Below are 68,671 nucleotides of genomic sequence, written 5' to 3'. Positions count from 1 at the left end.
AGGATATATATACATACACCGTCATCATGAGCGGATTTGAGGACCTTGCTAAGGCATTGCAATCCTTAGGAGAAAAACCTGAAGACATACCACAGAACATAAAGGATTTAATGTCATCATTAGTTAAGGAGGATAAAAGCAGGAATAAAACCAACATCTACCTACGTCAACCCACCAAGATTACCATTCTTTTCGGGAAAGGATAAGCTAGGAGGTGGAGAAGTAACATATGATTTGTGGAGATATGAACTAGTATGTCTTATCAACGACAAAACCCACAGCAAGGAGTTAATAACTCAGTCAGTACGGAGATCATTGAAGGATCCAGCAGGAAAAGTAGTGATGCGTATTGGTCCACATGCAGAATTATCAGCAATATTAAAGAAGTTGGACAGCGTATTTGGTGTAGTAGAGGAGAAGGAATCTGTTATGCGAGAATTTTACAATGCCACTCAACATGAAGATGAAGATATATCTGCATGGAGTTTTAGATTAGAAGATATATTGGAGAAAGCTATACAGACGGAGAAAGTTAAAAGATCTGAAGCAGATGAAATGCTACATGACATGTTATGGAAAGGATTACGCCAGAATTTGAAAGCTATCAGCCATTACGAGAAAGAGAAGTATACGACATTTGATTCTTTGCGTGTTGCCTTACGGAGGATAGAGAAGGATAACATTTTAGATATGCCTACTTTGAAGACTACAACAAAAGGAACATCAAAGAAGGCAATCCCCAAGCTTAAGAATACTGATGATGATGATGATAAGGATGATTACGATGAACAAGAGGAAGGTTTTACAGGATTCATGAATGTAATAACAACTAGATTAGACAGAATTGAAACTGGTATGCAGCAACATCAAAATCAGAACTTGTACCAAGATCAAAGTAGAGGAAACTATAGAGGAAATAATTATAGAGGAAACTATAGAGGCAATAGTTATAGACGAAACTATAGAGGAAATAGTTATAGAGGAAATCAAAGAGGTAATTACCAAGGTAATTATACAACAGGTAGAGGTTATGGTCAAGGATATAAGAAACAGCAACCCGCATTTGAAGGACAACAACCCACATATGACAGACAGAGACCTATATACTGTAGGAAATGTGGTCAAGAGGGACATTTTGCGAGAGGATGTGCCAATAAGTCGAATCAGTTCCAGAATTTAAACTCCAGGGAGTCTACGCCACGGGGCGGGATGTAGACAGTTTTGATAGCAGCCCCATACAGCAGATTTGTAGTAGTACAGCAGCTAATAAGATACCACCTGGACTTTGTGGTTCACCGACTGAAACAAAAGTTACTTTGGAAGGAATAGAATCAACCTCTTTATTAGACACTGGATCAACCGTTTCTACAGTAAGTAAGTCATTCTACAACCAGCATATTCAACATATACCGATACAGACTTTTAGTCAACTACTAAAGATTGAATGTGCAGATGGTGAATCGTTACCTTATATTGGATATATAGAAGTGGATTTATATATTAAACAGCTAGATCAACACCACACTTGTATATTTTTGGTTGTTCCTGACAGTGAATACAACTCAGCTGTACCACTCCTACTGGGTACCAACTTACTTACAAACATCATGGATAGTTGCCGTCAACAACATGGAATTAAATTTTTACAGTCTGCTAAGTTAACCACACCATGGTATACATCATTCCGCTGTATTATTTTGAGAGAGAAAGAGCTACAAAGGAACAAGAATCAATTGGCAGTCATTAAGAATGCAGAACAGAAACCGATAACCATACCACCGAATTCCAACATATGTATAGCTGGTTACATTGATAAAGCGTTACCATATCATTCAACATCAGCCATGGTACATCAAACATTGCAGTCAGTCATACCACATGATTTAGATATTGAACCATCTTTAATTAGTTACAAATATGGAATCAGCCAACGAATAGATGTGAACATCAGCAACATAACAACTAGAACTGTTACTATTCAACCTAAGTCAGTGATTGCTGAATTACAACCAGTAGATATTCAAGACCAGCCTGATTTATCTAATACAGATTTTGCCACACCACTTTTGGAACAAGTAAAGATTGATGTAAAGAATTTGTCATCTGATGAACTTGAGAGAGGAAAGAACTTCATAACATCATACAGCGACATCTTTTCTAAGTGCGATATTGATGTTGGACATACACATCTGGTACAACATGAGATTGAACTTGATGAAACCCATCCTTTTAAACAGAGATATAGAAGCATACCACCAGCTATGTATGAGGAGGTAAAGGCTCACATTCACCAGTTGTTGAGAGCAGGGATTATAAGGAAGTCTCACAGCCCTTATTCATCAAATGTAGTACTCGTCAAGAAGAAAGATGGCTCTCTCGCATGTGTGTGGATTTTCGTCAGTTAAACAACCATACGAAAAAAGATTCATTTACTTTGCCACGTATAGAGGACATTCTAGACCGCTTAGCAGGGAATAAGTACTTTACTGTCATCGATATGAAAAGTGGATACCATCAGGTCGAGATATTGGAAGCACATAAAGAAAGAACAGCATTCACTGTAGGACCACTTGAATTGTATGAATACAACCGCATGCCATTCGGTTTGACGAATTCACCAGCTACTTACCAACGTCTCATGCAAGAATGCCTCAGCGATTACCATATGAACATCTGTTGTATTTTTATTGATGACGTCATTATTTTTGCAGACTCCTATGAAGAACATCTTAAGCGATTGAAGTTAGTATTTGATAGAATCCGAGAATCAAACCTGAAGTTATCACCTGGGAAATGCTCATTCTTCATGCCACGAGTTAAGTATGTTGGCCACATAGTATCCAAAGATGGTGTAGAAACAGACCCAGAGAAAATAGATAAAGTGATGTCTTGGCCTACTCCAACTACACCAGAGGAAGTTCGACGGTTTATAGGATTCGCTGGTTATTACCGTAAATTCATTATGAACTTCAGCCAGATAGCAAGACCATTGACTGATCTTATGCCAGCACCAAAACCAAAATCAGGAAAGAAGAAAAAAGAGAACAACACTCTTGGACTTGGGGAGACAAAGAAGAAACAGCCTTTAATCAGCTTAAGCAGAGTTTAGCGACCGCACCTATATTGGCTTATCCAGATTATCACAAACCATTTGAGTTACATACGGATGCCAGTGGTTTAGGTTTAGGAGCTGTGCTGTATCAAAAGCAAGAAACCAAACTCAGAGTAGTTGCATATGCCAGCAGAGGATTGACCAAGGCTGAGAAAAACTATCCTGCTCATAAGATGGAATTCCTCGCTCTGAAATGGGCCATTACAGATGTTCCACGATTACTTGTATGGAAACCAATTTCATGTGGTAACAGACAACAACCCATTAACTTACGTACTTACATCAGCGAAGTTAGATGCAACAGGTCATAGATGGTTATCAGCACTTGCAGCATATGATTTTGACATAGCATACAGACCAGGAAAGATTAACAACGATGCTGATGCTCTTTCAAGATTACCACCATCACAGGAAGCTACCTTATCTTCGGACAGTATCAAGGCAATTTGTGGAACCATAGGAACACCATATATTGACACTTTAGTTGTTGAACCTGATGTTATCAACACCATGAACATTGATCTACATATGCAAGTGGAGCATAATATTGATTGGGTTGCAGTTCAACAGTCAGATACACATCTTAAGCCTTGGATTGACTTTGTGAAGTCAGGATCTAAACCCAAGAAAGGACAGTTACCATCCAGTTCTCTTAATCGACACTTTGATCAGTTGAAGTTGCATGACAACATACTATACAGGGAGATTACCATTGATGGAAGAAATGTTAGACAGTTAGTTCTGTCGTCTACACATGTACCTGTAGTATTGGAAGCATTGCACAATGAGATGGGTCATCCAGGAAGAGATAGGACAAACAGCTTAGTCAGAGATAGATTTTACTGGCCAGCCATGCACAAGGATATTGATGAATGGATTAGTCACTGTGACAGATGTCTCAAGAGAAAGAAAGACCCACACAGAGCTCCATTGATCAACATTTCATCAACACAGCCTATGGAGTTGGTGTGTTTGGACTTTTTAACATTGGAACCATCTAAAGGAGGTATACAGAATATCCTTGTAATTACTGACCATTATACACGATATGCTCAAGCTGTACCAACAAGGAACCAGACCGCTCGAACAACAGCAGAAGCTCTGTTTAACAGTTTTATAGTGCATTATGGAATACCACAGAGATTGCACTCAGACCAAGGAGCCAACTTTGAAAGCAATGTGATTAAGGAACTTTGTCAGCTACTTGGAGTACAGAAATCAAGAACAACACCTTATCACCCCATGGGAAATGGCATGACTGAGAGGTTCAACAGGACTCTACTTGGCATGTTGGGAACCTTACAGCCACACCAGAAGATAAATTGGAAGACTCATGTTGCTCCACTTGTACATGCTTACAACTGTACCCGCCATGAAGCTACCAGCCAATCACCTTATTTTCTTAAGTTTGGTCGAGAACCTAATTTGCCTATAGATATAGCCTTTGGACTAACCACAGATACAGTCCAAATACATTCAGGAACTAAGAGAAAGACTTGTTAAAGCTTATGAGTTGGCATCTAAGGCTGCAGACAGAGCTAGAGAGAAACAGAAGACAGGATATGATTTAAAAGCCAGAGGAGCTACTTTAGAAATTGGAGATAAAGTATTGGTGAAAGTGGTAGCCTATGATGGAAAACACAAGATAGCTGACCGTTGGGAAGATGATGTGTATGTTATCATTGGTCAACCGAATAGTGATGTGCCAGTTTACACTGTACAGAAGGAGAACGGAGAGGGCCGTAGACGCACACTTCATAGAAATCTTCTTTTGCCTGTGGGTAACATCAATCAGAGAAAGCCAGAACCACCACCCAAACCAGTACCACCTCCAAGAACAAGATTAAGACAAAGAATTGAACAGCTATCACCAGAGCCATCTGATTATGAAAGTAGTGATGAGGAGTTATATGTTCTTGTTAGATTAGATTATGATATTCCACCTTATCATATGGAACCTATTCTACAAGATATGGACACTCCAGTACAGAATGACACAGAATTAGATGGGGACGCCCACTCTACTGCAACTGGTGCCAGTAGAGATTCTGATGATCAAAGCACAGAAGGAAGCGCTTCAGGAGATGAACAGGCTGAGATAGTGACACAACCTGAACCAGTTGTTATTCCATTACCTCCAATTCCTGTACCAAGACGGTCAACACGTACTCGCCTTGAACCAGAATGGATGCGCTCAGGTAAATTTGTTCACAAGGTTGCTGTTCCTGTACAGCAACAGTGGGAACAAAAGGCTAAGTTTATATCAGATTGTTTGAGACATGGTTTATTTCCAGGATTAGAGAGACAAGCAGGCGAGGCACTACTCGCAGTGATTACTAATGATTAGTATTTTATTATATTTATTTTAGGACATTTTATTATTGCTATTTTTATATGTATGTATTACTCCAAGTAAATGACCGGGACGTCATTTTACATCGAGGGGGAGTTTGTGGCAGAGTCATATTTGATTGATATATCAAATATGATATTGATGATATTAATTTTATTGGAGTGTTTGATAGTTTGGTTATTCATTGTTTCTATTTCTAGCACTATTGTTCTAGTATCATTCTCTTTTCCCTTTGGTGAACCTCTTTTCTTTCATATCATTTTGGAGGGAAAATTCTAACCTTTTGATTGGTCAATCTTTAGGCCAAAGGTCTTACTATATGTTTTCATTGTTTCTGGTAGATTTAGACTGCAGACATATTGGAATGCAGTGATAATAACCTGCTTGATATATTCAATTCTGACATTGATGATATTTGTATTATACTTCTTGGCTTTTCAATATTCTTATATTTAGGTCAGTTGATTAACCTTATTTCTAATTAACAAACTAATAGTATGTCATTTTAATACTTTGTGAAAGGATTGATTGTATGTATTGAATGGAGGAATATTTGGAGTATGAAAGAGTAAAAGATTAAATCATTTTATAAAAACACAGAGTCATATTAAACATTTTAATATAAAACATTCTAGTACTTTAAATATTATAAAGATACAATAAAAGTGAAAGACAGATAACTTTGGTATTTGAATAATACAGATCTCTGAAACTACATATTTTAGATGTAGTTGTATATTTTATTTAATTGGTGAAATAGTCCTGCCACTGGACTTATGAATGTTATATTTTGTATTTATTCAGGATATGGATTAATACCTTGTCAAGTTGTCAAATGAGTAGTGCTCAGATTTTAATGTACACAGCACTGTGATATTCCAGCTAGTACACTGACCTTTGTACCATATACATGGTAAGCATTGTGTTCTATGTTGTTTATTTGTAATGTCTGTACTGTCTATGTTTTATTCAAGTAATTGTCTGTTTATGTGAAGTGTAGTTTATGTAATATCTTTATGTTGGTCAGAATGTGTATACTTTGTACATGTTGTATACAAATATATTTATAAAATGGACAACTCATTAATAGATTTGAGATGTATATAATTATTAATTATTATGAGATACATATGAATAATGTATTGGAAAGTGAACCAAAGAGTTAGATTTGAGTGCTTTTAGGACTTGTTTCAGTATATAGATATCTAAAGGAATAAATATGAATTGTAGTTATTCCCCTTTGCCCATATGTTATATGTACTGTCTTGTCATGTGAATATTTATTATTTGTTATTATATGTTGTAGGGTCTTAAATATTTGTGTATTAAAAGAACAGAACCCTAGAATAGTTTTCGTTGTATTTGACCAGAAAATACCCCGTTACACGTCATGTGATATAAAGAGAGTTCCTATAGTCCGTTGTATTACGTATATTTACAGATAAGCAAACTATAAATATAATTTATGTAAAAACTAAAATAAAGAAATACTGAACTCCGAGGAAAATTCAAATGGAAAGTCCCTTATCATGCTAATCGAATGCAAAATCATAAGGTTAAACTCATCATCAGTCTTAGATGCATGATATCTTTATTAGATGTAATTTGCTTTGAACTAGCTGTTAGTAACTGTGAGTACTCTCAGATCTGTACTTAGTGTTTTTTGTTGTTATGATATCTAAATACCTGACCACGTCCACTCTGTGTGTTTGTATATGTATTTCTATTTGAGTTTGTTATATGGATTTCTGATGGAATCCGATTGAAGAGTTCCTCCTTTTTCAAATGATTTTTAGTATGTTTTTATGCTGTACTGTTACACCAATGTCCAATGCTAGGGGACGGTTTGGATCCACTAATGTGTGTAACACCGCCACCTACGGTATGTATGTACCCGTACCAAGTCAGGAGTCTGTAATTTAGTGGTTGTCGTTTGTTGATGTGATAAATGTTTGTTTTTCGTTCATTTTTCATACATAAATTAAACCGTTACTTTTCTCGTTTGAATTGCTGTTCATTTGACGTTTCGGGGCGTTATATACATGCTATAGCTGACTGTGCAGTACAGGTTTTGCTTATTATTAAAGACCTACGGTAACCTATGGTTGTTACTTTCTGTTACATTTGGTCTCTTATGGAGATTTGTCTCATTCGCAATCATACTACATCTTCTGGTTTTTTCTAATAATTCTTTTTAACTGTGGCATGGTTTTAAGATTTTATGAATATCCCATAATTATTAGTATTGCTTCAACAAATCCATGTTTTGTTTGTTTGTTTTGTTTAGTCTGTTGTGTATATGTACTAATGTTATAATTTATTTGTCATTATTCGTTGTTGTATTTTTTGCCTAAGCGTTTTCTGTGTGTTTTCGACTCTTGAGTTTGAAAGTATCTTCTGTCTTTCTTTTGTATATAAATCAAACACCGATTGTGATTTTCTGTATAAAATAATTCTGACAGAATGCATAAAAATATCCAAAGCATTTATCATTGATCATGCATATGATACAAATATTGGTATCACTTTGAACAAACAACACATGACACCGGTGCCATATCATAATACGGTGGACACGGCAATGACCCACATTTAGCTCCGACCTTATAGAAAAGTTTCCCATTATGATTAGCACCACCGCCTTCTATATATTGTGCCTGGTGATCAACACATACAAATTCAGATGCAGCACTATGGCTATCGGCTCCAGCTCCTAATCTTCCAAAAAATTCTAGGTTCCAGTCTCCATAACATTTGATTTTGCCAGGAATCATTACCACAGACGACTTGGTAACTGCTCTGCAAACTGCACAAGGTACATCATTGTCATATAAATTATGACCGAAGTAATTGTCTTGGTATTCACTCCCGTATAATGTTGCACCTCCACCAGGTGTATCCCCCTGAATAAAGTCTGGGTCGTGAGGTAAACAAACGTAGTTAACAGCTGATCCAGTATGATCCATTAAGCCTCCACCTGTAACTCCTGTTTAAAATACAAACCGATTCACAAATTATTGTATCAACACTTTATTCTTAACAGAATTTTACAAACTCCTTAAAATATATCTCTCTTTTTAATATTTTTCGGTTGTAATACGGATTCCATTTTATGTTTGCAACTCTATCCGGAATAAGAAGGTGTTTGTTTTTAAAGTGGAGAAAGGTATATACTGAACATTTATCATGTTAAATGTAGATGTGAATTTAAAATGTGACAATGGGGAAAAATGTTCTAACTAAGTACGATAATGTAGGGTGAATAACTAAATATGTTTGCACACTTTTCTGTAAAGTTCCAAAGATCTGAACACAAGCTGGAAAATTTTCTTAGTTACAAGGGACATAACTCTAGAACGGTATATGTATCACAAACCGAATTTGAACTATGTGTTGTGGTTCTTAGCATTGTTTACGAGTTTCGTAAAACTTTGACGAAACAAACGTAAGATTGCGGAAGCGACAAAAATTGCAATTTCCAAGGTTCAAAGGTACATTACACTAGAACGGTAAGTTTCTCAGTGCCCAAATTCAAACTCCGTCTGCAAGTTTTGGGTTTTAGCATAATTTTCATAAATTGTGGATGAGATAAACTAAAGTTACAGTCTATTTCTAACTGTTACATATTGATTGAGTAGATTTTTGCATGGCTGGTGATGCATGATGCTTAACACTAACAGGAGTAGCACCGAGTGTTAGTTCTCTTTGAGTTCGTTCGATTCCAACCGTTTGTTTTTTTATGTTACCTTTGATTTATATTTCTTTGATCGATCAATGTGATCTGAACATCGGTGAACTAATAAATTCAAATGAAATAATTGCAATCTATTCTCTAACGTGTTATGTAATTCGGTTAAGGTAGACCTGACGTAAGTGACAGCATTATGCGTTTATTTCATTTAAAATTAAGTTAAACAATTACCCGTATAAACCAGCTCTGTTCCGTTTGATGGACAATCCTTTCTTCCCCATCTGGTATAAACAGAACCAAAACCTAAAAGAAATATTTGCATCATCGACTAAAATTTAAGGAATCATTCTTGAATTTTAAAACAGTGATAACAGAATCAATACGTTAATCATTTGGAATCAAAACGGAATGATTTTCTTAATTTATAATTTTAAAAAAGCAACATCACACAAACACGCAAATCCAAATCCTTCTTTTATACAAAATAAATAGCGAAATTGACCAGACTGTAAGGAGAAACTTAAAGGCATTAAGGATTTAAAGTAAATAAACAAGAGTGCTGTAGGTAGAATATTAGGCATATAGCATAATATGTATACGGCTCGACACTATCAAAGCATAAAGAAATGTTTCCATATCTACATGTTGTTTGCGGTCTATCTCATTATGGTCGCCATTTTCAACCAACGCCCTGATAGGCAATATCACTAGTAACAAAACTAGTATATATTTTAAGTTCAAGCACACGTCCATCGGAAGTTTAAATTGAAATAAAAATCTTACCAGAATTTGAGTTTTCTAACTGTGTTATTTTAATTTTGGCTGATCCGAGATCCAGCTTCATTTGGCTTACTTCTGACGACTTTTGTGTACTTTCCTGTTCCAGTTGTGCAGTTTTTTGTTTAAGAGTTTGTAACTCCAATGACATTTGTTTTATTTGAGTCATGACATCAGGATCATTTATAAGAAGTCTCTTATCTTCGGCAACAATTTCCGCTATAGAAAACAAAAAACAAAAGAAGTATTTAAAACTGTGCATTGTCCTTGAAGAGTTCCTGATCAATGTCTAGATATCTAGATAGTCCACATGAACAAGTCACATAACTACACCCCCGTAATCTTATATGATTGACTATTGTTGGTTTTATCTTATGAAATTCGTGTACGTTTAGTTAACTGTTAATCCGTACGATTAACTTGTTGCTTGTTCTTGTGCATGTACAAAATATTCTCGAATGCAGTTTACACAAGGGTCGTACATCAAGGACATGCTTACCTATTTTGATGGATATGTACATATACCAGTAACTGTCTTTAAATGATAAAAAAATATGGTAACGTAGGAAGTAATATAAAGGCAGTTTAAATAAAGACAACAGTATTACACCGCTGTTCGAAATTCTCAAATCGATTGAGAAAAACAAAATCCGGGATATTAGGTGTAATACCACCATTGATTTTCCCCTATTAGGCTTTGTTAAATTTTCACTTTTCAAAAAAATGTGTAGAATTTATCTTTGTTTAAAATAAAGAAATACTTGGCATGAGTAAAGTTTTATCCTGGCCAGTACTATAGAAAAAAATTCACATAACATTTCGTTGCATATAAGAAAATAACCATCACTGGAAGTTAACCAATCAAATGTATCCCTTTATTTTATCTGTGTACAAGGTTAAGTCACCATGTAACCTCAAGATTACAAAATATTCTATTGAAATCCCAAATAAAAAAAATAATGGTGCTTTGAAATACCTAAGACGTATGTTTATGACACAGAAATCTTTTACTGCAATAAAATGTAGGATTAATTACCTACTGCCATATTGAAGGGAATATTTTTTTCGACCTATTTTCGTATACAACCGGATGTGACGTACCATGATTACGTGGTATTACACCTACAAACTAAAACTGATGGAAACGCAAATATATGAGGAGAACTACGACACAACAGGAACACACACAGCAACGAATTATAATATAACAATGGCCATTTTCAAAATAATGGAGATGACACCATGGCCAGCACATTGTTAATCACACAACATCTATCTATACTATTCAATGAGAAGACCTCAATTTGTGTGTCGATTCTCTTCCTATCACAATAAGTTTATCATCATGCCTTTGTGTCCTACATGTATCATGCATAGTCGTAGATGGCTATTAAAAAAAGTGCCATGTTCCCAAGTACCTATGACTTTTTGTACCTTTCTTGAAATTCTCAAGTCATCAAATCTTTTATAAAAATTCACCCTACAACAGTTTATAAATTACATACTTTTAACCACTTCCGTAATGCCTGCAATTTGGACACCAATAACACGTTGTCTACATGTTTTTCCCAACTAATTCGGTGAAAATTATGAAATTATGAACCTCGAATCAATAATCTGATCGTATCTAGTAACCGGTTTTCATCAAAATTGTCCGTTTTTAGATTTCGGAATTTTACAAAACAACTATGTTTCAACTATCTCGGGCACAGTTGACACGATATCATTGGCTTTCACATATTCGGCTGTAAGTTTCAGATAAAAGGAATAAAAAAAAAAACACTTCGAACATTAATAACGTGTTGTCAATTTCTTTTTTATTATCGGCAGAACCACTTATTAAATACAAATGATTTAAATTCTAGAAAAGTTTCATCGACCATATTCTACAAGAGAAGTTTGATTTAGATGGATTTGACATTTACGGATCAAGATATAGGTTTAGGAATAGTTTTCCAATGTGTTGACTCCTTGTATTTTTTCTCTCTACTATACAGGATGAAATATTTGCAACAATGACATTCATTTTGTGTTCATATAAGACTTCAATACATGTTGCTCATAAAAGGTCATTTACCAAAATGTAAGCATATTCTATATTTATTTTCTCTCGATTGAGACGCAGATAATGCCAATTCATATATAAAGGTAAATGTCCGAGTCAGCCTCTTCCCGCAATTTTCCCACAAATTAATATCTCAAAAGGAGCTTCATAATCATAATATATTTATATAGGGTTATTTTGTTCCTTGAAGGGCACTAGCTGCCAAATTCATTTTCACCAATTTGACTCAAATTCTAATATATTGTTCATAACAATGTAAAACATTTTTCCAAACTATCAAAAGTATAAAATAAACAATTTAAAGGACATGGGCTCAATAAGATGTCGCTTCGTTTCGTAAGAATTTTAGCCAAGACGCCATCTAATTAGCTATCGAGTTGACCTTCTTTGACCATATAAGCGATGTAAACATAAACAGAGATATAAATAGATTATGTAGCTCGTGCAATTATATTTTTAAAGGTCTGTTAAATTTTGTTTTATAAATTATAAATTAATGTTAATCGTCGTGTTTACCTTTATAAGAAAGATTTTTTTGTGGATCGAATTAGTCAATCAAATTATTTACCTTTGTTTCACTTTCCATGTTGACATACTTTTCCTTTAAATAACCATACACGAGCAATGCCTGCGAATTCTATCTCTTTCTACGGGGTTAAATTGGAGTTTACATGAATACGGATTTAATGAGGTCGAGTTTTTCACTTGCAAGTGAATAATTCATTATCAATGTTTATTAGCTTTATTTGACAAATTTGAACCATTTTTAGCTGATAAAAGCAAGTTATTATTTCACAATGTCACTTTCATTAATGATTGAACAAAAATAATCATACTTTAGATTTTTTATATATCTCGTAGCTAGAGCCCCTTTAACTAATACTTTTTTCGATTATGATGTCAATTTTAAATTCTAATCTATTTTTTTATTCACCTACATCTGGTTTTTTTTAAAATACACCCATGACATCCTAAACCTAATCAATTTTTGATATTTGTATTGTGTGGTTATTTTTCAGGTTGATTACAGAAGTTCCACTTGACAAACTATTTTGTTCATCTCATAAACAATTTCACTGGCCATATGATACATGTCAAACTCGATTTAGACAGAGTGTACGATTTTCTGTTACTTAGGGACGTATCTCTAATCGTTGTATCAGTTAATTCGTTTTATTCTATTTTGTATATTTAGCATTTTAGATCATTGTCGATTTTTCTATTTATGATTTATATAATTATTGATCATCGAGTGTTACATTCGATTTCTGTATGAACCAGGATACATGTGGAGAATTTACAATAAAAAATTGCATATTGAATTCTAAGTTACAATGTCCTTTTAATATAATAAGTAAATTTGCAACATATCACAATGCATAAATATGATAGCTTCATTGGTTGTTTAAAAAATTGTAAAGAAAGCAATGAAGCTATATTTATCTAACTGTACAAAGACCTGTATGTTGTGTTGTTTTGTCAAATAAATAATGGTGTTGTTCTGAATCGGAATTCGATAAATATACATTCCACCAATGCATCGAGTGCATCGAGTGATACAGATGATTATAAGAAATACAGGAACCTAACAAATAAACTGATTCGTTCTTCAAAATCTAAGTATTTTATGGAAGCCATTAATAATGATAAAAACTGTAAAACTCTATGGAGACATTTAAAAGATCTTAACTCTACAACGGGTCATGATATTGATATGATAACATACGAAGATAAGAATCTTACGGATAAAGTTGACATTGTAAACTGCTTAAATGATCACTTTAGTTCAGTGGGAGAAAAACTTATTCCACATCCCCATTCTAATTTTGAATCAGAGAAAATAAACATTTATGTTAAATCCAAAATTAATGATAACATATTGTTTTCACTATACACTGTCACAAATGATGATGTCTTTAAATATCTCTCAAATCTAGATATTAATCAATCAACCGGGACCGATGGAGTTGGCCCAAGAATATTAAAAGTATCAAAATCAATAATAGTAGATTCTCTCACTCATATTATAAACCTTAGTTTATGTACAGGTATATTTCCTGATATTTTAAAGTATGCAAAAGTAACTCCAATTTTCAAAGCCGGTAATAAGGATGATCCTAACAATTATCGTCCTATTTCGATTTTACCTACAGTGTCCAAGATTTTTGAGAGGACTGTGTCTAAACAATTGTATTCATTTTTAACTAAATACAAACTATTAGTACAACAACAATCTGGATTTAGAGAAAAACATTCATGCCACACAGCACTTATCAAAATAATTGACAAATGGTTAGAAGAATTTGACAAATGCAATTTTACTGCTGTTTTATTTCTAGATTTAAAAAAAAAGCATTTGACACTGTTAATCATAACATCTTATTATCGAAACTAAATTTATATAAATGTGATGATCACTCTGTTAAATGGTTTTCATCCTATCTCTCAAATAGATTGTAAAAGGTTAAAATTGGAACAATTGAATCAGGATACAATAATGTAACATTTGGGGTCCCACAAGGTTCCATATTAGGACCTTTATTATTCTTAATCGATAAAAATGATCTCCCGTTTAAATTAGAACACACAGAGTATGAATTATATGCAGATGACACAACTTTGCATATATCGTCCAAATCTATTTCAAACTTAAACTCTTATTTAAATAAAGACTCTGAAAACGTAATTGAATGGTGTGCTAAAAACAATGTGATAATAAATAACAAGAAGTCCAAATATATGCTTATGGGATATGAGAGAAAACTTGAGAATTGTAACGATGTCTTGTGTGTATTATCGCAAAATCAAACTGCATTTGACAATGTAGAAGTGGAAAAACTTCTTGGTATCCATATTGATAAAAATCTATCATGGTCAGTTCACATAGATAAAGTATGTGAAATATTTTCAAGCAGATTATACCTGCTAAAAAGATTAAAACGATACTTACCTCGCAAAGGTCTTATCCTTTTTTACAATAGTTATATGTTACCAATAATTGATTATTGTTGCACCATATGGGGTTTTACCGCAAATTGCAACAGTGAGCGGATTCATAAACTACAAAAGCGCACAGCAAGATTAATTTTGAATAAGCCTTTTGATTATCCATCAATATCAATGTTTAAAGAACTTAATTGGATGACCATTTATACTCGGATAAAATATTTTCAAGCCATTTTAATGTTTAAATTAGCACCAGATTATCTTACAAGTAAATTTACTGCGTACAGTGATCTATATAGTTATTCTCTTAGGTCAATAACATCTGGACATCTTCATATACCAAGGCCAAAGTCTGAATACTTCAAAAAGACTTTTCAATATTCTGGTCTAATCATTTGGAATAATTTGCCAAATGATTTAAAGGATTTAAGACATATAGAAAGCTTTAAGATGAAATGTGCTAATCTCTTTATCATAAAACAAAATGAGTAGACAAACTTTTTTAGGACATTTTTGCCATGCTAGTTCTACAGTCTGTTTTTCATGCTAGTGTATATATATATATATATTTGTAATTGTGTACATATCTATTGATTATTGTTCTATATGAAATATTCATTTAAATGTGTGAAGGCCTTGTGTGAGATTATCAATTGTATGTTAAATGAGTTACCTTCGTTAAATAAAGAATTTATTATTATTATTATTATTATTATAGTGTAATACGATATTTATCCACTCGAGACAGTTAAATTTTCAAATTTAAAACGCGAAGCTCGCCGAGCGTTTTAAATATTTAAAATTTAACTGTCAAGAGTGGATAAATATCGTATTGCACTAGATTTGGTGGTGGAATCTGTTTCTCTAATGATTTTTAGACGATATGCGGACACTCTTATTTTCGAACGACCTGCAAAAAGATGTGTTCTTTCTATGCGACTTCATCAGACATGGTCGCCTTTTTCATGACGTCACAAAAGGAATTTCAGAGGAAAACAAGAAAATTTGACGTCATAATCGAATTTTGACCAAAGAACAACTGAGATCAAATGAACCACTTGTTGATTAAATAAATATAATCAACGGGTCAGGAAAAGGATAAATCGAGTAAGAATTAGAGAAGAAATTATACCAAGATCAAAACATACAAAATAATTCAAATATGTAAAAAAAAAGCAAAGTTCTAATAATGTTGAACAAAAAAATACCTGTCATATATGACATAAGCTAAGTACTATTAATCACAAATTAATACGGTATTTCTTTTTAAGACAAAAAATGAGACAGCATAAGATTTGCAGTACTGAAAACAAGTATGCATAATTCATAATTTAAATACCTATTTCCCTTCTCAAAAGTTTTGCAATCGAGTTGATTCAATTTCGCTTTAATTTCTGAACTTACAGGTGCCCTCTATCGCATTTAAAAGACAAATATGACTAAATGTCACCCTTCAGAAACATAAAAATATAATCAAAATCTGTGTTTGAAACATCTTCTTAAGGTTTGAATAATAGTATTGGAAAACGTTTAAGAGTTATATTATAATAACTTTCATAGAAGGTGTAGATCAGTAAAGTTTTGTAGACTTGACATAGTCTTTATCGACGGAGGAAAAATTTAAATAAAAAAATGGCAGATATTTCTATCAATTCTGCTATTTTTATATTATCTGGAACAAACAACACATGATATCGGTGCGTGTTCATAGTATGGTGGACAAGGCAAAGTTCCACACCTAGCAACAACTGCAAACAATAATTTCCCGTTTTGATTTGCACTACCACCTTCTCGATACTGTGCCTGGTGATCGACACATATGTATTTAGACGATGCCTCTTGTGAGTCCCTTCCTGCTGCTAATCGTCCATAATATTCTAAGTGCCAGTTTCCGTAACACTTTGTTTTTCCAGGAATCATAATGACAGATGTTTTTCCAGTTGCCCTGCACACGGCACATGGTGGGTCGTTTTGGAGTAGATTATTCCCGAAGTAGTTGTCCTGGTATTCCCCGCCATACATTGTCGATACTTCAGACGGAAATTGGACCTTATCTCCATGAATGAAATCAGGATCATGTGGTAAACAGACACAATCCGCTGACGCTCCATAATGGCCGTAATATCCCCCGCCAAGAATTCCTAAAATGTAAACGAAACAAATAAAAATAAAAACATTGTATGGATCTTACAGAAGAAATACAAAATATGACTGCTTAATTTATTCTGCATCTCGAATATTAAACAAATCATTGGCTTTTTTGTTTTGCAAAAAAGTAATCAACTAATTCAGGATGAAAAATCAAATGCGACAGGAATCCAACGCAAAATGTAATCAAAAGACACCCAGGGCCATCATCTGCAGTATTTAGGACTATATAATATCTATATATACAATATTAAGGCCTAAAGTTAAATAATATGTTTTTCTTTCAGAAAGAGGCCATATAATAAAGATTTACCTGTGTATACCAGCTCGGTTCCATTAATTGGACAGACTTTTCATCCCCATCTCGTGAATACAGACCCTTACGAATATAAAAAGTACGATAAAGAAATTACTTTTTTTATAATTTGAACCTTCAAACGTATAAAGTAGACACACAAACACAAAACAATTATATAATAGTATATATGATTGTTTTTGTATATCGAAGTACAAAATGATCAATGGGGATAATTATGTTTGAAAATCCTGGACAATGGCCAGCAAACGCTAGACAATTTATTCGTTTCTGTATCAACGCTATATACACAATTATATATGATAAGAAAAAGACAAAGATAAACACATTATTATTTTAGTGAACTTTATGTTGGTATAATGTTCAACCACCCAGAGGTAGAACTCTTTTCATCAATTTAAATGTTATAATTCTTACCAGATGTCGTTTGCGTCAACATTGAAACTTCTGCTCTTAGTTTTTGCATTTCTAAAGACATCTGCTGCAAGGAAGCCGCGACATCAGGATCAGCTAAAAGAAGGCGTTTTTCAACTACTACAGGCTTTGCGAGAAAAAAAGTCAAGAAAATCCCCTGACATAATGGTTTGTATTCAACTTTCATTGTATTATACGTACAAAGAAAATCATAATAGACACGTAGTCAAAACTGATAACAGCTTATTGAACATAATGTGCAGATAATTGTTTTGAAGATCAAAACTAGGTTAATTGTTTAGAGGTATTTTTAACGTTTTGTTGCTGTCTCAATAAAGATTTACCTACCGTAATCATTGAAAAACGAGACAATTTTAATTTTGAAATTATCAATTTACCCCTCCTAAGAAAAAAAACTCACCTGCATACGAGATGTATATTTTCCAACTCATTTGGTTTACAAGAGCTTGCAACTGCCACTCAGACTTTATAAAATGTCACCAATGTATGAGCAGAAAGTTGATGAAACAGGATTATGTCTCCTCCCGTTTTTTTCAAAATTCATCGGAAGATACCTTGTTCATAAATATTCGGTATCAACTAAACAAATATTCAGGCTTGTCTTGAACCAATTACCTTTACTGTTTAATATATTATTGGTTATAACCCTTTGGTATGCCTCGAAACTTATATATCCCGTCCTTCTGTCATTGTGCACTATTAGTCAATTTGTGTATACCTGTATTTCAGTTTTGCTTAATATATTTAATGTTTTTATATGCTTTGCCTATATGCGATTTTGACATTTTTGTGTGTAGTTATCGCAAATTAAGATTATAACACATTGTTGACAGCTGTATTTTATTTATGACATTTTACTTATTCTGTTTGTTTGTTTGTTTTGTCCACACATTTCTGTCAATATAATTGAATTGCATTTAATTGTCAAACACGTGAGAGGTTTCGCAATCTATAAAACCAGTTTTCTACATAAGGAAATGCCTGTACCAAGTCTGAAATTTGACAGTTGATGTTTTCTTTCTGTTTTTAAATTTCCCTTGAGCTCGTTTTTTTACAATTGGTATTAGACAATCCAACTATGTACCTCTTAGCCGTTAGAACTGATTTTGAGACCATCAAATCATATACATCTTTCCTATTAGAATGTAGTTTTAGACCAGTAAATACTTAAATTACTTCTTTACCATTAGAATGTAATGTGAGTCCATCAAATCACTCACTCACTTCTTTACCATTGGAACATATTTTGAGACCATTAAATTATTTACCCCTTTACCATGAGAATGTGGCGTTAGACAATCAAATATCTAACCTTTACCATTAGAATGTGGCATGTAAACCTGACCATCCGGAGTTGCCAAGCAACGAAATAATAGCCCGGATAAGAACTTTCAGTGTTTTAAATAAACTCGCCAAAGAATCCGAATTGTTGCAACTGTATGGAGAAACCGTAAAAGCAACAAGAAAGAGGATTTATATAAGACATCGGAAAACCATACCACAAGCCGTATCCACTACGTAGTTAAACATGATTCGTTAGCCACTCCTATACGCATAGTCTTCAGTTGTAGGTGTCTCCAAAATTATGAATCACACAGTTAAAACAGCTGTTTATCTTCATTGTCTCACCAGTTGAATAAACTTACCTATATTCAATTACGATTCCGTTTTGAAAGGTGTGTCAATACAACTGACATTGAAAAGTCCTTTCTGCAAATTGGACTCGACAAGTAAGACCGAGATGCGACAGGAGTTTTTCAGGCTAAGGGATCGTACTAATAAACCTCATAGCGAACTAAATACATACAGATTTAAGGAAATTTTATTCGGTGCTACTTTTTATCTTAAATGCATCTTTACTAAAGCATGCATCGATCCACACAAGATTTACACTTGAACGAGACTTGATGTCGGCAACGTTTAAAAAAGTATAGGTACAAATGAGACTGCATTGAAAATGTATAAATTCGATGGAACTTTTAGGTAGCGTTTGTTTCAATCTCACAACTTTAACATGAAAACTAAACATTGAGGAACTCAGCAATATGGCAGCACAGGTAAAAGTATTCGATTTGGACTTCGAAAATAAACTCTTGGGTATGCGTTGGAGTTCGAAGTCCGAATTCCTTACATTTGCTTGATAGCATAACCCTATGACTAACATTATAAAAATAACAAAGCGAGAAATATTAAGACAATCTTCCCCAATTTATTACCGTCTCGGAATTCTTGGATCAAATGCTTTGAGGGAAGATCTTTTGATACAAACCCTACGGGAAAACAAATACGATTTAAACGAAAAATGGAGTGCTTTCAGACTTGACATTTCGTATACGTTACTTCCAACACACAGATTTCACGTAATTAATTCACAGGAAAGGACAACGGAGACAACATTTCGCCGGATATCTTAGATCCACCGCCGTTAATTGACACCATCATATTTATTACAAGGGAGGAGAATATTGACGGATAAATTTATAAATACAGAGGACAATACAATAAAACCAGACGAAGCTAATAAACTAGTTCAACGGAAACTAACTCTTTTAGAACATCACAATAATCAATTGAGAACTAAATACCTCACCGGACTTGTGACCTGTGAAAATTTGATACACATCTGAAAATCAGTTATGTTGTACTTTTCATGGATAATTCACCAAGAACAATGAGGATTTATGTATTGTAGAATATGTGATTACATGACTAATTGGGATTGTAAGTGCTGCAAAGATTCGTTCATCAAATTGACTTATTACTATACGGCTTATTGTTAAACTAGTTTCTCTCAAAAACAGTAACCTCATTGAGTATCCCAGAATGTTGTGAACTGCTTTCTTTTATTATAGACATTTTCTTATAATTGATAAACGTCATGTTTTTTTCTTAAAATGTCCTGTATCATGTCAGGAAAATGGCCATTGTTATATTATAGTTCGTTTCCGTGTGTGATTCGTTATAATGTTGTATTTCTGTTGTGTCGTAGTTCTCTTATATTTGATGCGTTTCCCTCAGTTTAAGTTAGTAACCGGATTTGTTTTTTTCTCAATCGATTTATGAATTTCGAACAGCGGTATACTACTGCAGCCTTTCTTCAATGTCTTTAAGCGCGGTAAACAGTATATTCGACGTCGCTTCTTAGCGACGATATCTGTGCTCATATGTCATGTATGTAGTTAATATACGGATATATATATGGTATGTTCAGATTTAATGTCAATAAGGTAACGACCACCAAACCATAAAAGCGTATCATAATTGTTTACCCTTTTAGTAGATATTTTACCAATACTCGCTCGGTAAAACTAACGAGTACTCAATCAGTGAATCTTCATTGAATTTAAATCCTTGCCATGTGGGCATTAATAGTTCTTTTGTCCCATATAAAAGTCTATATGAAATATTTCGCCTTTCTGTAAGAACGCACTAACATTTTTTTTTTGACTACAGAACTGTTGAAACACAATCTGATAATAAAGTTCAGAAAGTCAATTGTACTTACAGTACACAGTACCATGACCTTACCAATATCTAGGATAAATTTTCATGATTTAAATCTAACCTAGATTTTTTTCTCAACATAAGGATAGAGAGTTATTAACCAAAAGATAATTGTAAACAATACATAGACAATACCTGTTTAGTGTCTGTAAATATCAGCTATATTTGTACGAGGCTGGGAAACAAGGTGTTTGTGAGCTTTTAGCGAGCTACTACACCTGTTTCGAGCCGAGTACAAATACAGCTGATATTTCAAGACACTAAACAGTTATTGTCTTTATCCTACAATTAATTTTGTATATTATTTTTGTTTTGAAAGACACAATGATACAGAGGAGGATATTGCTCTGAAGAAATGTTTGAAAGCAAATTTTAAACAGAACGTATAAAAGTAATCGTTAATTCGCAATTAATACGTCATTGGAAAACAGTATACTACTGTTGTCTTTATTTAACACATGTTTTGCATTTATTTTCGATTTGAAATCCCTTGAGGCCCGTGTAGTAATACTATACAGTAATCACACATTCAGCTGAAGACGGGTTCACAAAAAAAGAATCTCGAATGGTCAACAATAATACATCGCTCATGGTGAATAATTATCTATTTTAACATAACAACTAATTTCAACAGTAAAAAAAATAACAAAACATTGGCCAATTTGAAACAGGAGTGTACGAGTTGTCCTACGCTTCAGACTCGACATTCACTAAACCTGCATGCTGAAATCGACATGGTTGTTTTTGTTACACAATAATACACATTCAAGTTTTAAAATCGATAGTTGTCATCGTAGAAAAGACTGCTGTTCATGTGTGTATAATATCAGAAAATTGGTGTGATTCTTATTGCTCTGAAAAAATGTTTGAAAACAAACAGAACGTATAAAAGTAATAGTTAATTCGCAATTAATACGTCATTGGAAAGCGACTGCAATACACATTCTGAGGTCACCCAGGTTCATACAATACTTAGTCCGGCACTGGGCGGAGCTTTAAAGTGATATCTGTATAGTATACAGATACAGGATAGCGATATATGTAGGGCTGTATATGTATTGTAGAACACCCAATTGCAGGATAAAATATTATAACTTGAAGGAGCATACAAAATTATAATCAGAGGGATAAACAGGAAGCACAATCAAAAGAGAAAAATACAATCTAGAAACCTTTAGACAGGAAACTCAATCAAAGAAATTAAATATAAACCCACGGAAACCTACGTCGTCAATCAAATAGGACGGGTAAGCATTACCTCCAATAGCGGACAAGTCATGTTAAACAAGTGTTTGATTAACAACTGAGGTAATCTGATTACTCCTAAAGTTTAATGCACCATTTAAATTGCGCTTTTTTTACACAACAGTATTCAGATTATTTGCGTTTCAATTTAGTTTAAAAAGGAGCGAAAGATACCAGAGGGACAGTAAAACTCGTAGATAAAAAATAAACTGACACCGCCATGGCTAAAAAATGAAAAAGACAAAAAGACAAACAGACAAACAGCAGAACCCAACATACAACATAGAAACTAAAGACTTAGCAACACGAACCCCATCAAAAACTGGGGTGAATTCAGGTGCATCGGATGCTAATCAGATCCTGCTCAACATGTGGCACCCGTCGTGTTGCTCATGTTATTTCAAAGCCAGTAAATAGTCTTATTCGGTAGGTCACATTCGTGAAAAAGGTCGGGGACTGTAGTTACAAAATGAACATATCATCTGTGTAACGGTTATTCCATAACGGTCAACACACTCATGATGGCGTCCGTAAAATTCCCCATTTTGAACGTTTGGATTAATATCTTCATTGTGAGCAGCAACCTTCTATCAAAAAAATCATGATAGTATTTACAAACCCGGATATATCGTATCTATTCGGAGATTTATTTTTCGTATGTAGGCGCTGCTGGAACGTCGCTACATAGAAATGGAAAGTTTACAATTGGGAAGCTGAAATCATCTCTTTTGTCGTAATATTTTGTTTTGCAACCGACCCTTATTGTCAATTTCCAGATGTAAGTCAAGATATGAGGCCACAACTTGGTGAATGCCATTATACTGAAGCAGTTTCCAGGGGAAATCAATGCTACGGTTCTTTCAGTAAACGCTATATATATATTGTAAGATATATCATCCAAATATAGGGGAAATGAAACTTAAGGAAGTAACTGCATGGTGGTGTATGTCAGCATATTAGTTTCAGGTTTAAATTTTCTTTCCTACTTTTTTTTAAGAATGTAGTCATTACATGCTAAAAAAATATTGTCGGATATTTGGTGCTGGGTTTTCCCCCTACTATACAGGGTAAACTATTTTATTTTATTTTATCACAAATTTTAATTACTTTATTTTCAATTTCATTTAAAAGTTGTTGTATTTCTTTCAAAGTACTTGAAAACAAAATTAGACAAATACAATTTTATCAATATCTACACGTATAAATATTAATGTATTTATTAAAGTTGAGCATACACGTGTTTTCTATTATGTAAACAATCACACGTGATTGTGTGTCCGCATAGTGGTCATCTATTGGTGTTTATGTTAGATAAACAGGTTTGTGTTTTAAATATATGATATTTCGGATTGGTCAATATTTTTCGCATTGCGTAAATATATTGAGTATGATATTTGTTATGTAAATAGCACGGGATTTTTAAAGCACGAATAGTTGTCTTGTTTAAGTAATTTAAGATATATGGTCATTCGAAGCTCGTATACCGTTCAGTAAGGCAGCTTAGTTTAGGTAAAGACCCCCCACCCCCCCTCCCGGATTAAGATGCTTGTACATTTGAAATGTTTTCGCGCATAGATAGAAAGATATTTATTCTATCAGTAGGACATTGTTTGTTCGATTATTAAGATTTATATGTATATATGATTTCTGATTTTGTTTTTCTATTTTGTAGGCTGTCGTGTACTACGCAGCGGTGTGACCGATATCATGACATCGGGACTCAATATTTTGATTTAATAAAATTTAACAGTAAGCTGCACATGCTGGCGAGCTATTCCTATGTAACAAGTGTTTGTTTTTATTTTATAAATACTTTATATGCGTTTGAGGTGACGAATTAGAATATAATTGACAATTCAGTACTCGTCGGTCAAATGCTTACATTTTATATAGATTGTATGAAATTGGATAACATTTCTATGGCATTTTAAATCACAAATGCAAAGTCTACCGAAAAACGTGTGGTAAATATTATGACTAAACAAATACTGTTGGCTTTAGTCGAGGATTATGTTAGGCAATTGGCTGAACAACTACACCTGGATTCAGTCGAGGATCATGTTAGGCAATGGGCTAAACAAATACTGATGCATTTAGTCGCGGATTATGCCAGGCAATGACCAAAACAAATACTGATGGATTCAGTTGAGGATTATGCAAGGCAATGGGCTAAACGCGAAAAAGAAGACGTAGATGCTCATTTTGAATGGATTAAGGTTGTGAGGTCGTTGATACAAATTAGAATTAATACCCATGATACGGCAATCTTTACAGAACCAAATGTTGCAAAACTTTTGTACTACCCCCATGACATATATGTCCCCGGCCGCGGATAAAACTCCAAACAAGTGTTAATCTCATTATATAAACTGCTTGATAAATGAATTAGGTATTGATGATTCACTTGGAAACTCAACATATACCCTCACGACACTTACCAAAGAGGAAATCCTGGATAATCATAGGTCTGTTCTATGTTCCTTGAAATTTCAACCGAAAATGAAAAACTGGATCTTCCATCACTGTATTGATACATAAACTACATAAGTTTCCTAACAGAACAACGGTATATTGCTCGGTCTTCAAAGAGCTCAATGAAACCTCTTTCTTAATAATTATTAACATCTAGTTTATCAGTAATCAAAGCCGGGCTTCAAAGTTATTGTGAAACTGCCTATTCTAAAGGTGGCGTGAATCAGATGTGGATTCTAAAAAATTCTAGAGATCTTTTATAGTACACAAAAGCTAAAACTCTCTCATCTTGCAATAGTATTAAAACATTATACTTTTCAACACTTAACACAACTCTTCCCCATTCCAAACCAAAAGAAAAATTGAAATAGTTGGCATTGCTTTGTTTCATTAAAAAGAATGGCGAACGTATCTAGTCGAAGAGAGGGTTAAATCATACTTTGTAAAGAATCACGCTGATTCAAACAAAACATCCTCTCAAATTGACATTACCAAAATGCTTGATTTCTTGATTGACAGCATATTTGCAACGTTTAGATGACGTGGTTTTCAACAGACTGTCGGCATTCCAATTGGAACCAACTATGTCCCTCTTCATGCCGACTTGCTTCGTTATTTGTATGAGACTGAATTTATATAGGACATTAGGAATAAAGATAAGAAGTTTGCAATATCCTTTAACTTTACTTTCCGCTATATAGATGATGTTCTCTCACTACAAAAATTAAAATTTGGTGACTCAGTTGAACGCATCTATCCCATAGAACTAGAGATAAAGGATACAAAAGATACAGTTAAGTCTGCCTCATGTCTTCACTTACATCTAGAAAATGACAATGAGGGTCGGTTAAAAACAAAACTTTACTACAAAAGAAATTATTTTAGCTTTTAGTTTCCTAATTGTGAACTTTCCATTTCTTTGTAGCAACATTCAAGCAAAACCTGCATACGGAGTAGATATCTCCCAATTTGATACTATACATGTATTCCCGGGCTTGTATTTCCTTTATAGAAGGTTGCTGCGAACAAAGAACCTATTAAACCAAGAGTTCAAAAGGGTGAAGTTGAAATAATCCCTTCGTGAATTTAACAGAGGTCATCACGAGTTTGTTGACCGTTATGGAATATCCGTTTCACAGATGACATCTGAAACAAGGATGTAACCTACTTCCCTTCAATCGACACTTATAGCCTAAGATTAGATAAATTTTGCATTATAAATACGTAGATGAACAAGGTAGTCTAGATTAAACAAGGCAATGTCGTATTACAAATACTTTATTTGTTTTTCAGTTTTCTTTGTAGGGTCTTTTGCGTTTGATAAACGACTCCTTTTGAACGACCCGGATGTGATGACTGAATTGAAGGGATTATCTTTGGAGGTACAAACTTTAAAACAGAAATCTTTTCAACTAGAACACGATCTGGCACAAAAATCAGCTGACGTCACTCAAATGAAACAAAAACTTGCCACAACTACACAGGAGCTTGCAAACAATAAGTTAGAACTTACCAAAAATAAACTGGAACTTTCAACAATTAAACAGAGTATGGTCACTTCAAACTCTGGTAAGTTTTAAATTAAAAACTTTCTTTCATTTCGTGTCCATTCATTTTGAATTACTTTGAAACATATTGTTACATTGTGTATAGACACTTTCCGCAGTGTTTAAACACTTTCTTTTGCTGTTATATACAATTTGTTATCATCGTTAAATTAAACTTAGAAGAATTAGAACACAATAATACTTTGCTAATTATAAAACGTCATATTTTGGTACAATAATTGTTTATTTACCATAGTAACATTGAATATTGTGCATGAAGAATGAAATATGTCTACAGTATGATTGGTTTGAATCTTTAGCAATTGTTTATAAAATTTATGAATCAAAATTTGTAAATATTTACAAACCCACATTTAAATTGGTTTATACCAGCATACGCACATTTAATTTGTTTTGTTAATACTTTAAATTTCATACCCATATTTGTATCATTTATATCCAAATTTTTTATTATAAAAATATCTACATGTCCAACTTTTGTTTTTGTTGTAAAAAGCTTAACATGCTTAAGGTAGATAGGGAGTCTTCCTCCATCTTGGATTTGGAAATACCATAAAAAAACAAGGTCTAGATTTTTAATAGAATGTGCAAATTTTAGTAGGTAATTCATGTGTAAGAACTTTCACTTCAGTATGGAAAATGATATGTTTAATCATATTTATGGTTGTATTTTACAAAAAACAGAAAACTTTAATTTTTTTCCAACTTTGCCACATAAGGGGAAGCAACTCAAATGCAAGGGCAGATAATTCAGATTAAGGTACTTTTACAATAGAATGTGTTAGGAATTTACCTATTTTGTATTGTAGCAGGAAAACGGGTCCGGTGACCCCATATTATCTTAACTGAAAGCATACTATTAAAACTATCTTCTCATATGCTATCTCAAAATTCTATGGTGTAGTTTAAGATTTTTTGCTGAAAACTGGGTTTTCCATGCATAATCTATACAAAATCTATCAATTTTAAACACCGTGTAGCGTGAAAATAAGTCCGGTGACCCATTTTTTTATCATTTTTTTAAAAGGCATGAGATTAACTACATTTTGGCAAATTATTAAAAAAAATCTATGGATAAAAGTTTAGACACCCCATCTACCTTAAGTGTAACTTGAAACAACAGTATATTATATACACGTTTAAAGAAATAAAGATAAGTTATATCACAAACAACAGTATATTATATACACGTTTAGAGAAATAAAGATAAGTTATATCACAAACATCAGTATATTATATACACGTTTAGAGAAATCAAGATAAGTTGTATCACAAACAACAGTATATTATATACACATTTAGAGAAATCAAGATAAGTTATATCACAAACAACAGTATATTATATACACGTTTAGAGAAATCAAGATAAGTTATATCACAAACAATAGTATATTATATACACGTTTAGAGAAATCAAGATAAGTTATATCACACACAACGGTATATTATATACACGTTTAGAGAAATCAAGATAAGTTATATCACAAACAACAGTATATTATATACACGTTTAGAGAAATCAAGATAAGTTATATCACAAACAACAGTATATTATATACACGTTTAGAAAAATCAAGATAATTATCTCACAAACAACAGTATATTATATACACGTTTAGAGAAATCAAGATAAGTTATATCACAAACAACAGTATATTATATACACGTTTAGATAAATCAAGATAAGTTATATCACAAACAACAGTATATTATATACACGTTTAGATAAATCAAGATAAGTTATATCACACACAACAGTATATTATATACACGTTTAGAGAAATCAAGATAAGTTATATCACACACAACGGTATATTATATACACGTTTAGAGAAATCAAGATAAGTTATATCACAAACAACAGTATATTATATACACGTTTAGAGAAATCAAGATAAGTTATATCACAAACAACAGTATATTATATACACGTTTAGAGAAATCAAGATAATTATCTCACAAACAACAGTATATTATATACACGTTTAGAGAAATCAAGATAAGTTATATCACAAACAACAGTATATTATATACACGTTTAGATAAATCAAGATAAGTTATATCACAAACAACAGTATATTATATACACGTTTAGATAAATCAAGATAAGTTATATCACACACAACGGTATATTATATACACGTTTAGATAAATCAAGATAAGTTGTATCACAAACAACAGTATATTATATACACATTTAGAGAAATCAAGATAAGTTATATCACAAACAACAGTATATTATATACAAGTTTAGAGAAATCAAGATAAGTTATATCACAAACAACAGTCTATTATATACACGTTTAGAGAAATAAAGATAAGTTGTACAACACACAACAGTATATTATATACACGTTTAGAGAAATCAAGATAAGTTATATATATCACAAACAACAGTATATCATATACACGTTTAGAGAAATAAAGATAAGTTATATTACAAACAACAGTATATTATATACACGTTCAGAGAAATCAAGATAAGTTATATCACAAACAATAGTATATTATATATGTTGTGTACAAGTTATCATTTTGTACAAATTATAATTTGTACAAAAATATTGTACAAATTATAATTTGTATTTTGACTTTGTACAAATTATAATTTGTACAAAACGTGCCTGTACAAATTACAATTTGTACAAAATTTGACCAAAATTCACTTATAACTTGTACAAAAGTTTTAAATATGAATTTTGGTGAAAAATGCATTGATTCACACGATAGAATTGTAATTAACTGACCACACACTAAACTTAATTAACAAAATACACCGTTTTTTCACAACTACAAAAGGCAGATTGATCTTCGAAATTTTTGAGAGAAAAAAGTAAACAAATAGGATTTTTATACAAATTTTTAATACATAAATTCTTTTTCTTTAAAAAAAAAAAAGAGATCATTCAATAGTACTGCTTGATGAGTTCTTATCGTTATTTTGAGGATTTTTGTTTTATTTAGAAAGTTTGCAAAAACGATTATAGTTGTAAAATTTGATATTTTGTATCGTGAAAGATCGTGCTTAGCATTTTGATGATCGTGAAAAGGATCTCAAAAGATATGTTGCCACTTATTCGTTATTTCAAAAATTCCATGAAAACAATCAAATCTTTCTTTAAACAAGTTATAGTTTATATTTGTAATTGGTACCTCAAAAGATTGGATTTATATGACTTGTTCAGCTTCACTTTTGTTTGTGAAAAGATTGATGGTTCAATGCCATTGGGTCTGATGATTTTATAATACTACACCAACTATAAAATAAAAGTCTGTCTGTCTGTTCTGCATATGTTTAACGTTGTTTTTTCAAGCTTAGATTGTCTCAACTGATTTCCGTTAAGTTTGATATTTATAAAACAAAGATCCTTGTTGAAAAAAACATTGATAAAAAAACGGCAGAAAAACAACTGACATATTCCTGACTTTAGTATAGTCATATTCCTTAACCAAATGGGGTGTTTAATCTCGCTTTTTTTCTTGGATATTTATTTGTCTAAAAGTCCAACTGAAGCAGTGAAATACACATGTTTATTCACAGCAACGGTTCTTGAGCTTCAACGTTCGCTATGTGAAGCAGTTAAAATGCCAGTAAAACAGGTCGTCATCGATTTGGGAGTCAAAAGATGGTTTGTAATACCTGATTCCATAAATCACTAGATCAACTGCTCAAACGAATGATAAAGAAATAATGTTTGATTTTGTAACTTAGGTGTACTGTGTGGTCATTTAATAGCATTTCAATAATGTGTATCGATGCTTTTTTCACCAAAATCCATATGATAAATAATTGTACAAGTTATAAGTGAATTTTTGTCCATTTTTGTACAAATTGTAATTTGTACAACCACTTTTTGTACAAATTACAATTTGTACAAAGTCAAAATACAAATTATAATTTGTACAATATTTTTGTACAAATTATAATTTGTACAAAATGATAACTTGTACACAACATATACACGTTTAGAGAAATAAAGATAAGTTGTATCATGTACATTGGTCATCATTTGTCAAATAAATCTAAGATACAATTCAAAATGTTTAGAATATGTCAAGCCATATTGAAAAAAAATAAGAATGCCGAGTATCTGTCGAGAAATTTCCAGACATAATTCAATTGTCAAGAATTTGTCCAGAACTTTGAAGACCATATTCAGATTGTTGAGAATTTGTCGAGTACATTTCATACAAATTTGATATAAATCAGAATTTGTCAAGAACAATTAAGACAACAGTAATACTTTTGGAGAATCTCGAGTAATTGTTCATGCAAATCAAGATTATTTTTTTTTACTTTTGGACTTTGGTAGTGATCAAGTCTGTAAAACCATATTTTTTTTTCTTTTAATTGATTCTATACACGACAACCTCATTACATAAACCATCTTAAAATAATACGCGAGAAGCACGTTTTGTGTATATAAGACTCAACTAGCTACTTGTTCACATGTTGTTTTAAAAAGTATCGATATGTGCGGTTCGTTTTAAGGTTCTAAGGGTTAAAATCATTATTCCTGATCTTGAAACGCAGATCAGCGAGTTTCAAAAAGCGAAAAAAATAATATGTATATACATGTATAATACATATGTAGGACTCTAAAGTGCGATTGGGACGCTAAAATGCGATGGTCACGCTAAAGTGCGATGGCCTACGCTAAAGTACGATGGTTTGATACGCTAAAATGCGTTTTTCTTCAAATACATGCATCGACGTTAGCAACGTTCGACAGCATTATGACGAGAATGTCTGTCCAGATTAAGGACTTTTATTACACGAGAAAAGAAAGAAAAGAAGAGAAAAACAAATAATCATGCACAATCTGGAATTTTTGATCGTTGCTGGAAGAGGTTAACTTAATTTATGAAATTGTAGAAATAACTTTAATCAAAACAGTTACTTTCTTATTGAATTATTCAATACAAAACAAAATAATACTATATGGTTTGTTATTTCTGTTAAATAATAAATATACGTCAATTAGACAGCAACCTAACAAACAGATGTGTAGTATCATCATACTATATGATTGCCAATACAACAACTTTCTATCTTCGACAAGATGTAGAATAAACTATCCATCCAATCCCAAATGCCGTTCATGTATGCAGCTAATAATCATATGGCCGTCAACGTAAAGCCTTGGTCCATGCCGCAACTAGCTATTATATAGGGTTACAATGTATAGAATGACCAGTGTAAACAATTCAAAAGAGAAAGACTACGACTTGACACATAATTAAAACAATAAACGAAAAATGTAATAGGACGTCAGCAAAAAACGAAAACCATTGCCTGAACCACATTCCCGTTATACCATCGGACTTTAGCGTGTCATACCATCGCACTTTAGCGTGATTTCTGATCGCAGTTAAAAAACAAACAACCATCGCACTTTAGCGTCTGACACCATCGCACTTTAGCGTAGACCATCGTACTTTAGCATGAACATCGCACTTTAGAATACCATTGCACATTCATAAGGGGGCAACAATTTAATTTTTTTAGTTTTTCGACACTATCAATCAAATCATATTTTTTTCAGAGTTGAACACTATGAGGAAAGATAATCTGGATTTATAATATTACTTTAGGAGGGAAAACATACGTGTTGCAGTGATGTCAACACAACATTGCTGATTCTTGAACTAGTGATATCATTTGAAATAATTTAAAATGTGTGGATTGATATTTTTGTTGAAATGATATTAAGTTTGGTAATATTGAAACTTATATGACTGATTTTTAGAAAATTTTACATTATGTTAACATTTGGAATTGAGATTTTACACCCTTTAAATTTCATTATATTTTCATTTTGAATTGTGATTTTACATCCTTTAGATTTCATTATATTTTCATTTTTTATTTTTTTATTTTTTTTTATTAATACACTCAAGCACATATTGTGTGCAACAAGAGCAGCATTATGTAGTATACAAAATAATAAATTGCTCAATAAATGTTACAAATAAAAAATAACGCAAACATTTTATCACTACGGGTGAAAAAGAAGTTTTAAGTATCTGTGAGATAAGTTTAGGGTAGTACTAGCGTAGAATTAATTTTTCAAGATAGATTATTGATAGAGTTCATGCTTTTCGCACTAATTTGTATAGGCCAGGCTTTAAATTACGAGTCAGTTTCGTCAGAATTAATTCTATTCCGCTTCAGCATTTCCCGCAGATTTGGTATCGGACGATTCCATGAGTTAAAATCACTGGGTCGGGTCGAATTAATTAATTGACATTTATCCGATAATTTATCGGCTTCAAAAATGTGGCTGTTTCTGTTCAGTATTTCCTTGCGATCCATGTTTTTTGATACTCTGTCATCGTTTGTTTTGTACAATTCTCCTTCTATGAAAAGTTTATCTCTTATCAAAACAGCTTTCTTTCGGTCTTTCTTTGCCTGCTTTAAAACAGGATATAGGCTTTTTCTCTTCTTTTCAATTTTTACAGGAAATTGTGCGCGGACAGAAATATTTGTCCCCTTTAATTTGTGACAGTTCCTCATGACTAACTGTTTATCTTTCAAAGATACAAACTTAGTCATTATATTTTGTCTTTGCTTTCCGAAACGATGTACAGAAACGAAATTCATATTTTCAACGATTCCGAGTTTTTTGTGGATAAAATCCCTTACAATGTTCTCTGTATCCTCATTTGGCTCGTGCTTTAATCCGGATATAATGATGTTGTTAGTCATTGATCTCCATTGTAACTCTTCGACATCGCTCTCCATATTTGACAATCGGTCATTGACGCATTTTATATCGAATGTGTTTTCTTTGTTATCTTTGCTTCTTTTAGCAATGATATTTTCGACACATTTTCTTTGCAGCGATCTATAATTTTATGCACAACCGTACGCATGTGTTCTCCTTTTTCTTCGATCATTTTATATCGGTTCAACACAATTTCGCACTTCTGTTCTACGTGTTCAATTCTTGTTATCATTGCGTCTAATTTCCCCTCAAATTGCGATATCCTTGAAACTTCCCGCTCAAGCTTTCCACATTTTGTCTGGAGATCTGCCACGACAGCAAGTACAGAGTTTAATATAGAGATAGTTTTGGTATCAAGTTCTTTGTATTCCGACATTATTATTCAAAATATATGTATATAATAAAGTTATGTTTGTTGCAATTGAACGCCGAGAGAACAATGGAGAACAATCAATCGCCACTAACAACCCGACGACGTTAGCAACATTAGCAAATCTCTTGTAGTAAACGAAATATTCAGAATATTTTTCATTATTGTCGTGAAATCAGTGAAGTTGTTGAAAAATTAATTTTACCGTTCGAATAAAATCCTTAAAATCTGTGACTCCAGTCCATTTGTTAAGTTTGTATGCTGGCCTAGATCTTGATAGTTAGAGTTTTTGCAGGAGCAAAAAAAGCATGACTGTCTTTGCCAGTACTTCCGCCAATTGAAATTTTACACCCTTAAAATTCTTTTATATTTACATTTTGAATTATTATCTTTTTAGTTGTAGGATCTGTTTATACTAGATGGGGAAGAGAAGATTGTCCGTCTAACGGAACAGAATTAGTTTATTCAGGTGATTAAACTAAGTAGTGAAGGGGTAGGGACATTACGACCAATTTGACCAATGAAAATACATTTGTTTTTAGAACTTCTTCTGAAATCAAATGTCCCTAGGTTATTAGAAATACAAATGGATCATCCGTTTGATATTATAATAATCAAGGATTTTTATAGTATTACGATACAAATCTTTGTAATATTATATTGAGTTTTTATAAGATGAAAAATGAAAGAGCCATGCCGATTATATTTTTGTTGTAAAATAACAAATACATTTTAAAAGAAACATGTATAATTTCCTATTGGATATTCATGCCGTCATTATAGTAAAGCTAAAGGTCTAGAATGAAATTTATAAACATATTAAAAAACTACCAACAATATGTATCTATATTGTTAATTAAACATGAACAAATATACATCCTTAAATATAATTAAAACAAATGTTAAAGATACGCCAAATAGACAGCAATCAACGACAAAATTAACAGCCGAAGGCCACAAAAGTGTCTACAACACAGCAAAACAAATCCTGCATCCGGAGGTGTACATAATGTACATCAGGTGGTCCCTTAATAATAACATGTATGTACTAGTTCAGTGAACATGGACGTCATACTAAACTCCAAAACACATAAATGAACCATAATTAAAATCATTACAAGAATAACAAATCCAAGAGGCTCCATACTTGGGACAGGAGCTTAAATGCATACTCTATTCTTTTATTAATACAGGGATTGCTGGTGGCGGTTGGTATGGTTACACAGGCTCTGCTGTAAACTATGTGTGTTTGCCTCACCATCCAGAATTTATCAAAGGCGACTCATCAGGCGGTGATGCGACAATATATGGTGCAGAATATCAAACCAATTATTTTGGTCAAGGTTTATATGATAATGATGTTCCCTGTGCTGTATGTAGAGCCGTCGGAAAGTCATCTGTACACATGATTCCAGGAAAAATAAATTGTTATGGCAACTGGCATCAAGAATATTATGGTAGACTGGCTGCCAATGCAAACACTCATAAAGCAGGTTCTGAATACGTCTGTGTCGATCACGTGGCACAGTTCCGAGAAGGAGGTGGATCCAATGCTAATGGGAAACTATTTTTTAAAGTTGGAGCTAAGTGTGGTTCACTGCCTTGTCCTCCGTACTATGACATGGCACCCATGTCTTGTGTTGTCTGTTCTAAGTGATTGCGTCACAGAATTGTTTAAAAATACATGTACATGTATTCAGAATATTTGACCATGATCTTGTGTTTTCTTTTGTTAAGTAAAGTTAATTTTACCGAATATAAACTATAAATTTTGTTGAATATTATTGTTTAAACTTGTAAAATAAATGAAAGTTTTTAACGACCTTAACTGGCTATTACAACCCTTGCACGTTCGGTTCATTAAACTTGCATCTTGTTGTGATGCAGTATTATTTGTGATACTGCATGTACTGATTTATGATAAAATAGAGGCCCTAAAGAAGATGTGTCGATCACCTAGCTAGGTCTTTGTGCATATTCAGCAATTGAAGCTCTCCATCATTTTTCCTAGAATATAGTCACGACTAAAATATGTTTTTGTTGAAACGGTATAGCTACTCTTTTTTTCCTTTTGAACAGTTTCTCTCTATTATCTGTATATATTTTTTGTCCAAACACAAAAGTGTTAAGATCGTTATTTAAGTGCATTAGCTGCTATATACACGAAGACAACTGACAATTTCATCTACCAAGACATATTTTTGTTAGCTGACCCATTTTTTCAAGAATCTACCTTAAAGTATCTAGTATAGCTTTCAAGATAATTGGCAAACAATAAAAAAGGGAAATTCGTCATGAAAGGGTAATATCCTACAGAAAAAAAACGTCCGAGTGTTTCAATGTTAATATACCGAAGGTATTTCTCATCATTTGGGACATGTTTACCGTTGTCTGATTTCCTTATAGATAGTTGTTTTCAAGATACAAAACTTGCATGTTATCCCTATGTCTTTTAGTCATGCTGGCCATATTGGTTGGCAGGTAAGGACACATTTAAAAAAACAAACTGAAAAAAACCAATGATAATTGTGACCAAGTTTTGGTTTGGACAATGTCATCTTTATACCAAAGAGGAGTTGTCTCCCATACACCTAGAACTATAAAGATTTATGTAATTTCTCCAGGTCACAGTGGCACCCATAACAACTATGTTGTCAATTACTTGGTTTATATCAGGTTAATTAGTGTAAATGTGTATTCATGTGGTTTTTTTTGTTTTTGTTTAAATGTACTTTAATCATTCTAATCATTTTCTGTGCTTTATTTTGTAATTCATTTGATTGTATAGCTCAAATTTTGGGCACCATGATTGGTAAATAAAATTATCTTATCTTATCTTATCTTATCTTATGACCTTAAACTGAACGTTATCATGATACATCATAAAATATCAAAATGGACATATGATATATTTCAAAAGTTTTACTTCTAGGTTTAAGATATATCTTCATTAAAGTACATTATAGGTTTAATTATATATGGCATTTATGACACATTGTCAAACAGCGAGGATTTTTGTGTATTTTTCATCCTAAAAAAGTTGAGGAAACCTTTCAACATAGGATCCACAATGTTCGGTTGCCAAAGTTGCATGCTTATGATGATATTGAAGCTCGAGCTCTAAACAAAATCTTGTTCAGGGATGGCAAAATAAATTACGTTAAAAATGTCCAGAATTATTCAAAACTTGACTAGAACTGCATATATACTTGAAGAGGAGCTATTTGCTTCGCATCACGATGCGGAGCTATTAGTTTTAGTCGACATGCATGACATCTTGAATTAACTACTTATCACATATAGATTCTGATTGGTTGTATTATGATGCAGCTGAGATACAGCAACAGCTATTGGCTTAAATAAGATAAAGAGTCACAGACTTTTCTCGTCCAGGATGCATGTTAAGAATCAAATGTCAGAAAATTAACTATGTGTATTTCAGTTCCGATCAACGCCGTTGAACTGTCATTAATTCATGTTCGTTTTATTTGCATATGCTAGTATTTCACAGATAAATTCAATATCAAAATACCAATTATTAAAACGTTTTTATTTGCTTTGTTACTCTGTAGATTTCTGTAATATGCACAATTTGCTTTGCCTAACAATGTTCCAATATAATGTTTACAAAAATGTATCATCTATATTTTATAAGGCAGCAACCATTTGATTTTCTGGGGGGGCGGGGGGGGGGGGGGGGGCTATGGTTTTTTTTGGAAAAAAAAGTTTGTTTCCAGTTTTTGGAGAAAAAAATAATTTGTTTTTGATTCACCCTCAGCTGCCACTATATGTAATGCTATAATTGAAAGAAAAAAATTGTTTTCGACTTGTCGCGAAAAAAATAGATTGTTTTTCGCCACAGAAAAAAAAGGTTTGCACAAAAAAAACATAGCCCCCCCCCCCCCCCCCCCCCCCCGAAAATCAAATGGTTGCTGCCTAACTTCTGACAATCTAGGCACACCCCCAGAGAGGCACACCTCAAGAGTCGTGTCTATTTAAAATTGTATTAATTTTCAATGAGTAATTTAATTTTTGTTTAAAGCATGGATGTATAACGTACACTCTTAAAGTACATTCGTTATTTATATATAAATCAATATCTAAAAATACCACATTACCAATACTAAACCAACATAGTTAAGTAAATTTAATTATGATAGGGCAATCCATAGCTTTTTAGAAAGCTCAAACTTGTTATAAATAATTTTTTATGTGATGTGCAAAAAAGAAATGCATCTGTGTTATTATAAGTTATATCTGGGCTATATCTATGTGAAATCTAGTATTTCGGTCGAATAAACATTTTTATTCTTGGAGCTAGTCTTAACCCTCCGTATATTAGTTTCTGATCTAGAATTATAGGAGAAAGTTATTTTTATTCCCCTTTATCATGCCCCATGATTTACTATGGGCATTATATTTTCTGGTCTGTGCGTCCGTTCATCCGTCCGTTCGTCAGTCCCACTTCAGGTTAAAGTTTTTGGTCAAGGTACTTTTTGATGAAGGCTAGTGATAAAAAAATATTATAGGCGCCATTGAAGGAATCAAATCGGGCGCCGAATGAAAGATCGAATTTTATTTTCAAATCGGCACAAATCTAGTACGCCCGTGTAACTTTACACTGAAAAGAGGGGCACCTGTATTTTACCATAAAATAGGAAGATAAACGTGAAGTTTGTTATTTTCCGGAAACTGAAATTTATCCGGATGCAACCAGGATTGTATATGCGTTATCCAAACTTCCGGTTTCTGACACGACAACATTTTTATTTACTTCGAATTTTTGTTTACTAATAATGCTGAAAGCAATTATATTGATCGGTGGTCCTATCAAAGGTAAATATCATAAGCATTTACAAAGCAGTTGTCTCAATAAGCATATTTTAAAAATTGTCTTTGAAATGTAGAGACTAGTAGAGACAGTAGAGAAGTGGATATAACTGAAATAGTTGTTTCTTTCAGTGGGTCTCATTGGGGTCTACGCGTGACGCGGGATTGCCTATTTTTAGCTCACCTGACCTGAAAGGTCAAGTGAGGTTTTCTCATCACTTGGCGTCCGACATCCTGCGTCCGTCGTCCGTAAACTTTTACAAAAATCTTCTCCTCTGAAACTAATGGGCCAAATTTAACCAAACTTGGCCACAATCATCCTTGGGGTATCTAGTTTTAAAAAATGTGTCCGATGACCTGGCCATCCAATCAAGATGGCCACCATGGCTTAAAATAGAACACAGGGGTAAAATGTATATTTTGGCTTATATCTTTGAAACCAAAGCATTTACAGCAAATCTGACAGGGATAAAATTGTTGATCAGGTCAGATCTATCTGCCCTGAAATTTTCAGACGAATCGGACAACTTGTTGTTGGGTTCGCTGCTGGATAACCCGGACTAAAACAAAATCAGACTATAACAAAATCGGACTATAACAAACTCGGACTATAACAAACTCGGCCTACCATTATTTATATGAAGAAATATATTGAACAAACTCAGACTACGATTAGTAGATGGGTTTTTTTTTTTACTTTAATAAAAAAAAATCTTTACATATTAAAATTATATACGAATTTATGAGATTATCAGAGGCGGATTTAGGGGGGGGGGCCCAGGGGGCCTGGGTCCCCCCTTTTTGGGAAAAAATTTGGTTGCTTATATAGGGAATCACTGAAGCGTGACTGGAACGGGCCCCCTGGATCCGCCACTGATTATAATGAATATTTTTGAAAAAAAAGACCATATATATAGAAATGTATTAAATATTTGTTATATGAGTTGAATTTGATATGTTTAAATGAGGATAATTAACTTTTATTTGAAATATCATTGTGATTTATTGTGTGTATTGACAAAAGATATTTTAATGATTGGCGTGTGTTCGTGTTTTTATTGTGTTTAATCCTTGGTGTTTATGATTAGTATATAAACAAAGAGAAATTTGATTGACAGTGAATGGCCTCTTAACAATTTCACTTATCTGTAGTTCTTCATTAATGGCTTCAGCAATTGAAAAGTAATTATATTCAAATGGTCACATCAAACGGATACAATGTTTTTAGAAAGCCAAGCCGAGGCAAACATTTATTATACATGTATCTAAAAATAGATTTGGAGTAAAATTGAAAAAACAACAGAGATTTCTTTGATCTTACCAAATACTTCTATAAAATAACATGAAAAAAAATTCCATCATCATTTTCAACATGGGTACCGACCACTGCGTCGAGTGTTCTAGAAAAGTTACAACAGAGCAACATGCCTTACAGTGTGATTCGTGTAGTTTATGGCAGCACAGAGTAATACTGGTAAGTGCTTCTATATATATATTATTCTTGTTCATAATTGTTACTCATAAACATTTTACTTTCTATGGATAAAAAAGTCTTGCTTGATTGTTCTTTTACAATAAGGAAATTAAAGTTGTATTCAGTAAGATACTTCTTCTTTGTATTAGCTTCCTATAAACAGAATTTTAATTATTTTTTATAATGCAAAACTTATCGTATTTGTACATGTGTGTATTATATATTACAATGACTATACTTGAAGTATTATAAAAATAATAGATGCTTATAAGATGCTTTCTCAGTTTTATTATAAGGGTTTAATAAATATATGGAGTTTTTTGTTTTTTTATGTATGTATGTTTTAAAAACTTTAAAAAAAGAAACTTTGGTTGACATTATATATAATTTTTAGTTGTATAAGTGACTTCTGTTATTAAAATTATGTTATAACTTTTCAGGTATTACAATGAAGGAGTATTGTTCGATGATGCAAAGTGAAGAGACCGTCTAACAGTCCGCTTACTTTCTGAAGAACAGGTCATCAGGAACCAACGCACCCGCTACAAGGAGCTGGAAGGTCGTCTTCATCAGCTATGGGACCAGTACACAGAAGGTGATATAACAGCATCCCGTCTACTTCGTGATTGTGGCAACATCTACGGTCCGTCCAATGACTAGCTGTTAATTGCTACTGCCTATGTTTCATTTGTGTTTATACTCGTGCTTTTGCTTTGACAATAACATTCATTTTTGCATGTTATCTCAGATATGACTCAAAATTCTGTTTGTGCTATGTATGTTTTGTATGTTTTGTATGTGCTATGTGTGTTTTAAATGTGCTATGTATGCTTTAAGTGTGCTTTGACAATGACCATTTATATCTGCATGCTTTCAGTCTTATAGATGATGACAAAATGCTTTTGAGTTTAAAATGTGCTTTATGTGTTATATTTTTCGTAAGTAATATTAGATATTATTGAAAGACGAAATCATTGTTATGTTAATTGTTTGTTGACATCTACTGAAATAAAATTTGTAAACCCTATGTTTTCTTTATTAAATAGTATTGCAATGTACAGATAAATCACACCAAGACTCCACCATACATAGTATGATCAGAAACCAGAAAAACTACAATTCACTGAATTGTCTTATAATAACACAAGATTTGTAATAAAAAAAAACAAAAAACAAAAAAAAACTGAAGTTCAGTTACAGCCAATACAAGACAAGACACATTTAATTGGATATTTAGTTCCCAATTTCGTGTAATAACAGGTAGTTTTGTTCTGACTTGGGTGATTAGATAGGTGTCAACAGTACATGTGCCAGTTGTTTGTTTAACTTATGGTGATTAAAAAGGTGTCAACGATACACGTGGCATGATGTCATAATCAATTAAGATATGCATATAATAAAAATTTATTCTGAGAGGGACATTATTACAAATAATAATACTGGAATGACAAATCAGTGGTAAATTTTCAATATATCAACTTCAAATAGAAGTTTTTTTGTACTTTTCTTTATATATATATATATATATATCTTGTTAATGTATTTTTTTTTTATCCCCTTCAAAAATGTTCAAAAATAAATTATTTAATTAATTGTAGATAAAAATTCATTTTAAATAAAGAATTGAAAATTAATTTCCAATGACAGCAACAATCAACATTATACTTATATTCTTATAGCAGTCCGAGTTTGTTATAGTCCGATTTTTGGGAGGCCAAGTTTGTTATAGTCCGAGTTTGGTATAGTCCGATTTTGTTCTAGGCCGAGATATCATGGATTCGTTGGGTTGCTGCCCCTGAATTGGTAATTTTAAGGAAATTTTGCAGTTTTTGGTTATTATCTTGAATACTATTATAGATAGAGATAAACTGTAAACAGCAATAATGTTCACCAAAGTAAGACCTACAAATAAGTCCACATGACCAAAATTGTCAGTCAACCCCTTGAGGAGTTATTGCCCTTTATAGTCAATTTTTAGCAACTTTTCGTCATTTTTTGTAACTTGTACAAAAATCTTCTTCTCTGACACTACTGGGCCAAATTTAACCAAACTTGGCCACAATTATCATTAGTGGTATATAGTTTTAAAAATGTGTCCGATGACCCCGCCTACCAAACAAAATGGCCGACATGGCTAAAATTAGAACATTATGGTAAAATGCAGTTTTTGCTTTATATCTTTCAAACTAAGACATTTAGGGCAAATCTTTCATGATTTAAATGTCCATCAGAATAAGATTTATCCCCTCTCAAAATTTCAGATAAATCTTACAACCCGTTGTTGGGTTGCTGCCCTAAAATTGGTAATTTTAAGGAAATTTTGCAGTTTTTGGTTATTATCTTGAATACTATTATAGATAGAGATAAACTGTAAACAGCAATAATGTTCAGCAAAGTAAGATCTACAAATAAGTCAACATTATCAAAATTATTAGAGGACCCCTTAAGGAGTTATTGCCCTTTATAGTCAATATTGAACAACTTTTCGTCATTTTTGTAATTTGTACAAAAATCTTCTTTTCTATAACTATATATGGGCCAAATTTAACCAAACTTGGCCACAATCATTACTCGGGTATCTATTTAAAAAAAGTGTCTTATGACCCCGCCTACCACCCAAGATGGCCGACATCAGTAAATACAGTAACAGGTGAGCGACACAGGCTCTTGAGAGCCTCTAGTTTTGTAAGCGTGACACGTGAAAGTCAAATTATTGTGCCGTGAAAACGGGAAATGAATTCTAGCGTGACACGGGAAATTACAAAAAAATAAGAATTGCTTACGTACGTAGTGTAAGCGAGATACAGGAATCTGGCAAAACAGTAAGCGGGATCCGGGATCAGAACCCCCCAATGAGACCCCCCTTTCAGTCTTTGGCAAATTTTCATCTTGGAGATAAAATATATATTAATGCAAGCCCATGGTACCATGACCTCTATAACTGTTTACTGGTATTAAATGTAATGCAGCTATTATCTGTGAAAGTGGACGCAGTCTGTATGAATTTTTTTTTTAATCCAAACATTTTTGTCGAAAAAGCGAGACATAGCGATCGATCCTACATTCTGTCAGCAGCGGCTTCCACAAATATTCACTTTTTGGTTAAAGTTTTTGAAATTAAATAACTTTCTAAAACTATCCTGGATTTGTACCAAACTTGGACAGAACTTTCTAAGCTGGTTTATCATTTATGATCGTAAGATAGTATCCAGAAGTAAATTTGGTAAAAATAAAATTCCATCATTTCTAAATTTTACTTATAAATGGACTTTTTTCTGCTGGGAAACAATACATTCACTCTGAGGTTAAATTTCTAAAAATTTTATTAACTTTCTTATACTACATGTACTATATCCTGGATTAGTACCAAACTTGGACAGAAGCTTGTTTATGATTACAAGCTAGTATCTAGAAGGAAATTTTGATAAAATTTTGTACCTGTTTATCTGTATTTTACCCTATAAAAAGGGTAGGAACCGTAATAGGAAACATGCATTTTTTATTTATTGGCCCAATCACTTTTCCTTTGTTGGTGTGCATGTTTATTGGTGTAACTCAGAGGTCCTCTAGGTTTGAGTCGCACACAAATTCAAAATTCAAATATATTTTATTGCTAATCAAAGCGCCCACAAGGAGCAGAACAATCAACATTAATTACATGTATACAAATGATTACAAGTGATTCAATATAATTAAGACACAATGTTCATGATGTTATAAAAAGAAGACAAAAAACAACCAAACCAAAAAATATTTATTAAGACAAGTACAAGGATACAACAAGCACAGTGTTTAATAATATAAAGGGGGGTCACTGGGCATTTCTATATCTATATATCATTTAAGGAAACTTTCCTATATGAGGATAAATTTTCCAATAATTCTCCGAGTTTCTGGAGTATGAAAGTATCTTCAGAGGACATTAGCCAAATAAATTGTGATTTAATATCTAAACCACTAAAATTTTTAAACCGTTGTTTTATTTCATTTAAAAAGTTGAAACTAATATTTGAAAGTTTGTGGCACTGAAGAAGAAAATGAATTTCATCCTCTACCTCAGTACCGCACAATTTACAAATAGGTATGACAGAGAAGAAGAAGCTCTTTTGTAAAGAAATTCATGCTCTCTTGTAACAGTAAGGTCAGACATTTTCTAATGTGTTGTCAAAAAAGAACATGAAGAATGTCTGTGATGTCCAAATTCATCATCATCACATGCTGGTGAAAAAGTGAATCAGGCCTGCAACCACAAACAAACCCCATAGGCCATATACCACAAAAAGCAAGCTTTGAACAAGTACTTTGTTGATTAAGACATAAACATGATAAAGATTAGAATAGATAAGATGCAAGAACAGTAGTACAGTGTATCAAAATTGTTAACTTAATAGTAACATTTGTTCATCTGCTTTATTTAGGTACCAGATTCCGACCTTTATCACTAGAGTTGGCCAAGCCCTTGTTTCCTGTAGCGGGCTTTCCTGTTATTTATCATCATATAGAAGCTTGCAGTAAGGTGAGTCAGTCCTAATGTACTACATGCATGTACGATCATAATAATATATTTGTTTGTCGAAACCTTACTTAAAGGTAGAGACAGTGGGTAGCCTGGTCTGCTTAATTTATAAGCATTCCTTTTCTATTGATGGCAAAGAGAAATTGTATCAGATGTTTTTAAGTCTTCATGTCTATAAAAATTTCACATCAGGACAATACAAGATTTTGAATAGGCAGCTATTTCCTGGGAAGATACAGTTAGGGCAAACATTCTTTTTGCTGTTATTTTAACATTGTAGAATGCCAAAATGACCCTTTTATCAATAATACTATTTAATTTGGTTAACTGGTCTTAACAAAAATTGAACTTGTATTGCTTTAAACACTTTCTACTGTCATGACTGTTTTCTCTACAAGTGAAAAAAATCAACCTTTCAAAATATTTTGTCTTCTTGTTTAGTATTTTGTATGAAGTCACTCCCAAATTTTTTTCGCATTTTTGTACATGTATTTAGATATGATATGTTTTCACTTTCTTGCTATTTTGTTTTTAGCATTTCCTTTCATTCAGAGAGAAAGTTACATAAATTGACAAGACATATCTGTGTCAACAGCTTATTGCACCTTTGTCTTAATTTCTTTTCTAGGTACCAGACATAAAGGAGGTTATATTAATTGGATTTTTCCAGCCTAACGATGCCCTTACAAGATTTATCAATTCAGCACAGATGGAGTTTAAAATTCAAATCAGGTTTAATGCATTGCTGTTTACATAGTTTTCGATATGAAATTCTAGAAATATCAACATTCAAAATCTTATTAAAATGTCTATAATATAACACATTTTTATGCCTTTATATGAAAAGAAAAATAGGTGTTATGGGGCAAAATATTTTATCCTGTTTTCTAGGACAAAAAAAACACCAAGCAGTCTGAATATCTGACACAAATTTAAAAAATCTCTTCTTAGCACATCCTTAATTTATAAAAAAAATTATGTCTATCACTTTCCTTGGTAGAGGTAAAGATCGTGACCTTTGAAGTCTTAAAGTATATTTCAGACTTCCAATGTTCAATTTTAAAAGAAAGTATTTTTTTGAAAACAAAATCAATGATTTAGATACAATGTATCAAATAAAGATTTTGTAAATTCAGAAATTTTTTGTTTAAATAATTATTAGCTACTTTTTTTTTTTCTTTTTTTTTTTAGATATTTACAGGAGTACACAGCTCTTGGTACAGCAGGTGGTCTCTATCACTTTCGGGACCAGATATTGGCGGGGCAACCAGATTATTTCTTTGTGATGAATTCTGATGTGTGTGGAGATTTCCCTTTAAAAGAAATGTTACAGGCACATAGAAAAAGAGTGAAAGGATCTTACTGTACAATCCTAGGCATAGAGGTAAATCATTTTGTACTTTTTTATAAAAAATATTATATATCCATCATGTCCATGCATATGAAGCTTTTATTGGATTTTTTGCAGCGAAGTTTAAACATATTTTATTGTTCAAAACAAATGGATTAGACACAAGTTTTTATACGACCGCAAATTTTGAAAAAATTTTCGTCGTATATTGCTATCACGTTGGCGTCGTCGTCGTCAGAATACTTTTAGTTTTCGCACTCTAACTTTAGTAAAAGTGAATAGAAATCTATGAAATTTTAACACAAGGTTTATGACCATAAAAGGAAGGTTGGTATTGATTTTGGGAGTTTTGGTCCCAACATTTTAGGAATTAGGGGCCAAAAAGGGCCCAAATAAGCATTTTCTTGGTTTTCGCACCATAACTTTAGTTTAAGTTAATAGAAATCTATGAAATTTTGACACAATGTTTATGACCACAAAAGGAAGGTTGGTATTGATTTTGGGAGTTTAGGACCCAACAGTTTAAGAATTAGGGGCCAAAAAGGGACCCAAATAAGCATTTTTCTTGGTTTTCGCACCATAACGTTAGTATAAGTAAATACAAATCTATGAAATTTAAACACAAGGCTTATGACCATAAAAGGAAGGTTGGTATTGATTTTGGGAGTTTTGGTCCCAACAGTTTAGGAAAAAGGGGCCCAAAGGGTCCAAAATTAAACTTTGTTTGATTTCATCAAAATTGAATAATTGGGGTTCTTTGATATGCCGAATCTAACTGTATATGTAGATTCTCAACTTTTGGTCCCGTTTTCAAATTGGTCTACATTAAGGTCCAAAGGGTCCAAAATTAAACTTAGTTTGATTTTGACAAAAAATGAATCGGTTGGGTTCTTTGATATGTTGAATCTAAAAATGTACTTAGATTCTTGATTATTGAAGTTTTTTGGTCCAGTTTTCAAATTGGTCTACATTAAGGTCCAAAGGGTCCAAAATTAAACTTTGTTTGATTTCATCAAAAATTGAATCCTTGGGGTTCTTTGATATGCCAAATCTAACTGTGTATGTAGATTCTTCATTTTTGGTCCTGTTTTCAAATTTCAAATTCTACATTAAAGTCCAAAGGGTCCAAAATTAAACTAAGTTTGATTTTAACAAAAATTGAATTCTTGGGCCTCTTTGATATGCTGAATCTAAACATGTACTTAGATTTTTGATTATGGGCCCAGTTTTCAAGTTGGTCCAAATCAGGATCTAAAATTATTATATTAAGTATTGTGCAATAGCAAGTCTTTTCAATTGCACAGTATTGTGCAATGGCAAGAAATATCTAATTGCACAATATTGTGAAATAGCAAATTTTTTTTTAATTAGAGTTATCTTTCTTTGTCCAGAATAGTAAGCAAGAAATATCCTATTGCACAATATTGTGCAATAGCAAGAATTTTTTTTAATTGGAGTTATCTTTCTTTGTCCAGAATCAACTTAAATCTTTGTTATATACAATATACAATGTATATACACTTTTTACTACCAACTGATAAATTTAAATAATCTTTACCATTCAGTGATAACAAGCAGTTTTTTTTACATCTTAATATTTTATGATGTATTTAAATGAGTAGTTATTGTTGCAAACTCCATTAGAAATTTGAATTGATATCAGTTTTGAAAAAGGGAAACGGGGATGTGAAAAATAAGGGGGGGGGGTTAAATTTTTCTCATTTCAGATTTCATAAATAAAAAGAAAATTTCTTCAAACATTTTTTTGAGAGGATTAATATTCAACAGCATAGTGAATTGCTCAAAGGCAAAAAAAACCTTTTAAGTTCATTAGACCACATTCATTCTGTGTCAGAAACCTATGCTGTGTCAACTATTTAATTTTAGATTTAAAAAGTTTGAAGAAGAAATCTTTAATTGATTTGTAAAATCTTGGCATTTGTTTTGTGTAAAAAAAAACCATGTAATGTCAAAAATTTGATCACAATCCAAATTCAGAGCTGTATCATGCTTGAATGTTTTGTCCATACTTGCCCCAACTGTTCAGGGTTCGACCTCTGCGGTCGTATAAAGCTGCGCCCTGCGGAGCACCTGGTTCAACTTAGTTCCGTCTTCTCCAGAGAAGCTTGTTCTTATTTGCAAAACCATAGGTAATGTATAATTATATGTAAACAAACTTCCATTTAATTCTAACATTTATTTCACATTAACCCAGAAACACAAACATGACAAAGAATATTTTATTGATGTAAAATATGACATGGGTCTCATATAATTTTGCTTCAGATGACTTCAGGTTTTTTTCATATAAAGACAATGAGATGACTATAGTCACTATGCATATTTTTGCAAATAAAACTGCTAATTCAAACAATTGCAGCATTATTGGCTATTTCATGGAGGTTAGTTTGTATGGTGGTAGAAGCCGATAAACTTTCAGCAGAAAAATTGTCATCCTAGTCAAAAGCACCTGCTGATTTAACTCCTCCTTTTTTATATGACCACAAAAAAAATTTGGGGTCGTATAATGGTATAATGTTGTTATCTGGGTCTTCGTCGTCCGAAGACACATTTGGTGTCAAGACATTAACTTTATTTGATGTGAATGGATCCTCTTTATAATTTGACAAGAAGGCTCAATACCCCAAAAAGAAGGTTGGGATTGATTTTGGAGATGATGGTTCGTACCATTTAGGAATTAGGGACCCAAAAAGGGTCGGATAAAGCTGTGCCCTGCGTAGCACCTGGTTTTATAGCAAACATGTATATAGTAATAATTTATACATGAAAATCAAACATTTAAAAAAAATACAATGAATCTTTTTTGACAGGCAACAAGACAACAGTCTCTGAATTATGGTTGTATTGTAGAAAACAAAGACACACATGAGGTAGGAAACTTACTAATAATAAATTGTAGGTAGTACAATGTGTTCTGGACTCTAGTTTATATTTTTTAACCTGCCCTTTCTACAAAGACAGTTGAAAAGAAAACATGAAGTGACATTCATCTCCAACGTATCAACTTTTTAATCAGAATTACTGGTCCTATTGTTTGTGTTTGAATTTCCTATTAGTTTTAAAAATAAGACTATTTTAAAAGTTCTGTCAATGATTTAAAAATTACATAATATATACTGAAAATTCATAAATTATTGCCAGGTTTTTATTATTGCGAAAAATTGCGACAGAGTTGTAAACGCAATAATTTAAACTCATTTTAAAATATATTATATGAATTAAGCAGGATTTTCCCCAAAATCATAAAAATTAAAATCACATTTAAGTCTCGAATGACACAATCACAAAATAAATGCTCAAAATAATTTCTGAATTTACAGTATACGAAATACTTAATATCTTGATGTTGAAAGGAACAGCAGCACCAACACCACAAGCTTTATTTTTTTTATAGGTATTACATTATGCAGAGAAACCAGAGACATACATTAGTTACAGGGCTAACAGTTTAAATTTATTTTATAGGTATTACATTATGCAGAGAAACCAGAGACATACATTAGTTACAGGGCTAACAGTTTAAATTTATTTTGTAGGTATTGCATTATGTAGAGAAACCAGAGACATACATTAGTTACAGCGCTAACAGTTTAAATTTATTTTGTAGGTATTGCATTATGTAGAGAAACCAGAGACCTACATTAGTACTACAATCAATGGTGGAGTGTACCTGTTCTCACCAGAGATTTTCCAACCTTTAGAACTTATTTTTAAACAGAATTTAGATAGTAAATACAGGTATGGTAAAATATAAGATGCACAACTACAAGCTTCCTTGGAACACCTTTCTCTCATTATATAGTATTAGCTTACTTTCTGAAATATATCTATAAAATACTGTAAACCAACTTATTTTCACAAATAATATTTGGCATTTAGCCCTTTCTATGCAATTTTGCGACATTATAGTGCATAAGTAGCAACATTTTAAGTGCATTAGTAGGGACAATTTAGTGCATAAGTAGCAACATATAAGAGAAGATCATAGTTTGTATTATTTGTGAAGATTTATAATTGCATTTTTTTACTTGCCAAGGTAAAATAAATCGTTAGTGAAAATCAGTTGGTTTACAGCATTTAAAACTTCTGTTTACAGGAAGTTGCAAACACAGCAGTAACTTTTGACCAAATATTGTAATATCTAGACAGAGTCTTTCATTGAAAATTGAACATTTTTTTCACAGACTTTTATGAAGTTAGTTATCCATTCATTAGATGCGTTTGAGCTTTTGATTCTGCCATTCGATTAGAGGATTTTCCATTTTGAATTTTCCTCAGAGTTCAGTATTTTTGTGATTTTTTTTTCAAATATCTTGTGTCTAAAATCCATATTTCTAAGTTCTTTTTTCCTGTTTTTTGTAGTCTTTATATAGTCTCTGTCATGTAAATTTGGCTCTTGGGTTTCTGATAAAATATTTTCAATATATCAATTGCAATTACATTTATCTTTGGAATGAAAAACGTCATCTTAAATGAACATGATTGATAGCTTGATAACATGTGATAAAAAACTGAGTACCTATTTTACATGACGGCAACTATATAGAAAACTTACAGTTATGGGGTAAATATTTCAACCAGGAAAAGAGAACTAAGCAATATGGACCATATCTTTAAACATTGCCTTCAATAATGCCATAAAAACCATGGCCACCAAAATAAATGCATGTATTTCCTGGTGTATATTACACTTTTTAAACAGAAATAAATTTTCCCAGAAGGGAAATGCTGTGTTTGTTTCTGACTGTTTTACACTGGAGAAAATGGTTAAAGAAAGGAACATTTTAGCTTAATTCAAATATTCAAACATCATTTATAAACTGTGGATTCATCAGTTTTCATTGGATACCATTTTGTTTTGTTTTAAAACTATTTTCAAATATCAATTTTCAATGATGTACAAACAACTGAAAATTATCAATAGACTTGTATATTAATACATGTGTTGCAGACTATGGTAAAACCACAAAGTCAGATGTCAATAAAAGTACAATTTGTATTCAGGAAAATAAATGAATCCAGATTAAAGGTGAAATGATGGTCATTATTTAGAATAAACATCCCAATTTAGAATAACTATAAACTAAACCAAGGTTCCCTGATCAGAATTATTATGTCAATTTTAATTCAAAAGATTACTTGATTATCTACAGTTTAACATGATTTATGCATATTGTTTTTACAATAAAATAGAGATTTTTTATTATAATAAAATTTAGATTTTTTTTACAATAAAATTGAGAATGAATGTTGAGGTTAGGCCACCTATACTGTTTGCTGATTAAAAACAAAATCTCTTAGACTAAGGTTCACTACAAACAGTGTTCTACCCAGGGCCTTAAAGCACCATTGTACCATGGTGGTATATTTTCTACCATGGTGCAATTTTTGATGATTTTATAATAGAATGTATAGGAGCCGTGGAACTATGTTTTTTTGAAAACCAGTGCTATGTTAATTTCCACCGTGCTATTTCAAAATTCTGGGGAGAACAGTGGTAGAAACTTTCAGCAATTTCTATCTTTCATTTCTAATATGTATTTATTTTGTATTTCAAGATCTGATTTTAGTTTATTTTGTCTTTAGTTGCAAAGAAGGAAGATTTGATGTTTTTGGGTAAAACTTTCAGCATGTTGTCTTGTGTTTTGTTTCGTATCTTTGTGTAGAAATAGAATATATTGCAGGAATTTGTGCATCAATTTAAGATTTTTTGATCTCTTTACAATTCTAATATTGAATTTTATCAATGCCTGTTTTAGAAGAAAAATATCAGAAAAATTCAATGTTGAAGATTATTTTGTATTGTTTTTTCTTTTTAATTAACTTTGATAAGTTGTTTGTTTTTGCTGGTGAACTTATTTTAATTTTTCAAAGACCAAAAAGTTAGGAAAACACATAGGAATGAAGTCAATGAACATCTTTTTTCATTTTTCTGTCTTTTGTTCTTTTTCTCTATTCGGACTTAAAAATCAAAGGAATGAGTTGTAAAGAGTTTCCAACATGTCAAAACTATTTTCAACTTGTACCATCAGTCATTGTCAGTGACAGGAAGAATATTTTAATAAAAAAATACAAAATTATTTCAAGATAAATAGATATTTTTCAGAGCTAAAAAGTGAGTATATCAATTTGTTAAATGTTTTTTTTTATATTTAAAGTAATGCTAGTATAGACATCACATACACCCACTTGTCTTATAAAACTATACATGTATCTAATGACATGTTACAAGAATAGCACAGCTGTATATACAGTAATTTTTATCATGTCCAGTATGCCTGTAGGAAATGATATGACTGTATGCAAGTCAAGTCTGTTTTCCCCCACCAGTACTTGAAGAATATGATCTAATGGTACTGGTTCATCTAAAAAGAGCATGCTTACCAATGTTGCATGATCTTGCTTTGTTTACATGTTGTATATAAGGTGGCTGTATTTAAACTGTTGACATAGTCATAGAATCTCCTTTGTTTGATTCATTTTGATGTCTTGCTGGCTGTAAAAAAGTATCTTGCTTAAACTGATTATACCCTGTTTATATAATCAGTACACCATGTTTAGAAATACAATTGAAAAGTGATAATTTTATTAAACTAAAATATAAGATGTTTTATAGATACAAATGCAGATATACATGATATAAGAAGATATGGTATGAGTGCCAATGAGATAACTCTCCATCCAAGTCATAATTTATCAAAGTAAACCATTTAATATAGGTCAAAGTAAATAGTTATAGAGCACTTTTTGCATACCTGTATAAAAACCTGTTAATTAATTCATCTTAGCAACATGTGCAGTTTTGAATTGGATATAAAAGGACAAGAGTACTTTTAGTTTTTTTTATGTTTAAACAAATGTAGACTTTTCAATAGTATTTTTAGACTCTGTGTAACTGGTTAATCAGTGTCCAGATTGTAGCATTATTGTTAAATTATATTTGACTAACTGGTAGGCATGAAGAGTACATATGTTAAATGTTGAATGTTGAAGCAGGACTAATACAGTTGATTTAGAAATTATGTTTTTTTTTTTGTTTTTTTTTCAGTTACCTCAAGCTCCCTTTCCTTGTTTCACAGTACAAACTCTATTTGAACTTCACTTCAAAAATGTAATGAAATCTAAATTGTTTTGATTTGATATCTGAGGAAAGTTTGTTTCACTGGCTAATAGGATAAAAGCAAAGATAAAATCCAACAACTAATTAAAAATTTAAAAACTTATTGTCATTCGTGTACACAATAGATAATTTTCCTGCATAAATATATTTTGAATTGATGTCAAAATGACTTCCTGTCATTAATTTTATTAAAATATTGATATGGCCATTTGTTTTTACTGTGAAATCTTTACATTTATATAATCTGTCCAATTTTCTAACCTGTAGAATGAAGGTGACTGTAAAAAATCAAGGTGTCATGCAGAAAAAAGAATTATAATTTATGAATACCAATTAATTATTCTTGCAGTTTTGCAAATTGTTGTTTATATGCTACTACAATGTGATGCTGGGTTTTATTGTAACTATATATATGCCAATCTTGGAATAGGTTATCAATGCTTTTGTTTGAAGTTGCTATAAGGTAACCATGCCATGGCAGTTCATGTAATACTCCTCATTGCTTATGTGTAGTGAAGCATGTACTGCTAACAGATTGTCCTCTTTACAGCTTTTATTTGTAAAATTAGATTGTAATCTTTTAAAGAGCTCTTGTCAGCCGTGTGAGCATTGAAATAATTTGACTTTACATTGATATGGTATGAATTCCAATTAGACTTAACTTTCACACAGAGACCAAATGACTTAGGCGTTTACAACTTTAACTGTAACTGCCTTCAACTATAAGCAATTTTGTTTCTGAAAAAATAGGTTGAACTATGATATATTTTTTCAAGTGAGAATTTCAGAATTGTAAAACGATCTAGTTCTTTAAAAAAATGCTTATGCCTTAGTCCACCTCAGTACAGTTTGATCTCAGAAGTAAAATTATCATATTTTTGTCATTTGTTGTCAAAGTATTTTGCAAATTTCAGTTTTTATTTTAATTTTGGACCATTATACATTATTATATTTTTAGAGAAAATTATTGGGCTCAAATGAAACAATATGTTAATATTATGTTATTCAAATACTGTGGTCAGCAGCTATACATATAAAAAAAATCAACTTTCATTTTCTACTTTCAGTTTTGATCCAAATATAACCACTAGTGAAGTAATAAGATTAGAACAGGATATTTTTGTACCTTTAGCTAGTTCAGGAAAACTTTTTGTTTATGATACAAAACGTTTCTGGAGTCAAATTAAATCTACAGGGTAAGTCAGAGAAAGTAAATATTCTTAATTATTGTGGATTCATTTATTTTTGTGAATTGAGGAAAACTTACATTTTCCTGGATATTTGAAGTCGTGGTTTGCCCATTTCTAAGTACAAATCCTATTGAAAATTTTCAATTTGTAAGACATATGAATTCATGGTTCACCGGAATCCACGAAACCAACGAAACCAACGAAAATTGGTATCCAATGAATAATAATGAATCCACAGTAGTTAATGAAGTGAGTACTGATTACTGTGAATTCAGTTATACATACACCGTTGGGATTTGAATGGACAGACATGCATTTTTAATTAATGTGATTTCAGGAAAATCTGCATACTGATATATATGCCTTAGATTTCGAAATGTGAGGTCTTTTTCATTTTGTTAATGTTGCAATACTCACCCAGTTGTAATATTTGCATTAATTAAAAAAGACTCACAATAATTTCTGAATTTACAGTATCAGGTTGTCTGCATATTGATATTGTAAAAGAATATGAGTATGATGAAAACTATTTGTGTAGTTTACATGAAAGAGTTTTTTTTTTGTCTTTGTTTTATCAACACAATGAAAAATGACTTGATAAATTTGGTAAAAATCGATTCATTCGTTAAGATATCTAAGATATGTCCTGGTCAAAGTTATTAAGATTGGTAAATGCATTTGATTTTCAAAGCTGTTATATGCATATTAAAAAGATATGAGTAGAGTGATACAGACAGTTGTTAATCCAACAAGAAATTTTATCAATTACTAATGAGTTATAAGATACATTAAATACATTTATTGCATTTTACAGACAAACAAACATACATGTCAGACTTTAAATCTTCAATATATAAAACTAAGGGATGTGGTATGATTGACTATGAGACAACTATCCAACAAAGTTCAAATGAAATGGGTACAAGCAATTATTGGAAACTGTTTGGCCTTCAGCAATGAGAAAAATCTAAACCATTTAATTGGCTATAAAGGCCCTGACTTGTAAAATATGAAACATTTCAATTAGGAAAATTAACGACCTAGCACCATAGCACAGTTTATAACAGAATATATTAAAGAAAAAACAAATATGACAGACAGTAACAAACAACAGCAATTGACTTGGGACAGGCAAAGAAAGAATGTAAAATTATAGGCCTCTGCATGCATGTTCTTATCTGGATGAGGCAACACAATGTCACATTTGGAATGCCTCTCTTCTTACAATCTTTGCCTGAAGGGATTCATATGATATAAAACAAAAGCGTACTGTGCATTTTATCATCAATGGGTGATTTTTTTCATCTCTCTGCACCACACTTTTGCTTTACATTTTATTCATTTTCTTTTTTATCAGGGCAGCAATTTATGCAAACAGACATTATTTAGCTATTTACCAAACAACTCATAAAGACAGATTAGCAACTAATGGTGAGGGGAAACCAAAGATAATCGGAGATGTAACAATACATCCTACAGCCCAGATCCACCCTACAGCTGTGGTAAGTACTGGGTCCTGTTACTGAAGTATTTCAATATCAATGTGTTCTTAGAAATGAAATTAAGGTATGTCCCAGCCAGCAAAGACATAAGAAAAAGCAAAATGTTTACTACTCCCAGCTAAGAATCATGCAAAGTGTGATACATCCATAGTGAAGGATATTCATCTGCTATAGTTTAATTGAATCAACTTGAGGCAGAATTAATATAAATGGAAATTTGCACACAAAAAATCAAGCTGTTGCTATGGAAATGACTTTTCTAAGTTACAAGGTGCTAAAGGCATAAAAAAAAATAATTGTATATTTTTTCTAATTGAAAAAAGTGCAATACTGATGAACTGTATAAAAAGTATATACCAGATTTTGCAACAGGGGTGTGGAAATGCTATGCCCGACTCGCCCGACTCGCCCGACTCGTACATTTGAACAACCGGACAAGTAATTATTTTTGTCTTGGTTGCCCGTGGACAAGTAAAAAAATATACAAGACAAAGTTCAAATCCAACAAAAACATAAAATTAATTTCAAAACGTATAAAGATGTTTAATTTATGTAAAAGAAACCAATGTTCAGCAAGTAAAAACATCAATGTACATGACGATAAATTTTACATGATACCGGAAATAGATCAATTACCAAAATAAATAAAAATAAGTATGCGAACCCGAGTCGCATAACATTGCATTGGCTTTGTCCATTGACCCGGGATCGAGGATAAGGTTTATCCATCATTTACCGGAAGTGTCATTTCTTTAAATTTTGTATCGAGATTCAGATTGATAAATACTTAATGAAAAGCTGGGCAAGCAAGACAAAAAGAGTCATGAGTCGAGTAGAAAACCTTAAATGCAAATGGAGGACACAGAGTAATTTTTAAAAAAAAGGCAAGCGAGAATTTCAGACATCGTGGATATCAAATTGCCCCTGTCTATCTATGGAAATTCGGAAAATAAATTAAGTTTTTGTCTTATTTATACATGTTATAGATGAAAGGTCAACATTATTTGTTGTCAAAGTGGTAAATAGAAGGGACGCTTTAATTGCCCATCAAGACAATAATAAATAATCAAGAACAAAACAAGTGTGTCAGTTGAGAGAAACACCACAAAATCAATAGTTTATCTATTATTTAGTTTACATTTCTTCAATCACTGTCCTCAAATTTAGTATATGTACCTACTGGCTACAATTTCTTTTATCAAAAAACTGCTGCAAAATTGTCCTTTACATGTAATATTTCATTGGTTGGTTTGCTGTTAGGTTTCTGTCCCATTGATGTTAACCCATTTCCTACTTTCCTAATTTTTTACACATAAAAACAAATGCATTTCATTTGTTTGTGATGCACAACAGTGCTAAGTAAGAATCATATATTAGGCTAGCTAACAAGAAATACTTTAATATTTATTGGGCAAGTAAATTATTTCCGGACAAGTAAAATTTTAGGTTTCACTTGCCCAGGGACAAGTGCTCACAACAATTATTTCCACCCCCCTGTGCAATCTATAATCTTCAACTTAAATAGGAAACATTTGAAAAGACTGATACAAGTACGGAAACTTGGTTACCATGACAACCAAATTAACAAATATTTTCAAGTTGGAAAATTGTCAAAAACTAAAAAAATTCAAACTCATTTATCTCCCTAGACCCTGATGATAGAATTGATTTGTTTGACTCTTGTCTAAAACATATCAAAAATAAAAATATGTAGCCTAGTATGGAATTTCATAAAAATGTTGATCATGTCGTCAGGTTTTTTACAATATTTATGCACTTTTTTTCTCAATAATCATATAAATAAGCTTTCTGTAGATAACCTTACAACTTTTTATTGCTAGTTTAATGTGAATAATGTTTTAAAACCATTTTAAAAGATAGTCTGTTGAATTTTGAAGCAAAAGCATAGACAATTTTTGTGAAAATGGACTTTTTAAGGTAAATATGATCCTGTATCTTTTTCTTGAATATCACATCATGCATTTTAGCTTATTTTTATTTTCAGGTTTTATTGTATAAATAACAGATATCGTGAGATATGTTAAAAACTTTATTTATTTCATGTAAATGTGTTGGGAACCAGATGAACCTTCATCAGGAATACTCAAACCCAATCATTTAAAAAACAGGGATGAATAGATTGACCAAAGGGGACCTAGATAAAAAAAAAAACAGGGAAGAATAGATTGACCATAAGGGACCTAGATAAAAAAAATAAATTCATCTTAAGTTAACTTTACCTAAACAATTCTTTTTATTTAATAGCTTGGACCAAATGTATCCATTGGAAAGTATGCCAACATTGGTGAAGGTGTAAGAGTTAGAGAATCAATTGTGTTAGAGGGAGCCACTTTACAGGTACGTGAAGGTGTAAGAGTTAGAGAATCAATTGTGTTAGAGGGAGCCACTTTACAGGTATGACATACTGTAGAGCTAAAATCTAAAATGAAATAGGACGAAAGTCTGTCTTTTAAAGTCAAATGTACAAGAGATAAATATATAATAATATATTTTTTTTAATATTATCCTATATTGTGTTTTTACATTCATTGTTGATATTAGGAGCCAGATGAATAAAATTGAGAAAGGAAATGGGGAATGTGTCAAAGCCACATTAACCCGACCATAGAGCTGACATCGTTACAGACAAAGGCCACCAATGGGTCTTCAATGTAGCGAGAAGCTCCCTCATCCGTAGGTGTCCTTCAGCTGGTCCCATAAAAAATATTTATACTAGTACAGTTGACGTCATGCTAAACTCCAAATTATACACAAGAAACTAAAATTAAAAATCATACAAGACTAACAAAGGCCCGCGGTTCCTGAAATGTCGTCCATGTTTACAGACTGATTTTGTTTTTAGTTTAAAAATGTATGCAATTCGAAGAAATAAATTTTGCAATGTTTTGTTTTCTTTTTTCATACAGGATCATTCATGTGTATTGTACAGTATCATTGGTTGGAATGCAGTTGTTGGTAGTTGGACAAGAGTAGAAGGTACACCTAATGACCCAAATCCAAACAAACCATTCGCCAAAATAGAAGTGACATCTATATTTACAAACGATGGAAAATTAAATCCTTCAATTACAGTAATAGGTAAGTCTAACTGTGTTTTGGTAAAAAATTTAACACAGTACCATTGAATAATTCTTTTGTGTTTCTGTACATGTGTATGCTCTTTTTACTTGGGTAGGAATAAGGTTTATAGAAATATTTACACTAAAGCATTAGCTAGGTTTAATTTATTAACAAATATGATGCCTGCCAACTTTAGAAAGAACACAGCATGATATGAAATAATTATTTTTATTCTTATAAAAAAAAATGAGAACTTTTTAGTAAAGTGGTGGGACTACACAACATAAGAAAAATATATAAAAATCTGTTAATCAGATTTGTATAAAGAAGAAAAACATTTAACAAAAGCACAGGTATTTATACATCTCTTACAATGAAAAAGATGCAAAGCACTCACAGTTACTAATCTAAAGCATCTAGCCATAGTTCAAAGCCAATAACAGAGGGGGAGGACAGGGGTAAGGGAGACAGGGAGAAAGGGGGTAGGAGAAAGGAGAAAGGGGGTGGGAGAAAGGAGAGAAAGGCTGGGAGAAAGGAGAAAAAGTTGGAGAAAGGAGAAAAAATAAAATATCTCTCCTTTTAAAAAAATTTCTAATATTTCTAGAAAAAATATCTCAAAAGGAGATGTTTTATTCTAATGGGAGAAAGGAGAAAGGGGGTAGGAGAAAGGAGAAGAGGGGTGGGAGAAGGGAGAAGGGTACCCCCCTGTCCTCCCCCTCATAACAAGTAATACCGATAATCCTATATTTAAAACTCTAAAACCTTTTTATATCCTTTACATACAAACATACAATTCTTTGTTAAACAATCCATATACACATGTCAATAATTGATAATGTTATATTTGTATATAATTACATTTGATGTATGTTTCATTATAATACATTATTCTGATTGGCGAACTGCACATCACGTGTTAATCCGTAAGCAATTGCATTACACAATAAAACTTATTCATGATAACACGAGGTCCCACAATAAAGTTCACAGGTAAATTAAATAAAAAAATGATAAAATTCGTGTTTTCATGATCCTAGTTAAAAAAATGTAATTATAAATATTGAATGCTTCTTTTTGTAACTTCATAGGGTTGTAAAAGCGTTGACCGTGCGCACATTTTTAGAATGAAATGCTTCCGCGCTTCATACAAAATGTGCTTCGGTCAACGCTTTTACATCTCAATAAAGTTACAAAAAGAAGCATTCAATTCCTAAATATATATTTTTTCTTTTTCAGGTTCTAATGTGCAAATACCTTCCGAAGTAGTGATCTTAAATTCCATTGTTTTACCAGACAAATCTCTAAGTGGGAGTTACAAAAACCAAATCATCTTATAATAATAGTGATATAAATTGTGATTTTTACAGAAGGGAGATAATTCAAATTTGACTGAAACTTGTATGACACCAGATCATTGTGGAAAAGTGCAATGCATGAACAAAACAGGAATGATGTCACTATTTTATAATTTATAGACACATTATTGAGACACTAAAGTTCACAACAGTAAATTTTAAGTCATAAATAAAAGTTATGTAATTAACAACAGCCTGGGTGAATTTTGCTTTTTCCACCAGCCCACTGTGGACAGCCCACCTGTGCCCACTCCAGCTATAATCCCTTTTTTGTAAAAATATTGATTACAAATGCTTATCTGCTATTTTCAATTGATTTTACTGGCAAGTCTTTTGATGAAACAAAAGAAATTGCATGCCCTCTCCTATGGGTGGGCAGAATGGACAAGCTAGAAATTTTGCCCACCTGGTGCCCACTCCCACTGTGGACGGGTGGACAAAGCAAAATCCACCTGAGCTGTAGTGCTCAAATATTAGCCATTAGATGGTCATGACTTTAATTCACATTTAAAAGTGTCAGTCTTCTTAGGATACAGAATACAGTTTAAACATATTGAGAAACAATTTAAAAATTTCTTAAAATCATTAATGTATTTTAAGTTTCCACATTTGAACATTTACAGACGTATCCATTATTTATTTATTTAGCCATAATTTCATATACTTGTATTTCTTGTTTATACATAATTTGTTGTATATTATTTATGAGGGATTTTATAAATGTTTTTTGGTATTTTATTCTTTGTGTTCTATTTCTAATCTCATCAAGTTTACATCAACTTTGAGTGTTCAACAAACCACATGTTTCTTAAAAGCTTGTATGTGTTTTCCTAAAGTTGCTGCCCAGGAAAGAAAATGGACAATATCTGTTCAGTGCTGATTTGCTTACTTACTTCCCTGTACGACAGTGGTCACTACAAAACTAATCTAAGTACTGAAGTACTGAATACAGAGACCGCAAGTTCTCGTGGATGGTCCGACAAGCACTTGTCTCAGAATAAAAATCACATCATTATACCTGATAATGTACAGATATAATTTTTTTCTGGCACAAGTTTGTGCATGGATGATAAATTAATAACGGAATTCATCATCACTGTAATTATAGATTATCGTTGATTATCTCATCGAGATTGATTTTCTCGCTTGAGCTGGTACAGCGAAAGTGAGAAAAGCAATCGAGTTGAGATGACCAATGATAATCTGTTTATCGCTATTTTACCTATGACGACGTTGTCAATTTCAATGTCAATTTCGTTAGCAACGCCACGTGGCCTCCTTAGTTTCTAGCGATAATTTTTCCATCTCAAGCGAGAAGCATGATATGAAAATTATCACAAAAAAATATCAAAGGAAAAATGCACAAAATAGCGATAATGACTATTATATTGTAGAGATACATATCAGTATACTCTGGTTTATTGTTATATGTTATATTAATACTTGTATATTACAGTCGTATGTATATAAATAATTTTCATGCATTTTTATATCATTCAATTCTACTATATTTATAACTGCAAATTATAGTGACACCGATGCGTGAATAAAACAAACAGACGGAATGGGTAAAATTGTCAAGAATAGGGGTTAAGAGATCAATATTGTGTTATAATCTTAATCACTTCAAAAACATACAGCAAATTTAACAACCTGATTTTTGTCGAGCCTGCAACTTTTGTTGCAGAAAGCTCGACATAGAGATAGTGATCCGGCGGTGGCGGTGGCCGCGTTAGCTAACTTCTTAAAAGCTTTATATTTTAGAAGGTAGAAGACTTGGATGCTTCATACTTTGTTTATAGATGCCTCATGTTACGCACTTTCCGTCAGTCACATGTCCAACGTCCTTGACCTCATTTTCGTGGTTCAGTGACTACTTGAAAAAAAAGTTAAGATTTTTTGTAATGTTAAATTCTCTCTTATTATAAGTAATTGGATAACTATATTTGGTATGTGCGTACCTTGCAAGGTCCTCATGCCCGTCAGACAGTTTTCACTTGACCTCGACCTCATTTCATGGATCAGTGAACAAGGTTAAGTTTTGGTGGTCAAGTCCATATCTCAGATACTATAAGCAATAGGTCTAGTATATTCGGTGTATGGAAGCACTGTAAGGTGTACATTTCCAACTGGCAGGTGTCATCTGACCTTGACCTCATTTTCATGGTTCAGTGGTTATAGTTAAGTTTTTGTGTTTTGGTCTGTTTTTCTTAAATACTATATGCAATAGGTCTACTATATTTGGTGTATGGAATGATTGTAAGGTGTACATGTCTAGCTGACAGGTGTCATCTGACCTTGACCTCATTTTCATGGTTCAGTGGTCAAAGTTAAGTTTTTGAGTTTTGGTCTATTTTTCTAATACTTTATGCATTAGTCAACTATATTTGGTGTATGGAAATATTTTATGATCTATATGTCTGTTACGCAGGTTTTATTTGACCTTGACCTCATTTTCACTGCCCATTGCTAAGTGTAAAGTGTTTGTGTTTTAGTCTGTTTTTCTTAATTTATAAACAATAAGTCAACTATATTTGTTGTATTGAAGAATTGTTAGCTGTACATGTCTGCCTGGCATGGTTCATCTGACCTTGACCTCATTTTCATGGTTCATTGATCAATGTTTCGTTTTCTTTGGTTAATGTTGAGTTTATGTGACAGTTGTAATAAAGCTTTATATTTAGGTCTATCAACATAATATCAATGATTAGTAAAGAAGGCAAGACATTTCAGCGTGTGCACTCTTGTGTTTTTTTATTATACGATTTAATTTATATACAAGTTTGTAAAATCCAATCACAAAGGATTAAAAGATTTAAAGTACTGGGACCGAATCTTTGCCCTGACAGACACATGGTTACATTAACATTCACTTAGACGTAGAATTGCGCTTTTAACGTCACACAGGTAGAAATATAAAATATTTTTCAAAAGTTCAATGTATGACGGGATGCATAAGTACAAAGTCACATCTTATGAAGATCACTCAACCGTAAATATATAAAAAATATATTTGTATATGTGTTTGGTGACACTGATAGGTGATTATAATTCATTAATAATTATAACCAATCAAACTTATTACACAAATCTTCAAATAGACTGTTCTTATGCCAATTAAAACGTAAGCTCCGCCTGATCAGTTGAAATTACATTGGTTATACGAAAACAGTGTAAAAGTAGGTACTTATTTCGCAACTGTAATGGAAAAGCAAAGTTGCATACTAAAATGATTTGTTTGCAAAGCATTTACCTTAAAAGAGGGGCAAAATTACCACATTGATATTGAAACTCATAAAAAAAAAATTGACAACGCTAGGACAAAAAAAAAAAGAGCCAGACAAATTATAGTACACAAAACGCACAAACGAAAGCTAAAACCTAACCAACACGAACCCCGACTAAAACTTGGGGTTATCTCAGGTGCCCCGGATGGGTAAGCAGATTCTAGTCCATTGTAATTTTCGACGGATTGTAGCCATATTCCAATTGCATTTTTTTTCTTCTGAAGAGCTTTTAATTGATAATGTATAATTTAAATCTACAATTCCTTTAATTTTGCGCTAATGGTTTTCATTTTTACTTATATGCACATTGATATTAACTTTACAAATCAACATAACATCGATATCCTCCATTTTTTTCTAGATAAGAAGTAGCATGATTATCCATTGTCATAAAAATTCATAATAAATAAAATAACATCTGTAGATATTGGTAATTAAGTCCTTATAATTGAAAAAAGTTAAATTCATTTTTATTGGAAAATTGTTTACCGTTTATTGAGCTCAAATCAAAAATCGTTTTCCAGCCCTTTTAAAATTTCTGTGATCAATGAAATATAACTCTGGTTAATTTTCTAATCATTTCATTATTATGGGGATATTTTTGATAAAAGTATAAATACTATAGGTTCTAGTAATAATTTCACATTAAACCATTTGACATTTGAAAGAGCATTTGAAAGTGGTGGTTATGGTATTCTGAGTTTGTGCGTATGTAGATATAGGAAGATGTGGTGTGAGTGCCAATGATACAGCTCTCCATCCAAATTACAAATTATAAAAGTAAAATCAATATAGGTCAATGTACAGCCTTCAACACGAAGCCTTAGCTCACGCCGAACAAAAAGCTATAAAGGGCCCCAAAATTACTAGTGTAAAACCATTTAAACGGGAAAACGAACAGTCTAATTTATATAAAAAATCTATATATATATATGTATGTGTATGTTGAGTGGTATTTTGTTAAGGGTGTCACAGGATACATGCATTTGTCTTTAAATGAATCAATTAATTTGACTATATTAAGGCAACTGGTCTGCTTCATTTGAATTTTGACATAATAGTATACATAATATTAAAACCATAAACGCTTTCACAAGTAGCAGGATCAATGCCGTTACAAGTTAGATGATGTAGACACAATTTAAAACAGTGTATTCATGACAACAGAATGACTACATGTGTCTTTGGGAATGTTTGCTGCTCAGTTTCAAAATTAATAACTTTCAATAAAACTAGTATATAGTGATAATGGATTAATTGAGGAATAAAAAAAATATAGTTAAACGTCCGGTAGAAGTCCGTTGGTGAATTTATCTTCTAGACCTCCAACGGATGTATAACGGACACGTAACGAATACAAAACGGAAACGAAACGGACGAGTACCGTACAAAACGGACGTTCAACGGACATTTTATCCGTTGGACGTCCGTTCAAAGTTTTGAACATGCTCAAAATTTTCCACCGGACAGAACGGACGTCGACGGATAAAACGTACGCTTAACGGACATGCAACGGATATGGACGGACGTCTAACGGACATGAACAGATTGAAAAAAAGTTATCCGTTAGGCGTCCGTTCGAGCTATCCGGTAAGGTGTGACTGAGGCTTAACGAATAGGTAACGAATAGGGAATAGGAAATAGGTAACGAATAGGGAATAGGGAATAGGTAACGAATAGAGAATAAGTAAAGAATAGGTAACGAATAGGGAATAGGGAATTAGTAACGAATAGGTAATGAATAGGGAATAGGTAACGAATAGGGAATAGGGAATACGTAACGAATAGGAAATAGGGAATAGGTAACGAATAGAGAATAGGGAATAAGTAACGAATAGGGAATAATTAAGGAATAGGGAATAGGGAGTTAGTAACGAATAGGTAACGAATAGGGAATAGAAAATAGGTAACGAATAGGGAATACGTAACGAATAGGTAACGAATAGGGAATAGGTAACGAATAGAGAATAGGGAATAAGTAACGAATAGGGAATAGGGAATAATTAACGAATAGGGAATAGGGAGTTAGTAACGAATAGGTAACGAATAGGGAATAGAAAATAGGTAACGAAAAGGGAATAGGGAATTAGTAACAAATAGGTAACGAATAGGGAATAGGGAATTAGTAACGAATAGGGAATAGGGAATAGGTAACGAATAGGGAATAGGTAACGAATAGGGAATAGGTAATGAATAGGGAATAGGTAACGAATAGGGAATAGGGAATAAGTAACCAACTTGACGTCGAATCCCAATGGGTCAAGATGGTTACTTATTCCCTATTCGTTACCTATTCCCTATTCCCTATTCGTTACCTATTCGTTACCTATTCGTTACTTATTCCCTATTCCCTAGTCGTTACCTATTCGTTACTTTAACGTCCATCATTCCCATTCGTTTTTTAATTTAATCAGTTAGTAGTTTTTGTCGATTTTGTATAAATTGAAGATTTGTTTCGCTTTCTTATTTTTCAAGTTTTTATTGTTTCGTTTTACTGCGTTCAGAATGTTTCATTTCGGTCCATTTTTTCAATATAAGGGAAGGTAGTAACTATAGGGTAGCCACTAGTTCTGTTTTATACTATTTGTCTTACAACCTAAAAGAATTATTTGATATACTTTAATAAACTAACGAATATTAATTTTGATAAAATATATTAAACAATAAGAAAATTTACACTGCTTACAACGATTGTAATACTGCGAATTTAAACAGTTATATAACAACTGCGGAGGTGGTTATTGCAGCTAAATCTTTAAAGAATGACAAATCAAATGGTTCAGATCGTATTTTAGATGAAATGTTGAAAACATCTTTTAACATGAATGTTGATGTGTATGTTAATTGTTCAATCTTATTCTTGAAGGAAATCAAAATATTTTTCTTGACCAAATTGGATTCAGAAGGGAAAGCTGAACAAGTGATCATGTTTTAACTCTTCAAACAAATAATTAGTATGGCGTTCATTATCACTGAACTAGTATATATTTGTTTAGGGGCCAGCTGAAGGACGCCTCCGGGTGCGGGAATTTCTCGCTACATTGAAGACCTGTTGGTGACCTTCTGCTGTTGTTTTCTTATTTGGTCGGGTTGTTGTCTCTTTGACACATTCCCCATTTCCATTCTCAATTTTAATTGATAAAGCGTTTAAATCATTAAAAAATATATAATATGCCTGGTTCATAGATTTAAGGAAGACATTTGATACTATTAACAGAGAGGTTGTGTTTTACAAATTGTCTTATTACAACAAAGATTTTCCCATAAAACTATGTTATATGCTGATGATTTAGTTCTTATTTCTGAAACTGCCAATGATTGTTTCTGTTCCGGAACTATCACCCCAGTCCGTCAATTAGTGTGGAGTAGTATGCGGTTCGGAGCTGGAACTACGTGGATTTTGAGTCCAACTTATATACACGAATCGTACAGCGAGAAAGGTGTTTTATAAGTGGTGGATCCAAGAGGGGGTTACGGGGGCTGGAACTCCTTTTTTGGGTCGATCAATGCATTTGAAAGGGGACATATAGTTGGAACACCCCCCTTATATCCTGGGTTGGGTGTTCTAAATACATATGTGACCTAAAGCTTTTGTTCAAACACTTCATTTATTTAAATGAATAAATGTTCATCTTCATTTTTGCAGACGCCTTGCCCATAGATTATATATATATATATATCCATGTACATTTTCTTAGATTTTTTTCTCCTGTGGAATATTACTAAAAGATGAAACGTGATATTGAATACTAGTATTAACCAAAACTTGCTAAAACTGATGACACTGGATTTTATGATGGGATTGTTCGGATGAGAGTAAGTCATTTTCCTTGATCTTTTACACATTAACATTCAAACATGTTTGCTTTTCCTAGTTGTTTAGTAGTTTTGTCTTCTCTCGTAGGTGTTTGCTTTATGTTGATAGTATGGTTATGACATAAGCAAAACCAAGCTCTTCTAGCTGGTTGTTCATGATCTACTCTTGACTGATTTTGTATGCATTTGTATTTACTGGCCAGTAAAAATAGGAAAGGCGACCTACCGGTAATACATCCTAGTCTTACACCAGGTGAAACTTTAAAAGAGACTGAGATATAGCTAATTAGGATGACTGCATTCAAAGCTGTTCAAAACAGAATGTTAAAAGACATATAAAAAAAAATGTTTTTATTATTGCGAAAAATGCGAGAGAGTTGTAAACGCAATAATTTAAACCCGCATTTTGAAATGTTAATCATGAATTAAACAGGATTTTTCTCAAAATCGTAAAAATTAAAATCGCATTTAAGTCTAAAACGAAAACATCGCAATAATAAATGCACGCAATAACTTCTGAATTTACAGTAATGATCAATTTAAGTTTTTAAGCTTTAATTATTTGATAAATAAGCTATAAAATATTACAAAAATGTATATGTACAATAAATTTGTCAAATTTGATACTCCTTGTGAAGGGCATGCATATAATCATTCGGCCCAAAATAAAGAAATCAAAATTAAGATTGAATATTTTTATAATAAAATTGTGTGTGTGTTTATGACAGTGCTAGTGGGATGAGTATCACCAGCAAAATAGATAGAACTTCTGTGTTGGTGCCATAGTGGAGAGGCATAAAGTGTAATTAGTCCGTCCGTCCCGAACGTCCCAAAACAGTTTTGTTTGCCTCAACCAAAAACTACAAAACTTATACTCAAAATAAAAAAGAAGATGTGGCATGAGTGGCAATGAGAACTCTCCACAAGAGACCAAATGACAAAGATATTAACAACTATAGGTCACCATACAACCTTTAACAATGAGCATACCGCATAGTTAGCTATAAAAAGCCCCGAAATGACAATTAAAACGAGAAAACGAACGGCCTAATTTATGTACATAAAATGCACGAAAAACCAATGTGTAACACATCAACAAACGACAATCACTGAATTACAGGCTCCTGACTTGGGACAGGCACATACATACAGAATAAGGCGGGGTTAAACATGTTAGCGGGATCCCCACCCTCCACCTAATGTGGCATGAGTGCCAATGAGAACTCTCCACGAGAGAGACACCAGATGACACAGAAATTAACAACTATAGGTCACCATACGGAGTTCAACAATGAGTAAAGTCCATATCGCATAGTCAACTATAAAAGGCACTGAAATGACAATGTAAAACAATTCAAACGAGAAAAGAAATGGACAGATTTATGTACCAAAAATGCA

General features: G+C 32.4%; 2 protein-coding genes and 3 long non-coding RNA genes across 8 annotated transcripts; 2 read left to right on the top strand and 3 right to left on the bottom strand.

Annotated features, from left to right (window-relative positions):
• Positions 1–7,933: 7,933 nt before the first annotated feature.
• On the bottom strand, positions 7,934–10,261 carry LOC143059575 (short-chain collagen C4-like). The gene is made up of 3 exons (XM_076233099.1): positions 9,940–10,261; positions 9,388–9,459; positions 7,934–8,451 (listed from the first exon to the last, which is right to left on the bottom strand). Exons 1-3 carry the CDS (start codon positions 10,193–10,195, stop codon positions 7,988–7,990), a joined length of 792 nt encoding a protein of 263 aa, XP_076089214.1. The 5' UTR covers positions 10,196–10,261; the 3' UTR covers positions 7,934–7,987.
• A 6,323-nt stretch (positions 10,262–16,584) lies between these two features.
• On the bottom strand, positions 16,585–18,045 carry LOC143058481 (uncharacterized). Its single transcript, XR_012973083.1, has 3 exons — positions 17,826–18,045; positions 17,406–17,471; positions 16,585–17,085 (listed from the first exon to the last, which is right to left on the bottom strand). It is a non-coding gene; the product is annotated as an uncharacterized LOC143058481 (long non-coding RNA).
• Positions 18,046–26,296: 8,251 nt separating this feature from the next.
• LOC143058833 (uncharacterized) lies at positions 26,297–35,558 on the top strand. Its single transcript, XR_012973249.1, has 3 exons — positions 26,297–26,633; positions 34,128–34,199; positions 34,924–35,558. It is a non-coding gene; the product is annotated as an uncharacterized LOC143058833 (long non-coding RNA).
• A 2,888-nt stretch (positions 35,559–38,446) lies between these two features.
• LOC143059441 (mannose-1-phosphate guanylyltransferase regulatory subunit alpha-A-like) lies at positions 38,447–60,903 on the top strand. Of its 4 annotated transcripts, none has more exons than XM_076232938.1 (12): positions 38,447–38,566; positions 44,453–44,550; positions 45,179–45,282; positions 45,742–45,934; positions 48,733–48,792; positions 49,530–49,660; positions 51,509–51,538; positions 54,110–54,238; positions 55,590–55,734; positions 58,000–58,092; positions 58,662–58,833; positions 60,052–60,903. In XM_076232938.1, exons 1-12 carry the CDS (start codon positions 38,527–38,529, stop codon positions 60,150–60,152), a joined length of 1,296 nt encoding a protein of 431 aa, XP_076089053.1. In that variant the 5' UTR covers positions 38,447–38,526; the 3' UTR covers positions 60,153–60,903. The 4 variants fall into 4 exon arrangements, with proteins under 4 accessions (XP_076089053.1, XP_076089051.1, XP_076089054.1 ...); XM_076232936.1 differs by having other exon boundaries at positions 58,000–58,149; XM_076232939.1 differs by lacking the exon at positions 51,509–51,538.
• Positions 60,904–61,749: 846 nt separating this feature from the next.
• Positions 61,750–63,664, bottom strand: LOC143059442 (uncharacterized). Its single transcript, XR_012973481.1, has 2 exons — positions 62,913–63,664; positions 61,750–61,823 (listed from the first exon to the last, which is right to left on the bottom strand). It is a non-coding gene; the product is annotated as an uncharacterized LOC143059442 (long non-coding RNA).
• Positions 63,665–68,671: the final 5,007 nt, after the last annotated feature.

The sequence above is a fragment of the Mytilus galloprovincialis genome, chromosome 14 (assembly GCF_965363235.1).
Source record: "Mytilus galloprovincialis chromosome 14, xbMytGall1.hap1.1, whole genome shotgun sequence".
In the NCBI taxonomy this organism is placed as follows: domain Eukaryota; kingdom Metazoa; phylum Mollusca; class Bivalvia; order Mytilida; family Mytilidae; genus Mytilus; species Mytilus galloprovincialis.
The sequence above is the reverse complement of the archived record's forward strand: the minus strand, read 5'-3'. Positions and strand labels throughout refer to the sequence as shown.

Coding starts and splice junctions, on each gene's coding strand:
- LOC143059441 (XM_076232936.1), top strand. CDS start 38,527: ATGCTGAAAGCAATTATATTGATCGGTGGTCCTATCAAAG. Junction 51,539..54,109: donor GGAAGATTTGATGTTTTTGG/GTAAAACTTTCA, acceptor TTCTACTTTCAG/TTTTGATCCAAATATAACCA. Junction 58,834..60,051: donor TCCTTCAATTACAGTAATAG/GTAAGTCTAACT, acceptor TTTCTTTTTCAG/GTTCTAATGTGCAAATACCT.
- LOC143059575 (XM_076233099.1), bottom strand. CDS start 10,195: ATGCACAGTTTTAAATACTTCTTTTGTTTTTTGTTTTCTATAGCGGAA. Junction 9,460..9,939: donor GTTAGAAAACTCAAATTCTG/GTAAGATTTTTA, acceptor TATTTCTTTTAG/GTTTTGGTTCTGTTTATACC. Junction 8,452..9,387: donor AACAGAGCTGGTTTATACGG/GTAATTGTTTAA, acceptor TATTTTAAACAG/GAGTTACAGGTGGAGGCTTA.